At 43.5% G+C, this 72,089-nt stretch overlaps 1 protein-coding gene and 1 pseudogene across 1 annotated transcript; both read right to left on the reverse strand.

Annotated features, from left to right (window-relative positions):
* Positions 1 to 18,680: 18,680 nt before the first annotated feature.
* Positions 18,681 to 19,625, reverse strand: LOC122921422 (olfactory receptor 5V1-like). The gene has a single exon (XM_044271399.1). The coding sequence runs from the start codon at positions 19,614 to 19,616 to the stop codon at positions 18,681 to 18,683; it is 936 nt and encodes a 311-aa protein (XP_044127334.1). The 5' UTR covers positions 19,617 to 19,625.
* A 23,019-nt stretch (positions 19,626 to 42,644) lies between these two features.
* Positions 42,645 to 51,179, reverse strand: LOC122921423 (annotated as a pseudogene).
* Between the last annotated feature and the right edge of the window lie 20,910 nt (positions 51,180 to 72,089).

Raw genomic sequence — 72,089 nt, forward strand, 5'->3', positions numbered from 1 at the left:
GTGGCCGTGCGTGCACACTGTAGGAAAAATCTCGTGCCTATGTGCACTCCCACAGTCCCAGCCACCAGAGAGGTCCAGAGTTAAAGGGGTTGTTCCACCAAAAATATTCTACAGCTTTCAAAGCAGCACGTGGATCTGAATACTTTGGTAATTGCATACAATTAAAAGTTGAGCATAGCCACTGAGTTAATCAATGAAATGTATCTGTACAGTTAGTTTTTTTCTTATTTCTTTGATGAGGTGTGGGTGGAAAGGGGACAAGGACTAGGCCTGGAACCTAGGGTAGAGGAGAAGGTCACCTCCTAGAACAACCCTAATCCAAGTCCTGACTAGCTATCAGGAACGTTCCGTGCTTCCATACCACATCTCCGGATTTGCGGACCCATTGAAGTGAATAGGTTCGCATCCGTGATGCAAAATGCACATGGCCGGTGCCCTGTGTATTGCGGAACCGTCGTATATGCGGCCCGTAATACGGCCACGGGAGCACAACGGCCGTGTGCAAGAGGCCTAATAGAGTTGATGGTGCTCTTTAAACATTTTATTCAACTTTTTTATTTTGGTCCCACTAAGGGACAAGACCATGTGGTTGCTTGATCATTTGTGATGCCTCTGAACGGGCCTGATGGGGTCAGTAAGAGTCCAGTCCATGTCACATAGGTGTCGCAACTGTCTGTGGCGTGTAAAGGTTAAGCAACCGTTGCAGCAGGATGTCGGCTGTATGTTACAGCTGACACCCACCGCTAACAGCATGGGCTTAGCTTCGTAAAGGTATTCTGCCTCACGGTAAAGCCCATTTGCCAGAATCGGAGAGGTGAAAAGGCTTAGTGGCCACATTTTTTTGTTTCAATGTGCCATTTTGTCTGAAAAATATAAATTTAAATAAATAAGCAGAAGTTTTTTACTAAATTTCCTTTATTTCTTTTTGGATCACAAAGGTAAAAAATCCAAATAGGTTTTCATTACATTATCTAATTTGACCACCAGGTAGCAGCAGCATTCTACCCAATTTTTCTTTCACAACATCCTGGTTCCTGTTGCTGCACCTTTCTGGTGCCTTTTGTCTCCCACTAGGACAATTTTCTGACTTTAAACTCCACTATAGTTGTCATCGAGGTTAGATACACCATAATGTGCATCTAAGAAGTACCTTTTACAAGCAGATTGCTTTTTTATGGGGATAATATCACAAATGACCCCTGTCCACATGGACTTCATAGGGTACGGCCGCACGGTCAGGTTTCCTGATGCAGTTTTGGAAGCCAAAATCAGGAGTGGGTCATAAAAGGAGAAAAAGTATGAAGGACCCATGTGACGTCTCTTCTTTTTCAAGTTCACTCCTGGCTTTGGCTTCCAAAAATTCATCATGAAACCTGACCGTGTGTCCGTACCCTCACTCCGCAATTCATTTGCAGGCATCGAGGTGCTTGCCTTTAAAAAAAAAGCCCTTTATGTGCAGAAATAATACCGCAGAAAATGGATTCTATCAATTTCCAAGCCTACAATGAGCTCACCTTATGTGAACGCCCCAATATGCATTGAATAAATTCAGCACACATCACATGTATCACTTTTATGTAGTGGTGCTCCATCTGGTGGCCGCAGAGGGAACTCCATCATGCTTTTTGCAAAAAGGAGTTTCCTAGGATCTTAAAAATTGTCGGAAAGGCCAGAAATGTTATAAAATAAAAAAAAGGAACCTTATTCACCTTATCAAACCCCTGATGCTCCTGGCCGCCTGCATTGCGGAGAGATTGGTGCAGCAGTAATGTCGAAGCAAATAAGCCTAGGTGACTGCTAAAGCAAGTGATTGGCTACAGTGGACTTGTGGGGTAGTCAGGCATGTCATTACTGAACTGATGGACCACTGAGACCATTTTTTTGAATTTTATTATATTCCATGCCTTCCTCACATTTTTGGGGTTCTAAAAACCCTAAATAAAGCGAAATTCCGGGGACATTCACATCTGATTGGCTGTTTGACTTATTAGTACTGACATTATTATTGTTTTGGCACTGTGTGGCACTATTGGGCGCTGCGGGGGGTATTATTCCAACTCTATGTGTAGTATGTGCACACCACTTTTGGTGTCCACTTTTTGGACACTGTATAATGAGATTGTACTAGAAGATGGCCCGATCTGGTCACGTCATCTTTGAAACTTGAGTCTCTAGATAACAGTACTAGATGTAGTGTAGATCGAAGCACGTGGACAATAGTAGCTCTGCCACCCATGTACCAAACTACAGTCAAATGGGTGAAGTAGCCCATTACTGTTTTATACATTTAGATAAATTTAGATTTTGGCATAGTCATTAGAGTTTGGGTATAGTCATTAGAGTTTGGCATAGTCATCCCAAAATCATAGAATTAGAAAATAGGAACTTTGGTGGCAAATCCTAGTGTTGCCAAATTTCTCCCGCTTTCTCACCTTCATGTACTCGTGTTCTGCCAACGCTGGAAACAAAACCATGGAAGAGCTCATTAGAAAACTAATAAATAATTCTTAATTTATGGCACTAGAATTACTATACAACCAGACTTTTCATTGCATTCACCTGATCGGACATCTGAACTTATAGAGGCGCTACTTCCCTCTGGTAGGCACAGGTCTGATGGCCAGCAAGTATCATACATGTGGCCTATTCTACGAAATAAGGCATGTGCATGATACTTGCTTGGCTTTAGACAGTCGCCTTGCAGACTACCCCACCTGGCGGACAGCAGCAGTCCTCAGGATAGGTGGGATCTGACATCTGGTACCCCCACCATTAGCGTTTGAAGAGGCCAGTGAGCACTGCGGTCTTTTCCTAGGCCAGTGACGTCACGTTCATCAGACATATGAGCCAGGCGAAGCTGAATGTTACCCCTTTGAATGTTCCTCAGGCAAAAAGCAGATTGCAAATGGATTTACCTTGTAGATCCAAGAAGATCATGGTGCAGAACATGGCAGGTGAGGTAGGAAAGAAGGAGAACTGCGACGTTAAAGAAGCTGGAATAGGTGGATGATGCCGAGTTCTGTAGAAAAAGGCAAACAAATTAATGTATAAGAAATAACTATATGCACTATATACATTGCAGCCAAAATAGTGTATAAAAGGGCAAAATGGATTCAAGTCAATCATAGCAAATCACATCAATCTCTATCGTATAATGACTACTGCACCTTTATATGTTGATGTGGACCCATGTTTAATGGCGGGCATACATCCTCACTCAGCAGACAGCTATTCCTTCCAGCTCCCTCATGCTTTGTCAAGCATCCATGTGTACCCAATAAGGAGACACCCCTGGCAGTGGTTTATCTGCTGCAGAAATCCATAATTCCTGACCTTTCTTTACCCTGACACCCCCATGAATGTTCATAAGTATATGTGTATCGCTGTAATTCCCAGAGAAGCTGCATTCATCCAGCATGCAGAGCCTGCTACATTGTCTAGATGCTGTGTGTCAGCGAAAGGAAGGTGGAACCGAAGTTCAGGAGATGGCTGGGCGAGGTTTAGATCCTACATCTACTACATTGTAGTAGACATGGTTATAAGGGAAAATAATAGCATTCTGAATACAGAATGTATAGTACAATAGCGCTGGAGGGGTTAAAAAAATAATAATAATTTAACTCACCTTAATCCACTTGATTGCCCAGCCCGGCATCTCCTTCTGTCTTCATCTTAGCTGTGTGCAGGAACAGGACCTGTGGTGACGTCACTCCGGTCATCACATGATCTTTTACCATAGTGATGGATCATGTGATGACCGGAGTGACGTCACCACAGGTCCTTTTCCTGCACAAGGCTAAGATGAAGAGAGAAGGAGATGCCGGCTGCGTGATCAAGTGGATTAAGGTGAGTTAAATTTTTTTTTATTTTTTTTAACCCCTCCAGCGCTATTATACTATGCATTCTGTATTCAGAATGCTATTATTTTCCCTTATAACCATGTTATAAGGGAGAAACCAAAAAACAAAAAAATTAAAAAATATATAGTGGCAATTCTGGAGGAGCTGCCAAACCCCTGACACTGTGGCGTGTCTTCTATTAGGGGAGCAGCCCGACCGCATGTGGACCGCAGTAATCGACTAACCCCAGCAAAATATGCATACAATGGAGGATATCGGCGCGGTCCACATGCACCACAAAAGCAAACTACACAGAATGTAGCAATCATATGAAACACAGAGAGAGAAAATGCACCAAACAGATATAACACTGACTATGCTGGCAAGACATGAATAAAGGTATTAAAAGCTGAGACTTTTGCCAATATATTCCAGTCATGAAGATATCGGAGCCCATCATGCACCACGTCACGGCTCTCAGCATGGCAAGGGGTCCTAACCGCTGCTCTAACTGTGGTGTGAACACGGTCTGAAGGTGATGTAATAACATGTTATAAGGGAAACTAATAATGATCGGATAATAATGATCGGATCTCCATCCCGATCGTCACCTAGCAACCGTGCGTGAAAATCGCACCGCATTCGCACTTGCTTGCGGATGCTTGCGATTTTCACGCAACCCCATTAATTTCTATGGGGCCTGCGTTGCGTGAAAAACGTAGAATATAGAACATGCTGCGATTTTCACGCAACGCACAAGTGATGCGTGAAAATCACCGCTCGTGTGCACAGCCCCATAGAAATTAATGGGTCATGATTCAGTGCGGGTGCAATGCGTTCAACTCACGCATCGCATCCGCGCGGAAATCTCGCCAGTGCGAAAGGGGCCTAAGTGTGTCCTGCACAATTCACAGAGAATGAACTGGGCAGAAGGCTGCAAGCTGAAGTCACATTACAGAGTCAGACCTCAACCTGTGCAGCAGCCCCATAACAGGGAACCGCTTGATATCATTCTGTTTCCGTTCTGTTTATTTTTATCCAGATAGAACATTCAAAAAAAAGGAACGATATATGAGATTATTTACAAAAAAAGTTTTATGTGACTCTAAAAACCATCAAAGAGCATTAGTGTTTTCTAAGTCGCTCCAAACCCCTGAAGACGCTACAATAGTGGCAAAACATGTCTGGGGAGCGCTAAGAAAAAGCCATTGGTGGTTGATCTAGGGAGCCGTACGGCAGACGTCCCCCTAGGAAAATCCATAGAGATAGAAAAGACGTGAGATCCCCTACAGGAAAAATATCTAGCGGTTGATCTAAAGCGATAATCCCATAATAGATACAGTTGTTACAAACAAGGGGAGTTTAGAAAGCAATTTTTACCCTAAAACCTAAAAACATTCTATGTATAAAGGAAATAAGTAATAAAAAAGACATATTGATACTTGGTATATAGGAGAAAGGGCAGTGTAAAAAATAACACATCTTATTGCTCTTACATAAAGGAAGTCTAAGCTCCGCCACGTAGGATATACAGGAAAACAGAAAAGAAAACACTAATGCTCTTTGATGGTTTTTGTAGCCACGTCAGTTTTTTTAGTAAATAATCACACATGTTGTTCCTTTTTTTTGGAAGTTTTATTTGGATAAAAATAAAAGTTACATTTAAAAAAATAAAAAATGAACAGGCCAAAAACAGAACTTGATTGAGAGTATTTAGAAATATGTTCTGGGGCCAAAAAGGCAACTAATAAAAGCATTTCTGCACAACATTTCACATGCAAACAATAGAACTGAGAAATGGTGATCATTGGGCGTTGCTTAGTCTAAAAGAGGTCGTTACCCTCAATATATGCTACAAGAAAATTTAGACTAGCACATTCATGGTCACAGGTGCATATCCATAATGCAAGCATACAGAAAACTAATAAAAGCATGGCTGCACAACATTTTGCGCACATTTTTGATGATATGCACCTGTGACCATGATCGCGGTAGTCTAAATTTTCTTGTAGTATATGTTGAGGGTAGCGGCCTATTTTAGGCTAAGCAACGCCCATCTGCCTGGGGCCCCCGAGCAGAGTATAAATGTTGCTGGTTCCTACACTGCCCTGAATATTGTAGGCTTAGGTAAGTCCGAGAGAGGCAGTTCTGTTAGTGTTAGGTACCCATCTGCGGAAGCCACCTTGACGCCTGGTAGATGGGCCCGACACACGTTTTATCAAAAAAAATGTGCGCAAAGAGCTTCTATTGTTTCATTTATAGTAGGTATAATGTCACTTTAATTTAGAATGATCCCCATTTCTCAGTTCTATTGTTTGCATGTGAAATGTTGTGAAGCCATGCTTTTATTAGTGCTCTGTATGCTTGCTTTATATATATATATGCACCTGTGACCGTGAATGTGCTAGTCTAAACTATCTTGTAGTATATACTAGGCCAAAAAGGGTCATTGCTTATAAATAGTGTGATATCATTGCACGCACTGAATTGACACCCAGAGTGAGTCCAAGTCACTGTACTTTTACACAATTTCATTTACTAGAGAACAGTTTGAGTAGAAAATTTCTAATTCACTTCATTCAAAAAGTACACCTGCATCCACCTGTAACGTCATGGCCGCTAGGGGGTCTCACTTCCACCTAATTTGCAGTCCACTACCTGTTGTCAGGCAAGACCCGTCCCCAGTAACGAAGACTCAGAAGATGGCTCGCGCGTCAGAGCTAGCTGAGATTGTGAGCCTGATAAAAAAACTGCTTCTAAAGGTCACAGGAACGTCCTGCGTTTTGGTGAGATCTCCCCTTCCTTATCTCTTATGTAAGCTCTGGAGCTGAAAACCAACATAGAGGGACGTAAAGATGGAATGAATTTCACAGCAGTACAGTGCTGGCAGATGACTGCTTTTAAGTGAAATGCATCTAGCTGTGCAGCTAAAACAGGCAACAATATGGCTTAAAGAGACATTAGGGAAACCCAAAATAGACATGTTCCTTCACAGTCGTGATTGTACCAAGAAGCACAACCAATATGCAATAAAAAAATAATAATAATAATAATAAGTTACGCTAACATGGCACCCGCAGTAAGGACTGTGGAACTGTAACCTATAGAAGAGTATTTACTGCTTTGCATTGCTGTGGTTGTCCCCGATAACTGAATATTGTTTCTAGGGATTGTTCACATATACTGTAGATGTTGAAATTCAGGATGTTTGCTGGAGTGGTCACACCTTTGGTTGTGTCATACTGTCATGAACAATTGCAAAATGCATCACCTTTGTTTTATCGTTGCCAGCCACCTGCAATGTTACATGGCCGCCGATATTTGATCATTCACTGGCAATGTGTAAGAGCCTGGAAGACGTCAATCTTGGCAAAAAGTTTGTGATTCTGACATTTATTGGTCTGCCCCATTTTAACCCACCTATTATCTGAATGTTACACTTTAAATATGTTGTGTGTCCTGCGATCCTCCAAAATGACCACAAATAAAAGAGGAATCCTTGTGGTGCTTATGGGTTGTTTCATCTAGAATGCCCCATTCAGGAACCTCAACTGTTATCTGGAGTGGAGGGTAACCATAAAGAGTATATGTCACTACGGAGGATCCGACATGTCTGTGCATTACATGGCTTGTTGATTGATTTCCCAAGGTACTATGTAATACCTCATTTCCGCCGTGAGGGTGCTGCAAAGAAATGTAGCAGTTTCCAGGTTCCTCTACAGGTAAGTTCACACTTCAGTTATTGTGAGCCAAAACCAGTAGTGAAGCCTCCTGAGATATCAGGTTTAAGGGAAAGCTTTACACCTGCTCTGTGCTTTTGACCCGTTCCTGGTTTTGGCTCCCAATAACTGATGGAAATAACTGACCAAATAACTAAATTGTGAACTTGATCGCTGGAGGTCCTGGTAGTGGGACACTCTGAACAGGTAATATACAGAACAAGTTATATACTTACACTGGCCGGATGATAATCCTGTTCTGTCTGTTGGAAAATTAGACACAAATATGAGTTTTTCATTTTGACAGCACTCAATGATCTGTTAGTGATCATAAGATCCCTCTACTGTAGGTGCTAATGTCATGGTGGAGAAGTAGAGACAGGCGTTGAAGGAATTTGATGTTTTTATTAGATATTGCACACTGCCAATGTATGAAATGCACACTAATTGGGCAATGTTTCAGTGTATGGGCACCCTTCTTCAGGCATTATATGGCTGAAAGGAAACAGATGCATCTACCGAGTGTGCTACTATATGGTGCCTTTGTATGGCACCCCATTGTCTGCTGAAGCCCACCACAATTTTTGATTGGATTCATACTTTAAGGTAAATCAGGTCACCACAAAGCGCTGTATTATATCTCCTTACAACTGAACTGAGCCATATGACACTTGTGAGACTAAGGTCTCATGCACACGGCCGTTCCGTCCATTGAAGACTGCAATTTGCGGTCCCCAATGCACGGGCAACATCTGTGTGGATTCTGCAGACGGATCCAGACCCATTCAACTTGAATACAGTTGCAAGAAAAAGTATGTGAACCCTTTGGAATGATCTGGATTTCTGCACAAATTGGTCATAAAATGTGATCTGATCTTCATCTAAGTCACAACAATAGACAATCACAGTCTGCTTAACCTAATAACACACAAAGAGTTAAATGTTACCATGTTTTTATTGAACACACCATGAAAACATTCACAGTGCAGGTGGAAAAAGTATGTGAATCCTTGGATTTTATAACTGGTTGAACCTCCTTTGGCAGCAATAACTTCTGCCAAACGTTTCCTGTAGTCGCAGATCAGACGTGCACAACGGTCAGGAGTAATTCTTGACCATTCCTCTTTACAGAGCTGTTTCAGTTCAGCAATATTCTTGGGATGTCCGGTGTGAATCGCTTTCTTGAGGTCATGCCACAGCATCTCAATCGGGTTGAGGTCAGGACTCTGACTGGGCCACTCCAGAAGGCGTATTTTCTTCTGTTTAAGCCATTCTGTTGTTTATTTACTTCTATGCTTTGGGTCGTTGTCCTGTTGCAACACCCATCTTCTGATGAGCTTCAGCTGGTGGACAGATGGCCTTAAGTTCTCCTGCAAAATGTCTTGATAAACTTGGGAATTCATTTTTCCTTCGATGATAGCAATCCGTCCAGGCCCTGACGCAGCAAAGCAGCCCCAAACCATGATGCCCCCACCACCATACTTCACAGTTGGGATGAGGTTTTGATGTTGGTGCCTCTTTTCACCACACATAGTGTTGTGTGTTTCTTCCAAACAACTCAACCTTGGTTTCATCTGTCCACGGAATATTTTGCCAGTGCTGCTGTGGAACATCCAGGTGCTCTTGTGCAAACTGTAAACGCGCAGCAATGTTTATTTTTGGACAGCAGTGGCTTCCTCTGTGGTATCCTCCCATGAAATCCATTCTTGTTTAGTGTTTTACGTATTGTAGATTCGCTAACAGGGATGTTAGCATATGCCAGAGACTTTTGTAAGTCTTTAGCTGATACTCTAGGATTCTTCTTCACCTCATTGAGCAGTCTGCGCTGTGCTCTTGCAGTCATCTTTACAGGACGGCCACTCCGAGGGAGAGCAGCAGCAGTGCTGAACTTTCTCTATAGACATTTTGTCTTACCGTGGACTGATGAACAGCAGGGCTTTTGGAGATACTTTTATAACCCTTTCCAGCTTTATGCAAGTCAACAATTCTTAATCGTAGGTCTTCTGAGAGCTCTTTTGTGCGAGGCATCATTCACATCAGGCAATGATTCTTGTGAAAAGCAAACCCAGAACTGGTGTGTGTTTTATAGGGCAGGGCAGCTGTAACCAACACCTCCAATCTCATCTCATTGATTGGACTCCAGTTGGCTGACACCTCACTCCAATTAGCTCTTGGAGATGTCATTAGTCTAGGGGTTCACATACTTTTTCCACCTGCACTGTGAATGTTTACATGGTGTGTTCAATAAAAACATGGTAACATTTAATTCTTTGTGTGTTATTAGGTTAAGCAGACTGTGATTGTCTATTGTTGTGACTTAGATGAAGATCAGATCACATTTTTATGACAAATTTATGCAGAAATCCATATCATTCCAAAGGGTTCATATACTTTTTCTTGCAATTGTAGGTCCATGATCCGTCCGCACCGAAAAAAAATAGAACATGTTGTGGTTGGTACGGAGGCACAGAGAGAAACCCCACAGCAGCACTCCATAGTGCTTTCATGGGGTTCCGTGCCTCAGTTCCACACCAGACCTTCCGGATTGTGAAACCATTTAAGTAAATGTTTGCGCATGATGCGGGGTGCACACGGCTGTTGCCCGCATATTGTGGGCCGCAATAGGGGCACGGTCGTGCATGAGCCCTAAGTGGAAAATTTATCAAGACGGGTACTCTCTGAGCTGGTCTTGATATTCCCTGTGCTGCCAGAGGTTGTGCTTCATTTATGAGGAGTAAGCTTAGTCATACATTAAGCGGATCCTCCAGCAGTCCATGCGCCTAAACTGAAATCTAAGGCTACTTTCACACTTGTGTTGTTGTTTTCCAGTATTGAGATCCAACAGAGGATGTCAATACCTGAAAAAAATGATTCAGTTTAGTCCTCATGCATTCTGAATGGTAAGAGATCCGTTCAGGATGCATCAGGATGTCTTCCGTTCCGGACACAAAACCGCTGCAAGATGCTGTTTTGTATACGGTCATAAAAACGGAGAAGAACGGATGTAAAACTACCTAGGTCAATGGTGACGGATCAGTTTTTTTAGAAACCTAAAAAAATGCATCAGTCACCCATTGACTTTCATTGTATTTAGAGACGGATCCATTTTCTTCTGTTTATATTTTACATCCTGGCCATGCCACCTTTTTAAAAAGTGAAGAGGGCACCGTAAAAACTGTCCTTTACAATAGTTTTTTAAAATCACATTTAAAAAGTCGTAAACACATAGTTTGCCATATTTTAACCCCACTTTTCTGGTTGATAAATCTCCCTCTAAGACTAGAATTTTTTAAGTTGACTCAGACTATAGCAATCACAGCAATTTAAACAAAAAGTCCTTATGTCAGGTAATACCTCTACGTGCAAGCTATACCCCTCTGTGTGATCTTGGTTTTAGAGCTTGGGATCCAGCTAAAAAGGAGATTTGGGCGGGGCATTGTCTGCTGCTCTCAGCCAATCAGCATCATTGGGCGGTTTCTCACAACAATGTTTGGCTCACAGTGCTCCTCCCAAATGTCTTTTTCAGCTGGATACTAACTTCTTGATAAATCTCAGTATCTTTAAAATATCTTTGGAAATCACTTGAATCACTTCTTTGCCAGTAACATACTTACTTTATTGATGTGATATGGAAATTTAAACTGCAGAGAAGGAGAAAAAAATGGTAGATATATTATGTCAGTCCGGGCAGGATTTTTCAGATTGAGCACCTAAAACACAAAGCTAGTAACAACATCCTTAATGTTCCTATACTGGGTGCAGAGGTTAAAGGCCAAAACGGCTCCTACTCCTCGTGGGGATCTGGTAAACCTAAGTGCCAGGTCAGCAGGGGTGTAATTAGAGGGGTTGTGCGAGGCACGGAGGAGGCCTAGGAGGTGCACCTGCCCCATATGAGGAGACCAATCCTTCATGATGACGCCACCTAGTCCCTAAGGATGTGATGTGGGAAGTCTGGTACCACCAGACCCATTGCTGCACTCCCTTTCTTAAGTTTATATCATGTACAGAAGTGGATGAAATGGATTCAGGAAGTTCGTCTTTCTCAGCATCATGGTCACCCCCCCCTTCAACCATACGTGACAAAGTCTAAAATGTAAAGATGTAAATAAAATACATAACTTACAAAGTCTTCATATTTTAAAACTTCAAACTCTGAATAATCTAGAAGCAAAATGACAAATATAAAATTAATACATTTATTGTCATACCACAAATAACCACATGGGGCACTGTTTATTGGAAACATGTCCATGCGCAGAGTGTTCAAAAACAGCCCCCATAATTGCTATTTTAAGAGAAATGCAACTTCACTGAAACAGACATGTCACAGAGGCTTTTTAAAGGAAAGTATCTGTCACCACCAGACATCTGAGAAGCTCTGACAGATGCCTTTCAGAACCTCCTCCTTGAGCTTTCTTTGTGTTGGTTTTCAGTTCCTCATCTCGTTAGCCTCTCTCAGCTGTCATGTAGTTGGACTGATTGCATCCCTTTAAATTCCTCCCCATAATGCATTAGTGTGCGGCTTATACAACTTCCTGGAGTGTGTGTGCGCATGCTGATCCTATTTCCCAGTCTTCTACAAGATAAGTGTCACATTCATTTGTGATTTTATGTTTGCTGGATCCCAGGTGACCCTGACTCCCTCCGTGTCTAGTGTAGGGAGCCGGTGGTCGTGTCCCCTCACTATTATAGGGTGTTCAGGTGTTATACAGTCGAGGTACGAGGATATGCGATCATCTACTATTGGGGTCTTCGCATAGGCTGAGCAGTCAGGGAGAGAGCCAGGTCTTATGCAGGGGTCTCCCTTTTGTTCCTTAGTTTTGGATCCAGTGAGTCATATACTCATTTTGTATTGTCTTGTTTCCTGTACACCTTCCGTGACAGTATCCAACATGTGGATACCCATAGTGAAAACCCCTCCCCCATTACATGGACTGCCCCTTTTTAAGACAAGAATTTAATATTTTAACTTAAATAGGCCCAACATTCTATAAAGGATCCAGAGGTGCCCTGTGAACATAACTATAAAAACATATGTAAGCATATTTATGAAAAATTCTGTTTACCTGCAGCCACCACTAGAGGGAGCTCACTCTGCAACTCCCAAGTGACCTCTAGTGGTGGCAGAAAGAATTGTTCCCATTTATTTCATTCTCCTGAATAGCTCAAGGGTGTGTGTGGAGGGACATAGTGATACTTCCTGCTATTGGTCAGCGATTATTGAAGGATGATTGCCATTACCTATTGTTGGATAGTCAGGTGCCGTAGTCGGTTCTTCACAATTCACTGCAAGAAATGATAAAATTTCAAAAACTTAAAAAAGTTGCATATATTACTAACCGTTACTGCGTGTATTACTTTATTCTTTAAAGTGGGACTTTTGCAGCGGCCCTTGAGTTAAATGGTAACTGAGCTCCCGCTAGTGGTGGCTGCAGGAAGTTTCTATATAGAAGTCAGGGAATGTGGGGGCTTTTATTAAAAAAAAACAAAAAAAAACTCCTCCCTAAAAAAATTAGGAAATCTTACTGTTTTGCTATGGGGCCCTATGATATCTGTGTATGCCCCCATCCAAAGAAGATGCAGTGTTAGCAAACAAGGGACAGACCTGGGGGGTTGGGGACGACGACGACGACAAATATCTAGCCCACCTGCCCTAGCATCTAGCATCAAAAAAGGGGCATTTTCATATTTTTTGTGAACCCCCCCCTCATTCCTGGTAGCTGGAATCATAAAATGTGCACATGATGGCGCCACTTGTCCACATGGCTTCAGTGGTTCAGAAATGCAGAAGTCCTTGATGTAGTATGAATTATACCACTTGCCCTGACGTTCTGCTGACATCATGGTGGGCTTGCGCTTCTACAAGGCAGCTAATCAGAAAAAGCAGAGCTGTAATGTGAGACTTTACGGGGTATTCCCATTAGGCATCTATGTCTGTGTTCCATATCTGGGACCTCTTTGTCTCCAGAATGAGGCCTAGCGACCATGGTGACACATCTACTGTGACTAAGAAGGTGACAGCGCAAGCGCTGCTCTCTCCGTTGACTTCTATGGGAGTCCCAAAAACTACCAACCAACCAAAATACAGAAGATTGTCAGTGTCTCGTAGCCTCCCATAAAGGATGTAACTACCGCACAGTCCTACCAGGACTGGTCTGGGATATTTACACGTCCTGTGTGTGAATGGTGGGGGTCCAACCCCTGAGACCTCCATTGCAGAATGCGTATGCCCCTCACTAGAGAGGCCACAGAACAACGAGGTCATAGCAGCTCAGAGGTAGCAGCTCTGCTGTAAAGGATAGCTGTCAGCAAATGGTAAAAGTTAGTAAAGGATAGGGTTCATCATATGATAGCAGTCAGTAAATGGTAACAGTGAAGGATATTAGGCACCATTAGGATACAAGCCATCAATTGATAGCAGTAAGTAAATGGTAACAGTTAGTAAAGGATAGCAATCATTAGTCAGTAAATAGCAATCATCAGTCAGTAAACCATAGCAGTCAGTAAAGGATAGGGTTTGTCATATAAGAACAGTCAGTAAATCATAGCAGTCAGTAAATTCTTACAGTTAAGGCTATCAGGCACCATTTATTTCAGTCATTAAAGACTATAGGCCATCGATTCATAGCAGTCAGTAAGTCATGGCAGTCAGTAAATAGTAGCAGTTATCATTTGATAGATGTCAGTAAAAATAGAAGCTACCGATTAATAGCAGTCAGTATAGGGTAACAATCAGTAAAGGATAGAAGCCATTGATAGTAGTCAGTAAATCATGGCAGCTAAAGGATACCAGTTAGAAATTCATACCTGTCAGTAAGGCACAGCTATCTATTAAAGGATAGCAGTCAGTAAAGTGTAAAAGTCATTAACTGGAATCAGTCAGTAAAGAGTATCAGTTATGGATCGTAGTTATTAATTGCGTACCGTCAGTAATTTATAACAGTCAGTAAAGAGTGTCGGTTATGGATCGTGGTCATTAATTGCGTACCGTAAGTAATTTATAGCAGTCAGTAATTTATAGCAGTCAGTAAAGAGTATAAGTTATGGATCGTAGTTAATAATTGCGTACCGTCAGTAATTTATAGCAGTCAGTAAAGAGTGTCGGTTATGGATCGTGGTCATTAATTGCGTACAGTCAGTAATTTATAGCAGTCAGTAAAGAATAGCAGTCAGTAAAGAGTGTCGGTTATGGATCGCGGTCATTAATTGCGTACCGTCAGTAATTTATAGCAGTCAGTAAAGAATAGCAGTCTTAACAATTAGTATATTAGAAAAGTAATGACGTAATAGAAATCAAGAATCTCGTCAGTAATTGATAGCCGTCAGTAAATACACATATAATCTTACCTGTGGAGACCTGGAGAACCAGGGACACTAGAAAGAGCTGGAACATTTGGCTGTGAAGCTGTAAGCGGGACAGAGGTCTCATGTCTCCTGCTGGAGATGTGTGGAGTATATGGCAGCGCTCACGACGTCTGCTCTGTGCAGGAAATCTCTGACTGTCAGCCACTGCCTCTTGTAGAAACTGCGCTCTCTGCTCTCGGGGCATGGTTTATTAATGGGCGAGATTTCCTGAAGCGCGGCTTGCCCTAGGGTGGGGTTTGGCAGCTTATATGTGTAATATTTCATGTATACTATAGGGATATTACAGTGTGGATTATATAGAAGGAGGGGATTCCCTTCAACTGGGATCTCAGGTGCCATTTGTTCTTAACCCTTTCAAGAGAGGGTGATTTTCACAGGATAAATATTTTTATTTGTTAATAATAAGGGCACTTTCTCACACGGCGATGCTGAACTAACGTGCGGCAGCCTCATACCACTCCTGAGCACAGAGGCTGCCGCACATTACATCCGGCTTCCCCAATCCTCTCTAGGGGATGCCGGTATATGTCCAGGAGCGCGAGCTCCCGGTCTTTAATATCCCAAATGGCTGTGGTCACTTTCTACCACGGCATCTACTGTAAGGTGTTAAATGTATGCGATCGACGTTATTGTCGATCGCATACATTAATCCCGGGTGTTTATAACAGCAGGCACCTGGCAGCTATGAGCAGCCGCCATTAATAAATAATCCACTGCTTACGTAAATTTACACAGGGAGTTTTGGAAGGGGTTAAAGGGGTTATCCCATGATTAATGTAAAAATGAAAATCCAATATCATAAAGTACTTGACCACCTCATTCTAATAAATGTACAAACAGCCCTGTACCTTACAAGGATCCAAAGATCTCCCCATTCATTTCTCCCATTGCTCTACTAGATTTCTATAAAGTTGGCAGCTTAGGGGCATGTCCTTTCTCAGGGGTGTTTCCTTTCTACTGGGGCTGGTTGGAGTGGAAGGATAAAACGGAGTCCTCAGTGAGCAGGACAGAGAAATTAGAAAAAGAGCAAACAGCAGGTGGCGCTATACAGATATGTTTTATTGAATAGCTCAGTGGCTATACTGAATTTTATATTAAATGCAATTAGAAAAGTTTTCAGATCCAGGTGTTGGTCAAAAATATGGTAGAATATTTTTGTAGGACAACCCCTTTAATTTTACAGTTTTTATAAAGTCTGGATGATTCTAAAACCTAAAATTCAGAACCACGACCAGCCCTCAGTAGCCAGACCACCGACCAGGCCCCTTAATTCAGACCCCAAACCAAACATTATTAAAAGACCTCATAGCATACCCAAGACCAGATGCTAGTATTCAGACTCCAGACCAGATACCATAATTCCGACTCCATACTGGACCCAAGACACCACTCCATACCCTAGACCAGTGATAGCTAACCTTGGCACTCCAGCTGTGGTAAAACTACAACTCCCAAGATGCCCCCCTTGCTTGGCTGCTCTCAGAACTCTATAGAAATAAATAGAGCATGCTGGGAGTCGTAGTTTCACCACAGCTGGAGTGCCAAGGTTAGCCATCACTGCCCTAGACTAAACCCCATATCTCATACCTCAGATCCTGAAGTTCAGACTCAAAAACAGAACCATTTAATTACTCAACTCTCCTGACTTCCGGCTCCTCTGCAGGCCTGGCCAATTTGAAGACCCCTGACCAGGCCTCCTAATTCATATCGCAGACCAAACCCCAATATTCATACCCCAGACCAGACGCCATTATTCAGACCCCTGACCTCATAATATAGACCCCAATGATCAGGCATCAGACCATACTCTAACTTAAACTTCCGATTCCAAAATTCAGACCCCAAACGAGACTCCTTAAATTACTCACCTTTCATCGCATCCGGCTCCTCTGCAGGCCCGGCTTATCTTCAGTTTTGGGCGGCACCACACAAGATGCCCCAACCAGCATCAGTAAGTGATGTGCGGATGCGCCCAGAGCCGAAGAGAAGCTGGACCTCTAATGAAGCCCAAAGCGAGGAGAGGTGAGTCATTAATTTTGACCTACTCACACTTTTCCACTTATTTGTCCTCTTTTTATGCCTTATTGTGTCCTTCACTGGAATAAATAAAAACCTTATGTGATGGAGTTTGCACAGTTATCTGCCAGGGAGTTGTCATGTGGGCACTGACATTACCGCAGGAGTAAGAAATAGGCCCAGAACACGGAGATAATGCTTGGGAGAAGGGGTGGTGGTGGTGTAACATATCTAAAGATGAAGTAGAGAAGAGAACGGGAAGTGTTGTGTATAATTGCCATCTTTTCACATATATCTATGATTATGACTAGGATTAGAAACAATATATAATTCCCCATGAAACATTTAGAACTATCTACTTCTTAAAGGAAGCAAAACAAGGAACTTAAAAAACACTTACTGAAACTTCACAGGGTCTTAGCATTTTGTTTAGCTGTGACTCAGAATAGATGTCTCGGCACAAATAATTTAAATTAAGTTTATTGGTCTTTGCATTTATTTAATCCAGAACATTTTCCAATGGGGAAAAATAAAAAAGTGACAACCAATATGGCTGCACTTCCTGTTGTCCCCTTAAAAGATGGCCATTGCGACTAAAAACAGATTTTCCCTAAAACAGCAGCTCTCCTATCCATAGTCAGTGTCTGGTATTGAAGGTCAATTTCATTCAGTTCTGGGGATAAATTATCTTCCATGGCAATGGATAAAATGGTGTTCATAGGTCTGACCTCTGAAATTCGCCCATACTGGGAAAATTGGAGTCTGGTGACCACTGTGTGCCAATTTGTTGACACTCATGGCTTCATAAAGTTCATTGATAATCTCAGTCTATGGAAGGAGCCAGGTAAGCAACCCTTGGATCTATCCCATCACTGCCATAGAGTTCAATGGAAGCTTCTCCAATAGCCTAGTTGGTGTCCATGAATCTGTAGCTCACTAGATTACTGGACCCTCATGCTCCTGATAAACGGCAGTTCCAGAGGTAGGACCTGAGACGATAAGCCATTTATGTCATAGCTTGTGGCTATGTCTTAAATGCTAAAGATGGGAATAACTCTTTAGGACTGATGCAAGAACCAACAAAAATACGAACTAGTACATACTTTGGGGACTCGCCTGGTAGACAGGATTAGCGGATGCAGGATAGAGGCAACAACAAGTTCTTTGGATCAAACAGTTCAGTGTTTTATTCACACTTTAGGCAAGTGACAAAACAAGCAGTCATATTCAAACAAAAGTCACCGTGCGGTGTTGGTGGTAATTCACACCATGCGGCAATTCTGCCTCAAAGAGTCCTTGCTCATAGCAGCACCAACCTGTTTTCACACCAAACAGGTTGCAAGCCTTCATCCAGACACAAGGCTCTCAGATCCCAACACAGAGACCTGGCTTCTGAGCCCAGCTGCCTATTTAAGGACAGCCAGGTGCTGCCAAAACCTGGATCAGCATTTAAAATCCGGTCCGGTATTTGACCTCACCTGGCTGTAAATCAGCCCAGCAGCAGATGCTGGGAGGAAAATACCTGTTTTCCCAGACCAAACCTCTCATTGTGTCACAATGCCTACATTGTTCCAAGTCCCAACCCTGACCTTCACCTACAATACCGACCATCTATTTACTAAATGTTTGGCCCCATAATCCTCACCACAGCCCAAGAGAATATTTTGTAGTCACCATAAAATTCTATCACTCCTCAAAATTCCTCCAGGTGTGGCATTCATGTTGGCAGGACAATATTTAATCACTTATTCACTATCCTTGAGAACTTTTGCTTTATGGTTCCTTTGACATCCTTATTTCTTATACTGTAGATGATAGGATTTAACATTGGAGTCACCACTGTGTAGAGTATAGAGATGGCTCGGTCCCGATCCGGTGAGTAACTGTTCCGGGGACGTAAGTACATAAACATAATGGTTCCGTAGTAAAGAGAAACCACACTTAGATGTGAAGCACAGGTAGAGAAAGCCTTGTACCTCCCATTGGTGGAACGGATCTTCAAGATGGTGGTGATGATGCGAAAATACGAAACTGTAGTCAATAAAAAGGAGCAAAGTGCAATTATTCCTCCTGAGATGTACACGGCAACCTCGTTAAAGAAGGTGTCTTGGCAGGAAAGCTTAAAGAGTGGTGGCATCTCACAGAAGAAGTGGCTGACGTGGTGGGATTTGCAGTAGGGCAACTGGAAGGTTAAGGCAGCATGGATGATGGCATTTAGAAAGCTCACAATCCAGGAAAAAGCAGCCAAGCATACACATAGCTTCTTATTCATGATGATCTGGTATCGTAAGGGGTTGCAGATGGCCACATATCTGTCGTAGGCCATCATTGACAGCGTTATACATTCCGTAGCTCCCAACGCCAAGGAAAAATACATCTGGGAGGCGCATCCTATGAAGGAAATGCTTTTGTCTTGAGACAGTGTATTCACGAGAAGTTTTGGCACGATGGTGGAGGAGAAACAGATGTCAATGAATGAGAGGTTGGTGAGAAAAAAGTACATAGGGGTGTGCAGGCAGCTGTTGAGTCTTACCACCACAATTAATAGGACATTTCCTGACAGTGTGATTATATATATAATGAAGAATAGCAGGAAGTAGATTGCCTGAAGATGGGGGATGGTGGACAGACCAAGAAGGATGAATGACCTCACAGTTGTGTGGTTGAGCTGTTCCATTACACTTATCAAGATGTACCTGTAAAGGGGAAAATACATCACTTAGAGATGTGTGCCCGGGGAATCCTCTTTGTCCATTTCCAGGTCCTGCATAGAATTATTTCTGGAACCTCCTATGTGGGACCCAATACAACAAAATCACAATGGACCATATGGCTATCCTAGATAAAAAATTTATGGATGATGGACCATCAGTTAGGTGAGTTGGTGAAAGTTTACTACACTCATGTTTCTACCTATCTATCTATTACATATCTATCTGTCTATCATCTTTTTTTTTAGTCTCCTGCTACCCTTTAACACAACGTCCTCTATCACAGTGCAGTGTGCTGGCACTGTTAGAACTTGTAGGGCTGTGGTATCTAGAAACTGTCTAGCTCAGCTGTACACCTCTATGTGCAGGACTTGTGATTTTTTTAGACTGTGGTGGGATGTTACTATTTAGAAACGTAAAGAAAATTTCCCAAAGTTCACAGTATTGAGCAATGTTTGGCAGGCTTTCTGTTTCAGTTTTGACAGTTTTGAACTTCATTGTGCCTGTTCCTTTCATGAGCATGTTATTTTTAATTTTTTGCTTTTAACTGGAAAATACCTTAAACTCCTTTAATTCGACATTTGATAATCCAGAAGATTGTATTATCTGGCATTAGTTACCCGCGCAGAGTTGCTTGATGTTACTTTTCACAAACCAGCACCTGAACCGTTTTGACATTTATATTCTGACCCTATTGGCATAAGTCAGGAAAAAAGTTTGAATGCTATATTTCAAATCTTGTCAGGAGTCATGGGGGAGGAGCTGGTTCTTCTGGTTTGATGAACAGGCAGGCCTCTACCAGTAACTTATGGTGCATGCACAGTGATACAAGTTGGCTTCGGCCTCTTCAGTGTACTGCGCATGAGCTGGACACCAATCAAGCCAGGAGAGGGACCATCCAATGTGATTCTTCCAAGAAACTTCTACTTGCCCTGGACTCCTAACAGATAATGGTATGCTTCATTAAAACTTCTTTTCGTGACTTATACCGACTTGCTCAGAGTATACAAGATCATCATTGAGAAGCTGTCACCGTCCTGGATAGCAGGCTGGTGGCAGTGTAACCAAACGGACATTAAATGGGTTTTCTGAGATTTTGATACTGATGATCTATCTTCACGAGCGCCTGTGCCTTTTCAAACGGCTGATCGGCGGGGGTCCTGGGTGTCGGACCCTACTGATCAGATACTTATGACCTATCCTGAGGACATGTCATCAGGATCAAAATCTCAGAAAACTCCTTTAACAAACATCAACAGGTTGGCACGTACAATTGGCACAGAGCCGTGGCTCGCCAACTATGTGGGACAGCACCCTAAAACAGTCTATAGGAAGAGATTGAGAACAAGCCCTCCCATAGTGACCAGAGAGTGGTAGGGGAGCTATATGCAGAGCCTTATAGGTGTAAGTAATCTATAATGTTACTATCCTGTCATATCTGGGCTCTCAGCATTACCATACATCTGTCATTAACTCAAATATTAATGAGATGACTCTGCTGACTCTGCCCCTGTCTACACTGCAAAGCTGACAAGTGATCTGCAGTAAACAGGGGATGTCAGCTTAAAGTGTTTGCCCTATTTTTATAAAAACTAGAACATATCAGGTTTTTTTTAAAAATATTTTTACATAAAAATTGTATTTTTAGAATAAAAAGCTGATTTTAAAAGGTTGTTCCAGGTTGACAGGTAAATGAGGCACCTGACAAAGCCCATGGACGTGTATGATGGTGTTTCTAGAAGGGCATCCCCTTTAAATATGTGTGGATGATGCATGGTTTCTCAGTAGAAAATCTTCTAGTGCTCCCCGTTATCAGCCATCCAGCCTGGTCGTATTGTTCTTCAATGGATAGAATAACAGGAAATAAAGAAATGTCCGTTTTACAAAATATCTCAAGTGTTTCCAGAGCTGAGAACCTCCAAGAACCTCTTTCATGTACATGGACAAGTGTGACTGACCCTTTTAGTATTTTCTGAAGTTAGGAATAGTGTCCCTTCTCAGAGAAAAATCCCCAGCTCTCCAGAGGCAGGGGTCAGTCACACGTCTCTAACATTGCTTTCTTTCTCTTCCTGTTGCAATCAAGCAGAAGTCTTACTGGGAACTTACTGTTTCTCTTAGGGGATATCCATTTTTCTCTCTTTTGAGGGCAGGAATATAAATCACATTTTGGGGGACGTGATGAGATTCTGCTAATTTGCAATGCTTCTAACCAGCCCGACACTTAAAATTAGGGAGGAAATATTCTGTGAAATATTTTTTCTGCTATTCTGGGGTCTAATGGCAGCCATTACAGCACATGTTAACTTCACCATCCCGCTTATACTTCCATCATGGAAATAGTTTGAGCTGTCCCAGTATACATGATCACAGGATAGGTGTATGATTACTGGGGCTATCTATGTATTATCTGTCTGTCTGTCTATCTATCTATCTATCTAGGTATACATTACGGGATAGGTGTATGATTGCTGGAGCTCTATCTATGTATTATCTATCTCTCTATATCTATCTATCTATCTATCTATCTCATATCTATCTATCTATCTATCTATCTCATATCTATCTATCAAATGGTGTGCCTGTGGCTTAGGACATGGACAAACCTCCATGTCCTAACCTTGGTCAAACCTTGGAGTTTGAAGTTTGTGACAGATTGACCGATAATATAAACTAATTCAACATCATTCCCCCCCCCCAAAAAATAATTCAGTATCAGTGTCCTTTAGTCACCAGTGCAGCATTTCAATCCTCTCACTGGTACTGCTTAAGAAAAGTCCCAGTAAGGGCTCTTTCACACCTGCGTTCTTGTCTTACGGCATAGAGTTCCGTCGTCGGGGCTCTATGCCGGAAAAACCCTGATCAGTTTTATCCTAATGCATTCTGAATGGAGAGAAATCCGTTCAGGATGCATCAGGATGTCTTCAGTTCCGGACCGGAACGTTTCTTCGCCGGAGAAAATACCGCAGCATGCTGCGCTTTTTGCTCCGGCCAAAAATCCTGAACACTTGCCGCAAGGCCGGATCCGGAATTAATGCCCATTAAAAGGCATTGATCCGGATCCGGCCTTAAGCTAAACGTCGTTTCGGCGCATTGCCGGATCCGACGTTTAGCTTTTTCTGAATGGTTACCATGGCTGCCAGGACGCTAAAGTCCTGGCAGCCATGGTAAAGTGTAGTGGGGAGCAGGGGAGCAGTATACTTACCGTCTGCGCGGCGCTGCAGAGTGACGTCAGGGCGCCCCACGCGCATGGATGACGTGATCGCATGACAAATGCTTTCAGTACACTTGCGTTTTTCTTTTCCAATCGCCAATGCGACTTAGAATTTACAAATGGCGACAAGACTTTTTAGTCTTGTCGCCATTTGCGACTAGACCCTCCGCGGCAGCTCTGCAGTTGAACAGCGGTGGGCACAGAAGCTGATAGTTCTCTGCCCCGCCGCTGATGTTCTTCTCAGTCTGAGTCAGTGAGTCACAGCAGAGACGCCGGCAGCAGGGAGGGGAGGGACTCGGGAGGTGTGTAATCTGATCCTAGAGTGGAAGCTGCTTCTGCCAGCCCCTCCCCTCCCCGCCCACCAACCAATCAGAGCTGAGGCAAGGCAAGCACTAGCAGCTCTGAGTCACACACTGTACAGGAGTCTAAGAAAGAATCAAATGAGTCACAGGTGAAAAGAACTAAAGATCCGACTTGTGACTCATTCGATTCTTTCTTAGACTCCCTGTACAGTGTGCCCCCCCCAACACCCCAGTATAAGAAACATTGGTGGCACAGTGTGCCCCCCCCAACACCCCAGTATAAGAAACATTGGTGGCACAGTGTGCCCCCCCCAACACCCCAGTATAAGAAACATTGGTGGCGCATTGTGCCCCCCCCAACACCCCAGTATAAGAAACATTGGTGGCACAGTGTGCCCCCGCCAACACCCCAGTATAAAAAAAACATTGGTGGCGCATTGTGCCCCCCCAACACCCCAGTATAAGGAACATTGGTGGCACAGTGTGCCCCCCCAACACCCCAGTATTAGAAACATTTGTGGCACAGTGTGCCCCCCCCAACACCCCAGTATAAGAAACATTGGTGGCACATTGTGCCCCCCCCAACACCCCAGTATAAGAAACATTGGTGGCACAGTGTGCCCCCCCAACACCCCAGTATAAGAAACATTGGTGGCACAGTGTGCCCCCCCAACACCCCAGTATAAGAAACATTGGTAGCACATTGTGCCCCCCCAACACCCCAGTATAAGAAACATTGGTGGCACAGTGTGCCCCCCAACACCCCAGTATAAGAAACATTGGTGGCACAGTGTGCCCCCCCAACACCCCAGTATAAGAAACATTGGTGGCACAGTGTGCCCCCCCAACACCCCAGTATAGGAAACATTGGTGGCTCAGTGGGAAGTGCCAATAAGGGTTAAAAAATAATTTAAAAAAATTAACTCACCTCCTCCAGTTGATCGCGTAGCTGCCGGTCTCCTGTTCTTTCTTCAGGACCTGTGGTGATGTCACCAATGTTTATTATATTGAGGGGGGCACACTGCGCCACCAATGTTTATTATACTGGGGTGTTAGGGGCGCACTGCGCCACCAATGTTTCTTATATTGGGGGGGGGGGGCGCACTGCACCACCAATGTTTATCATACTGGGGTGTTGGGGGGGCGCACTACGCCACCAATGTTTATTATATTGGGGGGGCACACTGCGCCACCAATGTTTATCATACTGGGGTGTTGGGGGGGCGCACTGCGCCACCAATGTTTATTATATTGACCTTCTACTATGCATTCTGTAGTCAGAATGCTATTATTTTCCTTTAGAACCATGTTATAAGGGAAAATAATACAGTGAATAGACTTTCATCCTAGCAACCATGAGTGAAAATCGCACCGCATCCGTACTTGCTTGCGGATGCTTGTGATTTTTACGCAGCCCCATTAGCTTCTATGGGGCCTGCGTTGCGTGAAAAACGCACAACATAGAGCATGTTGCGATTTTCACGCAACGCACAAGTGATGTGTGAAAATCACCCCTCATGTGCACAGCCCCATTGAAGTGAATGGGTCCGGATTTAGTGCGGGTGTATTCCGGTATTTTGAATGCCAGATCCGGCACTAACACATTCCTATGGGAAAAAATGCTGGATCCGGCATTCAGGCAAATCTTCAGTTTTTTTCGCCGGAGATAAAACCGTAGCATGCTGCGGTTTTATCTTTTGCCTGATCAGTCAAAATGACTGAACTGAAGACATCCTGATGCATCCTGAACGGATTGCTCTCCATTTAGAATGCATGGGGATAAAACTGATCAGTTCTTTTCTGGATTTGAGCCCCTAGGACTGAACTCTATGCCGGAAAAGAAAAACGCTAGTGTGAAAGTACCCTAAAATATTAAGTTTAAATCCCCCCTTTCCCAATTTTACATATAAAATATATAAACAATAAATAAATAAACATATTACATAGCGCTGTCCAAACTATTAAATTATTAAAAAATATCTCCTATGCGGTGAGCATTCGCCTTGTCACCCCAAAAAAATAGGATAGGACTGTTCTATTATGGGCTGAATGTTTCATAAAATGCGAAATGCACGCGGCTTTTTTTGGTGTTGTTTTTTTTTTTGCGCGGTATTGAGTATCGCAATACTTTTTTATGGTGACGAAAGCGAATCAAAATTTTGGTATCAAAACAACCCTATGCCGATCTGATCGGCGTAGCGTTGTCACGATACCAAAATTTTGATTCGGTTTCGATTTGGCGACTAAAAATTTGATTTGGCTCCTAAACTTTTCAGTTCAGGAGCCAATGGCTACTAGGTATTTTTTTTAGTCTGGAGCACTGGCTGTTGACCAGTTGCGGTCTTGCTACCGAGGGCTTATACTGTAAGTAGGTAGGGAATGTGGGCTGTGTTCTAGGTCAAGGCTCACTGTCCGTGTCTGTCTCTACTTACAGGCATTACACTACCATCTATCTATCATAAAAAGGGAGGTGGACCCGCTTTAATCCCCCATGCAATGTTTCAGCCCAACACAATGAGGCTTTCTCAAGTACTTGAGAAAAGCCTCATTGTGTTGGGGTGAATAAAGCAGGTCCACCGCCCTTTCACTTTATTTAGGAGTGCTGTTTCTTTTTTTCTCTTTTGGATTATCTGTGACCTACAACCTACGGTTTAGGAGGGATTGCACTGAGATTCTCTTGTACTGAAAGTGCTGCTGCTATTTTGTTTTAATCTATCTATCTATCTATCTATCTTCTATCAACCTATTATCTATCTATCTCTCTATCAGATTAAACCATGCATGTCGTTCTTTGTACTTACATATAAGCACAATCTTCTTTATTCCTCTGAGTTGTCCATGGATGAGGTCTCCATATTGTAATAATCATCACAGGTACCGTGCAATGTTTGCAGCAATGGCCACAATAAAATCATCAATGTGATTTCTGTCCTCTTTATACACTATCGTACTGTGAATTTAGTTGGTGCTGTTTAGTGGGTTTAGATCTTCCCAGGTCAATTAGAAGTCCCTTATTCCTTGTAATTGGAGTCTCTACGGCATTAAAACCACTATCTGAAGATGACGAGAGTTTACTGCTATTATCCTTGTCAACAAGTCTAAATTTTATTTTATCAGCTAAAGTGTGTTATCTATCTTAATTTGGTATTTCTTTTCTTGTATCAGGAAAATGATGAAGACCAGTGCTACTTGTCACATGAATAACAGCCATAGTGCCCCAAAGCCACAATATAAGGTGGCTTGGCTCTTGAATGATGCAGACCTTCGTGGCCGAACAATCAGTGGCAAGACAATTTCTGAGTGGTCCTTAAACTAGGGTCCAAAAATATGCCTGAGGTTCCACCAGAGTCACGTTGTGCCAAAGTGACTGCTGGCTTTTGATCCCCCTACTATCCAGCTGTGAGTCTCCCTGCCACAGCGTGCCCTACCTATATGCCACTTTTGGGTTGCACCAGTGAGTTGGATGCTTCTATGCTCCTCAAAGGGTTCTTGTAGTTGCTACACCACTACCTCTCATGCCGGGGTGGGCTAGGAACTTAAAGTGGCCCTGGAAAAGAAATGTAAAAGTGGCCCCAAGTTGTAGGCGAGTGCAAATTGACAGAAGGTTAAGCAATACAGGTAGGCAGGGCCAACACAAGCCACAGGTAGGCAGCTACAACAGAGGTAGGCGGGGCCACCAATACCATAGTGCAGCCTACAATACCACCCCAGCAAAACTAAATACCAGAGTGCATCATCAAATTCTGCTGGCCAGGTTCATAAGTACTTGATGCCCCCTAGCATTAATACTGAGAGCATCAAATGGTAATGTACCTGGCTAGCAAACATGAGGAGGGCTCTAGTCCCCATGGTTGCCCAATCACCCTTGACTGCAAGAATGCAATATCCCCATGTCCATAACATACGCCTGCCCATACCATAACCCCACCGCCACCATGGGCCACTCGATCCAGCACGTTGACGTCAACAAACCGCTCACCCACACTACGCCACACACGCTGTCTGCCAACCGGGACTCATCCTTGAACAGAACGCCTCTCCAATGACGCCATGGAATGTGAGCATTTGCCCACTCAAGTTGGTTACGACGAAGAAATGCAGTCAGGTCCAGACCCTGATGAGGACGACAAGCATGCAGATGAGCTTCCCTGAGATGGTTTCTGACAGTCTGTGCAGAAATTCTTTGGTTATGCAAACCGATTGTTGCTGCAGCTGTCCTGGTAGCTGGCCTCACACGATCATGGAGGTGAACATGCAGGACGTGGAGGTCCTGGGCTGGTGTGGTTACACGTGGTCTGTGGTTGTGAGGCCGGTTGAATGTACGGTTTAGCACAGGAAAAGAACGTGACTTAAAATATACCTTTAATAAATAATGGGTAGTAGTACAAACAGTACCTATCAATTAACGATACGTGACGTAATCCTCTAAGGGAAGATATATGATAAAGCAGCGGGGAAAAAAGGAAATAATCAAGGAAAGAAGAAAAAGGAGGACGATCAGGGGACCACAGGGGATGCTATCCCTGTAATACCCTAGTTTGTCCTCAGCCCAGGGTCGCCCCCTGATAGCGGAGGTTCCCTATCCCCATGCCTAATCCTAAAGCATCCCTGTTAAAAACCCTATAATCAAGGGGTATAACATACAAGTTAGATGAACAAAGAGATGTTTCAAAGATATATAAATATATAGATTAAGTTAGGTACACCGCAGATAATCGGATACCGACACTTATAAGAAATTCTTTGGTTATGCAAACCGATTGTTTCTGCAGCTGTCCGGGTAGCTGGTCTAAGACGATCATGGAGGTGAACATGCAGGATGTGGAGGTCCTGGACTGGTGTGGTTACACGTGGTCTACGGTTGTGAGGCCGGTTGAATGTACTGCCAAATTCTCTGAAACGCCTTTGGAGACGGCTTATGCTAGAGAAATGAACATTCATTGCACGGGCATCAGCTCTGGTAGACATTCCTGCAGTCAGCATGACAATTGCATGCTCCCTTAAACTGCATGCAGCATGTTGGTGTCCGTCTGACGAAACTGAGTCAAACGGATCCGTTCTGACACACAATGTAAGTCAAATGGATCTGTTCTGAACGGATGCAGACGGTTATATTGTGAAAGTAGTCTAAACCCTCAAAACCACCCTGGATGAAACAGCTCTCTTGCACATGCCTGAAACATGTTTTCTTCAGCGGTGCTGTAGGTGTGCCAAACGTTTATGGAGAAAATCACATGCCAGCGGATTTTATCCATTATAAATTTCAGTATGTTATACTAACATAACTCCTGGACAGCATGGCTGCTGTCTTGGAGTTATGTTTGGCTCAGATCTTTCCTTTGCATCCCATATTCAATCACTGGCATTTGCATGTCGTCGGCACATCAAGAACATCTCCAGAATCCACCTATCTCATAGTAGAAATCGGCAAAACACTGGTTGTCGCTTTGATTTTTTTCTCTTCTTAACTACTGTAACTCATTAATCAGTCTTCCCCTCTCTAAACTCTCCCCTCGTCAGTCTGTCCTAAATGAAGGAGCCATGCTCATCTTTCTTTCCAACCGCTACACCAATGCCTCTAGCTTGTGTTACTTCAATGGTCGCCCATCTACCACAGAATACAGTCCAAAGTTTTTACCCACAAAGCTCTCCACAGTGCTGCACATCTATACATCTCCTGTCTCATCTATGTCTACTACCCTTCTCGCACTCCCTGAGCTGCCAATGATAACTCTCACCTTCAGGACTTTTCTTGAGCTGCACATACATTACTTGAAATTTCAAGTGAACTTAATGTGGCCTTTTGAATGCATATGGCCAACTGTTCAGTGTTTCAGTACTTTTTGTACAACTTGCTGTTCTCTAACAAGTAGCTTAACGGTAAAATTCACAACAGGTGTTTGATCCATGAATTGCCCAATAAATTTCCTGGTTCAATTATAATTGGTATTCAAACATTCCTCCTCATCATGCTGTTCACATTTTGACAGCATGAGACCAAGACGGCACCTAACAATTGATCAGCAGTACCTCTCCATTGTGAGAAGGGGACGTCCTTTGGCCACATCCCACACTGATGACCGCTTCATTTTAAATAGTGCCCTGTGGAACCAGATGATGAATGCCACACATTTAAGGGAGGTGAGAGACACCCAAGTGACACATGAGACCATTCAAAACCATTTACATCAGCGTGTTCTGTGTGCTAGACGACCTGCGAGGGTACCTGACCACACCACCAGGCTCAGACGTCAGCATCTTGCATGGACCAGGAAGTATCTATGGTGGATGAGGGTCCAGTGGGCCTCAGTGCTGTTCACTGGTGAAAGTCAATTCATGCTGAGCAGAAATGATGGCCGCCAACGATGTTGGAGACGACAAGAAGAGCCACTAGCCATTAGCCACTGTTGTCACCAGATGAGTCTTTGGTGGTGGTGTTACAGTGTGGACAGGTGTGTCTAGTCAATAAAGAACTGCCTTACTCTTTTGTGAATGGTACAGTGACAAGCCCATACTACTTGAATAACATCATTAATCCAGTCATTGTGCCTCTACATGAACAACACAGGCCTAATTTTATCTTCATGGAGGACAATGCACCAGATCATTGAGGTCGGCTCATTAGGGAACGGCTGATGGAGACTGGGGGACCTCAAATGGAGTGGCCTGCACTTTCTCCAGACCTGAATCTCATTGAAAACCTATGGGATTAGCTGAGAGTAGAGGCTCCTAATTCTGTACCCCAGAACCTCAATGACCTGAGGGCCGCCTTTCAAGAAGAGTGGGATGCCTTCCCTCAGCAGACAATAAGGCAACTTGTGAACAGCATGAGGCATTGTTGTCAAGCTGTAATTGATGCTCAAGGCCACATGACAAGTTTTTGAGACATTGACATTTTTGTGGCGGTACACCCAGCACTGGTGTTGGCTTTTGTTTAAATAAATTGTTTGAGATGAGGAAATTACCATTGCTGCTTCTACTTAAATTTCATGATATATCATCACTGTAGTGGGAACTTTTTAAGTTTTCCATAAATTTCACCCGAAAGCCAAACTTTTTGTGAGTAGTGTACTCTCTGGACTGAGCTGCCCCAGGCAATCAGTTAAATTCCCAAATTCATTGGCTTTAACCGTGTCTTAAAAACACATCTTTTTTTAGTCAAGCTTATCATGTTTCCTAAACTGACTCTTCCCTGTTTACCCACACCTCTTTCATTCTTCCAAACTGAACACCATCATCCAACACTAATCCTCACACTCAGTGTGCTAGCTCATGCCGCTATGTCTACTCTGTTTGGTACAAAGATGGCTGGACCACTTTATAAAACAATCAATTTTATTTTTTTGTCTCACCCCCGTTGCCCCAAAGATAGTAAGCTCTTGCGAGCAGGGCCTTTGTTCCTAGTGTTTCAGTTGTATATTAGCCTGTAATCCTGTGATGTCCATTTTGATTTGTACACGTACCCCCTGAATTGTAAAGCACTGCAGAATATGGTGATATATAAATTTAGACTATTGTTATTAAAGATAGGAGGTATGCTTCAGTGTTCTCATCAAACAGCTCCACTTAACTTCCTGAAGTTAGGGGGAGGTGAAGGAATTCTCACAGATAGACTTTGAAAGTGAATGGTTTTACTTCCTGAGAATCCACAAAGGAGAAATATTCTTATTTGCACAATCATCGTTACTGGTTGTGTTAGATTCCCCTGTAGTAAAAATTGTAGGGAACTTCCCTAATTCCTCGTCTCTCCTCATGTTGAGAATGATATGGAGATATTTGGTTTAAAAGAAATTTCCCTTTCATGGTACAGGAAAATATAAAGTAGTTGTTATTGTTCACATCAGCAATCAGTGAGAGTTACTGGAAGGAGAATCGTTAGTGTTTTATTATTAGGAAGCTAATGACATGAATGTGATGAGCATCCCCAAATAAATACATTCGCTTTCCAGGATTCTGTAATTGGGTCTGATATTTATTACCTTGTATCAGGGGGTTTCTTAACTCCATGTGTAGGGTAGTGATAGTTAGGGGCGCTGCCACTAGCAATTTGATAAACAATCATGGATATGAGGGAGCTTAAAATATAACTTTTACTAATATACCTTTTAAGAGAAAAACCGCCACGTACAGATAATGAGGATATGGCTTAAAAAGTATGGAACAATCTTACCAAGAACCAGATGGGTGAGTTGAATACACCTGTATATAGAAAACCTAACTCGACCAACTCACTCCTTCGATGGGAAAGCGAACACCCGCTCCCTCTCAAACGCGGGATCCCTAAGGGACAGTATCTACGCTTAAGACTGAACTTTTCCAGTAAGAAAGAATTCTTACACCAAGCGGCTGATTTTCACCAAAGATTCTTGGCAAGAGGCTATCCTGATCGCGTGCTTAAATCAGCATTTAGATCAGCCCTAATGGAAGAACGTTCTACTCTCCTCACCCCCAAACAGAAACCAGTACCATCTAACAAACTGATTCGCCTGATAACCTCTTATGATGGTGAAGCCAAGTCCATTAAAGGCATAATCAACCAACACTGGCACATCCTTTTGATGGATCCGGATCTGAGGGAGGTTCTGGGAGATTCTCCAAGCATATCCTACAGACGAGGAAGGAGCCCACGGGATCGATTGGTTCAAAGCCAATACACCCCACAACCATCGTCGGGCTGTGCCTGGCTCCAGAACCCGAACCGGGGCTGCTATGGTTGCAGCGGTTGCATTGCCTGCCCATAGATTAAGACTGGCAATTCATTTATGAGTAATGTTACTGGTAGGGAGTTTGCCATTCGTGACTACATCAATTGTAAGACCCGCGGGGTTCGGAAAAGAATACATAGGCAAGACAATCCGGGAATTTCGTAGGAGAGTAGGGGAATACCTCAATGATGTGGCCAAATTCAAAGACACTCCTGTGGCAAAACATGTCCACAACTCTCACAATGGCTGTGGACGTCTTTCTTTCATGGCCATTGACAAAGTAAATCCACCATCAAGGGGTGGTGATTGGGATAAAATTATATTACAAAGGGAGGCCAGATGGATATATGATCTTAAGACCATGGCCCCCTTAGGTCTTAATGAGCAGTTACATTTTGGCTTTTTTTTATAATGGGCAACCTTCCCATTTGACCTCTATAGTTTCCGAATCAATCAATCACACTAGACACCCAGATATACCAGGGGGAACAATAGGGCATACATTTTTTCGACCCTAAACAGTTTAAGTACCTATTGAGGGAATCTTGCCTATAGCCCCTCCTCCTCTCCTCCCCTCCTCCCCCCCATTATCTATTAATGTTCGCCACTCTTTCGTTCATGTCCATAAATATATTTTCTCTTTGGCTTGCTAATATATGAGCATTTATGCCTCTTACCCTGACCGCCTGCATGAAATGCTTTCTAGATGTTTATACGAGCGTTGGCTATCATGGCCGCTCTGTTGCAGCAGGCACCTGACGTCAGAGCACTCACCGGCGTCACCCAGCTGCTAAGCAACGAGCGCATTGGTCTTCCCTGCCTCTCGGCTGCCCCACGTGACCGGACACTGCGCTCCACTGACTGGTGCGCTGCGTTCCATACGTTGGCCGCGCCCGCTGGTGGAGCGTGACGTCTTTGTCACGTGACCGGACCATGTGACTCCGGGAGGCGGTCGGGAGATACAGGGCGCGCTTTTTGCTGTTAAACACAGCGTCCATACTGTTATTTGGCGTGCAGCTGAAGACATCATTTCGGCTGCCCCAGAGGTGCCCCCAACAACTTGTGTGGCCTTCCACCTAATAGGACCATTGCTGTCCTGCTCCTTTGCACCCTAAAGATCCACTGATCTCAGGTTTGTCCCTGTTTTGTCTCTTCATAGTTCTCAGCTCATATGAACCTCTTTTTATGTTGTCTAGATCCCCATGTTGACTATATTCTTCCTGCAGGATTGCCTTTTGCATATTTAGGATTTTTCCCCTGATGATAGACCACTTGAAACGTGACACGTCGGGAACTAACCTATAGGGCATAATAGGGATACCACCCTATTCTAGGGTAAGGTATCCGGACAGGGCCGCCCTCTTACCATTCCGACGCAACCCTGATAGGGATCAACCGAGCGTGGTGGAAGATATACACCTGGGCCGGTTGTTGGATGTGGTCGTTGGTTGTTTGGAGATGTAGACAGTGCAGGGAACCAATATCTCTAGTGATCCCTAATTGGGGATGGGGGCATTGCTATTGTGCACCTGCCAGTCTGAAATCAAATGCAGTCACCGGGATCAGGCAGTTCCGAGAACAGCCCGATGAAGGCCTCCGGCGGCTGTTCTCGGAACTGCCTGCTCCCGGTGACTGCATTTGATTTCAGACCGGCTCCCGGCACAGGCAAGGGCTTACCTGTGCATCGTCGGATGGGTGAGTCTACCTTACTAAAGATGGCAGCCCGCATGTGTTCGCTGGCAAACACTGTGAACTGACCATCACTGCCGGTGGAGGCCGTGGGTTTGCGTTGTGGAGCATGCTGCTGCTTTACTTTGGGGTTTTACTTTTCTTCCTAAAATAGATGGCATAGCAAGTGAATTCTTCCAGAAAGAGTCTTCTGGCCTTCCAATCGGGGTTTATTTCACGCCATAAAACAAATGCATTGTAGGCAGATACATAAACAATGTTATAAAATAAAACCATTGGCCACCGATTGGTTTTGTGTTTGCTTGTGTACATAGCTATTAGTTGATCTAGTGTATCAACTGCCCTTTTGGTTACATTATAATCTAATATTATATGTGGCTTTTTGTCATCTCGACATGGTCATGGTGCATTGTACTCACCAAAATGACCTGTTACTTTTTTTGGGAATGTAAGAAACTACTATCGTATCTCCCTTAACATAAAACGTTGAACTATGAACATCTCTTCTACCAAGGATACCTTGCGGCAGTTCAGGATTGCTTTTTCTCACTGTGCCCAGCATTGTAAATTTTTGTTTTAGCAACAACTTCCCCCACTAGTCTGGAGAGATAAAACACAGGATACGCCACACAAGTTGTCAGAACAGTCTCTAATACTAAAATTGCAGATATTTGGCAATACTTGCCAAACGAGTGTGTGGGTGGGGTAGTGGTGGATGAAGAAACAAGGCAGACAGGAACCAAGACCATAGCAAAGACAGGTTAGACAGCTTAGGAGAGCCTAAACACAGACTTGAAATGATCACTGAACTGTTACTGTAGATCAGGAGTAAACAGTTAGAATGGGTACACAACAGGAGCATATGCTGGATAATGCAGTGAAATCGAACACCTATGATGGTCACAGAGAACCTTCAAGCTCAGGCACCTTCTGCTGAGAGATGGTGCCTTAAACATCCAGGACCCTCAGCCATTGTCTGGGCAAGGTTTAGTGAGCATGCACACTGATCCTTTAAAAGGCTGGACCGGGCTGCAACATAGAGAAGATGCCAGATGGCATGGTGAATAGCGCAGAGTTTGCACCCACATGGGACAGCAGGAGGGTAGTGGGCACAAGATGCCGACCTAACACAAGCACACGGAAATTTTCTCCAAATTGAGCGTGCCCACTTGAAGCTCCAAGGACACAGTGACATACTGGATGGTCTCATAGAGGGGCTTTCTATTGACGTAAGTGACCACCAAAGGCTTTTCCATTCGTCGAACGGTAATACGATGCTGGTTCACCAAGGCCTTATGCAGGAAGCTTTCTGCTGAACCACACTGGACTGCTTCCTTGGCATGTTTCTGGAACCAGAGATAAATGCAGGTAGCAAGAGAGAGTAAACTTTCCAGGGTAGACAGAACACCATAATCTACCAGTTCATCCTTAATACAAGCTAATACACCCTCCCAGAATGCTACCACTAATGCCTCATTGTTCCTGGTCATCTCAGAGGACAGGGTATGGAATAGTATAGCATATTGCCCAAAAGACATCACCCTAGTGAAGTTGCAAAATGGAGGAGGAGGCAGAAGAGGTACTACTGGGTACTTCGAAGACTGCAGAAGGTGGCTAAGAACTCATTCAGATTGTTGGTCACAGGATTGCCTTTTTCCCATAAAGGATTAGCCCAGGCGAAGGGCTTACCAAATGAATAATGCACTGGTTAAGGAGGCCACAACATCGACAGTCTTTGCTATCAATAAAACCACTCAATTACGTAGGACCCTCCCTGCAGAGGGCCCTTCCAGGCAAGTCAGACAGCACCATAACCAGAGCTGCATCCTGCCTCAGGCAAGATGCAGCCCCGCAGGTCACTTTCATAGTCCTCAGGCTGCTAGGCTGAATATTTTGAAGCAGTATAATACACAGTGTCATGGTAACCTCCTGTGTTGTATCTTAGGTGGCATGATGACATCGTCACGTCTGCTTGCTCCCCTGCACAGGCAGGTGTGAGTACCTCATCACGCTACCTGAGATATGATGTAGGGGGTGACCATGACATTGTGACCGCTATCACCAAGACACAGGGAACTCTGGCCACAGTGCAGTGGCCAGGTTTGGGGTGGTACTAATGCTATAATGGGTCCCCCGGACACTGTTGCGGTGTCACCACGTATTGCTGTTCTTCGGAGGAAATAGTAAGGAGTGGCGCACCCCAATGGGAAATAAGTCGAGAAAGTCCAGGGTGCTTCTTTACTGGAGGAACTTACCGTAAGTGCAAAAAAATAGAGGCAATGCACTCATCTGGCTTTTCCAGTCTCCTCTCTGGAAGAAGAAGGTTTTGTGCTGAATGATGGCCTGCGCTAGCTGTCCTTTTCTCTCTTTTAAGGATGGCATCCTGGCCAGAGTCTGTGGCTTGGTCGTCCAGATGGCTCCCTGGTTAAAAGGCTGGTGAACCCAGTCTGTTCTTCTGGTTAATTATGCAGTCTGGCAGAGTTTCTCCTATTGAATACTGGTCATTATCTGCAGACAACTATCAACTGTCACTGCTCTTCAATTCCTAACTGAAAAAAAAACTTCTAGTGGTAGGGATATTGTGGAGAAGCACAGCCTAAATAAAAACAATGTTGCAATTTCAGTCTGTCATAGACTTGTATAAAGTTTCAATACAAGTCTGTTGGATTGACCAAGCAGTTTTTTTCCAGTTAAATAGAAGTCTTCAGACGTGAACAACAGAGCTAAACCAGACAGCCAAAAAGTTTGTCAGTTTTTTTTTCTCCAAAACTTTGCATAGTAACAGTGGAAGATTTCTAACTTCTCAGCACATAGATAAAAAGTCCTAAAGTCTCTCAATATTAGCTGGCTGTGCACAGCCTTTCGACAGTGCAGTGCAGACATAGTGCAATAACAATGCAAATGAACAGTATATACTGTATTACAATAAACATAAAATGCAGTTCTGCAATATAAAACAGCATAAGTGTAAACAACTGCATAAATGATAGTGCAAGTTAACCCTTTTTAAGTACAGTGAAGTAGTGAGTTGATAGCTTTTCATAGTAATAATAGGGGCAAATGTCCACAAACATCCATAGTCCAGTTTAGGGGGTCAGCATTTGTGGCATATCCCCCACTGATCACTAAAATGAAAGGACAAAAGTGCACCGCCAAGTGCTGGGACTCTCTGGCTGTGTTTGGCCCTATTCTTTAGCTGAAGGCTCATAGACTTATGTGAGCATATCTTAAACTAACTAAGAGAGTTGATCACAGCTGAAAAGGCACATTACTTGGCCAATGGCTGCTGTCCCTCTCTTCTATAGATCAGTGGGAGTCTCAGCTCCGAGACGCCCAGCCATCAAAGCTTCAAAAATGAACCTTCACTTTAAACTGTGGCCTATTCAAAGTAAAAAGACATCTGAGAGTCCCGATAACATAAAGTGGAAAATGTACAAGGAGGTCCTTTGAGGCACTTTTGAGATTCCACCCCATATCCACACATTGATGTACTCCTATAATACCTGGGTTTATGGGGGTTAAATGTTTGTCCCCATATTTCCAGCTACAAACCCTGAAACTATTTTGTAGGTGCTGTAAGAAGATATAAGGAATCATCGTGGATGATAGGTACGCTGAGGGTCCTGGCCTCGGTGGAGTAAGAGCCGGTTTTTATGTGTCAGCAGCAGTTGCTGTTTAACACCTTAATACTTAGTATGGCTGTATACCTGATCCGGGATGGCTCTTACTGGGAGTAGTCAAAGTGCTGGGTGGGTGACTACTCCCCATGTTCCAGGCCGGGTTTTGCCAGGCCTAAAAACCAGCCAGCACTGCCAGGTGAGGAGGATTACCTCAGTCTGACAGTGGAGCTCAGGAGGTGTGTGTGCTGGGATCTGAGGCTTGTGCCATGCTGGAGGGCTAAGACCCATCTGTAAGGGAAACGGGCGCCCTAAAAGCCTGCTATGGACTGCTGGAGGCACAACTGCCAACAAGGTAATTTTTGCTATGTGGACTTTCCATTGTGTGTGAACTAACATTAAGACTGCAAAGTGACGTCTTGTGCCATAAAGATATGCTACTCCTCGACATTCTTCCAGGTATGTTTCATATTGACAGGACAATATTAGATTTTTATTTTTTTTAAAGGCTTTATTTTTCATTTTCACAAAAAATAAAATAAACAATACATTGAATAGAGGAACAACCCCCTAACACAATGCAATCTCAAACTTCACATTCAGTGGACAGGCAACTTGGCTTACATATAGACAATATGTAACTTGGCTCACTAAGGCTTACATATAGACAATACAACTTCATGTATAGAGTACGGTAACATAAATCACATCCATCATAAAAACATAAATACTGTCATAAAGCACAGTTATCTCATCATAGCCTGTCCCCATTCACACACACATTAATAGCGGCAGTGAGCTAGACCTCTCTTGATTCCTCCAGCCCTATTACACTGTAACCGAATTGGCACTCAACCAAACATCCCAAATCTTCTCAAATTTTCCCGGTACACCCCTAGCTTCATACGTTAGCTTATATGCTGAAAGCGTAGCATTAATAAGCTGAATCCAATGAGACAGTGTTGGTACTTTAGGGGGCTTCCAATTCAACAGAATTGACTTCCTCGCGTAGAACATTAGTACTCTATAGAGAATTTTAGCATGTTTAGATGGAACAATATCATTGACAAGACCCAACAGGCTAACCTCAGGTGTCACCACCGCTGGGAGCCCCAGACGAGCATTAAGATACCCATGCACCTCCACCCAGAATCCAGAAATGACCGGACACTTCCATATCATGTGCAGAAAAGTTCCTGTATCAGTATTACACCTTGTACATACAGTTGCAAGAAAAAATTTGTGAACCCTTTGGAATGATATGGATTTCTGCACAAATTGGTCATAAAATGTGATCTGATCTTCATCTAAGTCACAACAATAGACAATCACAGTCTGCTTAAACTAATAACACACAAAGAATTAAATGTTACCATGTTTTTATTGAACACACCATGTAAACATTCACAGTTCAGGTGGAAAAAGTATGTGAACCCCTAGACTAATGACATCTCCAAGGGCTAATTGGAGTGAGGTGTCAGCCAACTGGAGTCCAATCAATGAGATAAGATTGGAGGTATTGGTTACAGCTGCCCTGCCCTATAAAAAACACACACCAGTTCTGGGTTTGCTTTTCACAAGAAGCATTGCCTGATGTGAATGATGCCTCGCACAAAAGTACTCTCAGAAGACCTACGATTAAGAATTGTTGACTTGCATAAAGCTGGAAAGGGTTATAAAAGTATCTCCAAAAGCCTGGCTGTTCATCAGTCCACGGTAAGACAAATTGTCTATAAATGGAGACAGTTCAGCACTGCTGCTACTCTCCCTAGGAGTGGCCGTCCTGTAAAGATGACTGCAAGAGCACAGCGCAGACTGCTCAATGAGGTGAAGAAGAATCCTAGAGTGTCAGCTAAAGACTTACAAAAGTCTCTGGCATATGCTAACATCCCTGTTAGCGATTCTACGATACGTAAAACCCTAAACAAGAATGGATTTAATGGGAGGATACCACAGAGGAAGCCACTGCTGTCCATTGCTGCACGTTTACAGTTTGCACAAGAGCACCTGGATGTTCCACAGCAGTACCGGCAAAATATTCTGTGGACAGATGAAACCAAGGTTGAGTTATTTGGAAGAAACACACAACACTATGTGTGGAGAAAAAGAGGCACAGCACACCGACATCAAAACCTCATCCCAACTGTGAAGTATGGTGGCGGGGGCATCATGGTTTGGGCTGCTTTTCTACGTCAGGGACTAAACAGATTGATATCATCGATGAAAAAATTAATTCCCAAGTTTTTCAAGACATTTTCCAGGAGAACTTAAGGCCATCTGTCCAGCAGCTTAAGCTCAACAGGAGATGGGTGTAGCAACAGGACAACGACCCAAAGCATAGAAGTAAATCAACAACAGAATGGCTTAAACAGAAGAAAATCCGCCTTCTGGAGAGTCCTGACCTCAACCCGATTGAGATGCTGTGGCATGACCTCAAGAAAGCGATTCACACCAGACATCCCAAGAATATTGCTGAACTGAAACAGTTCTGTAAAGAGGAATGGTCAAGAATTACTCCTGACCGTTGTGCCCGTCTGATCTGCAACTACAGGAAACGTTTGGTTGAAGTTATTGCTGCCAAAGGAGGTTCAACCAGTTATTAAATCCAAGGGTTCACATACTTTTTCCACCTGCACTGTGAATGTTTTCATGGTGTGTTCAATAAAAACATGGTAACATTTAACTCTTTGTGTGTTATTAGGTTAAGCCGACTGTGATTGTCTATTGTTGTGACTTAGATGAAGATCAGATCACATTTTATGATCAATTTGTGCAGAAATCCATATAATTCCAAAGGGTTCACATACTTTTTCTTGCAACTGTAAATCTGAAGTAAGTTTACGCATGCGTACCAATCTCACCGGGGTGTAGTAGACTCTGTGTAACCATTTAGTCTGAATTAGCTGATCCCGTGCACAAATCACCGTCCCCTTCCTAGAGGCCGACAACTCTTTCTCGTAATAGTCTTCCAAAGTAGGAATCAATATTTGATAATTGATTACCTTTCTTTAAAAAATTATGTTTTAGGGCTGTAGTGACATTGTTATTTCTTGTACTGTAGATGATGGGATTTAACATTGGAGTCCCCACTGTGTAGAGCATAGAGATGGCTCGGTCCCGATCTGGTAACTATGCCGTGGACGTAAATCCATGATTATAACGGTTCTATAATAAAGAGAAACCACAGTTAGGTGTGAAGCACATGTGGAGAACGCTTTGTACCTTCCTTTGGTAAAACGGATCTTCAAGATGGTGTAGATGATGTGAAAATAAGAAACTATAGTTAACAAAAATGAACAAAGTGCAATTAATCTTCCTGCAATGTACACCTCATTGAAGAAGGTAATCAAAACATGGTCACGGCAGCATCTCCGGTTCCATCTTTATTTCTTGTACACAACAGCAGCAACGTTTCGGCTACATGGTAGCCTTTTTCAAGCTAATAACAAGTGACTCTAACAATCTATATATAGTGAATATAGTCCCTCGCCAAATGACCAATCCAACCCCCAAACACACCTGCATATAATCAGGCTAACCAATCAGTCATGTAACCTCACATAGTAATAATCAAACACATTAAAAGTCTACTTTAAGAAGAGGCGATGGGTCATCCTTGTGTCCACATGGAGAGAGTCGGGCTGCAGACTGGTGTTCCTCTCTCCCAACTGCGCATGTCTAACAGCTTATCACTGTGCGCACCGCTCCTCAGCCGCGCACCGCTCACGTCATGCCACATGATCACATAGCAATCATCTAAACATCACATGATCGCATTCCAACTCCCGCCCATCTGCTTCGATACAAACGGCTGTGAAGCGTCTTCATCACCATAGAAATATGCCTTTATGGGCGGAATGGATACGACGGCACTTAATTTGTAGAGGGACACAAACCCATAGATAAACTCAGTCATGTGACTGTCACCCACATATTTAGGCATTTGTGGAGTGTGGTCACTCTGTCAACCAACTGAGATTCCGTGTGATTGACTCGGTGGGGTTTTGAGAAGAGGAGGTGATGGAGGATGTATCCTTAGGAAAAAGGAGTTAAAATGGATTTTCATTTTGAAGTCACTACAACCCTTTGGCCTTAACATTGAATTCAATGTGAGTGGTATTGAATGATATAAAGTTATACATTTTATGTGTCCGATTCAGTATAGAATATACATGATGATTTTATTCTGTTTTTAATGTCACTTTTTTCATTATATCACTCTGTATAGATGGGAGAGAGGAACACCAGTCTGCTGCCCGACTCTCTCCATGTGGACACAAGGATGACCCATCGCCTCTTCTTAAGGTAGACTTTTAATGTATTTGATTATTTCTATGAGAGGTTACATGAGTGATTGGTAAGCCTGATTATATGCAGGTGTGTTTGGGGGTTGTGACACCTATTGGATTGGTCATTTGGGGAGGGACTATATTCACTATATATAGATTGTTAAAGTCACTTGTTATTAGCTTGAAAAAGGCTACCATGTAGCCGAAACGTTGCTGCTGTTATGTACAAGAAATAAAGATGGAACCGGAGATGCTGCCGTGACCGTGTTTTGATTGCTGATCTGCGCTCGTGGTTGGGCTGGTGCATTCCGGTATGGTCGGCGAGGTCTGCTCTTCAACTTTTATCTCATTGAAGAAGGTGTCTCGGCAGGAGATCTTGAAGAGCGGTGGCATCTCGCAAAAGAAATGGCTGACATGGTGGGACTTGCAGAAGGGCAACTGAAAGGTGCTGATTGCAAAACCAATTGCAATAAATGGAATTACAATCCAGCATCCAGATAACAGCAAAATGCCTTGTTCATGATGATAAGATATCGTAAGGGGTTGCAGATAGCGGCATATCTGTCGTAGGCCATTACGGCCAATAGTACACATTCTGTGGCTCCTAAATCTAAGGAGAAAAACATCTGGGAGGCAGATCCTAAAAAGGAAATGCTTTTGTCTTTAGACAATAGATTCACAAGAATTTTGGGCACAACAGTAGAAGAGAAGAAGATGTCCACAAATGAGAGGTTGGTGAGGAAGAAGTACATAGGGGTGTGCAGGCAGCTGTTGAGTCTTACCACCAAGATTTATAGGACATTTCCTAACAGTGTAATGATATATATAATGAAGAATAGCAGGAAGTAGATTGCCTGAAGATGGGGGATGGTGGACAGACCAAGAAGGATGAAGGACCTCACAGCTGTGTGATTGAGCTGTTCCATTGCACTTATCAAGATGTACCTGTAAAGGAAATTCATGTCATTCATGGTTCTTACATACAGTATAAGCACAATCTTTTTTTATTCCTCTGAGTCGTCCATGGATGAGGTCTCCATATTACAATAATCTTTACAGGTTCTATGTGGTGTTTGCAGCAATGGCCACAACAAAATCACCAAAATGAAATCCTACCTCTTTATATACTCTCGTACTGTCTTGCTGGTGTTCTTCAGTGGGTTTAGAACTTCTCAAGTTAATTAAAAGTTCTCATTGCAGAACACTTTATTCCTTATAATTGGAGTCTCTAAGGCATTACTACTGCTATCTGCAAATGATAAAAGTTTACTTTAATTATTCTTTTCAACTGAAGTGTTTTAATTTATGGTGATGGCGTAGGCTGTTTTTATGCTGGCCAATGCCCAGCCGTAAGCGAGGGACAATATAGGAAGTTGTTCAGCGTTTTTTTTTTAAGGGCCTTCACGCTGACTAGGGATAAGTGAATCGACTTCGGATGAAAACTTTGTTCTAATACTGTACGGAGCAGGAGCTCCGTACAGTATTAGAATGTATTGGCTCCGATGAGCTGAAGTTATTGCTTCTCGAAGTCTTGCGAGACTTCGTTCAATAACTTCATAAATTTATTTGTACTGTAAAAAAAACATTTCCCAAACTCAGGTTTGGTTCCAAGTGGTACCTTAGAACCGAGTCCTTTTTGACTGATTGGCCGGGTGCTTAGATGGGTCGACCATTCCCTGAACAAATGTTCAAACCAAGATTTGTTCCCTATTTGCATCTTTTGTAGAAGACCCTTAATTCTTGTTTCAGGAAAATCATGATGAGCAGTGCGCCAGATTACATGAATGCCAGCCATAGAGAATCTTTCTGTATGACCAACAATAGCATGATTGCTAATATGTTGCGCCCCTCAGGGATGGACTTTACCTCCAACCAAGCAAATCCTTGGGACCCCTTACTGGCTGAAAGAAATTAATAAAGGGTCAGAGACAGCTGTACTGTATCCCTAACATGTCTAGCCTTTGTCTCAGGATGTCCAGGAAGAGTTTAGTTATCCCTATCTTACCTGTTCCTGTATCTACTGTACTGGATTCTTTCCTGCAGACAGATGCTCCAGTCTGCATTACCTTTACAACAGCAAGAGTTTAGGAGATCATATAGAGCCAATTGGAAACATTTAACAAAATTGTCACTACCTCACTATTCTGCTGGTGCAGTCACTGTGTACATACATTACTTATCCTGTACTGATCCTGAGTTACATCCTGTATTATACTCCAGAGCTGCACTCACTATTCTGCTGGTGCAGTAACTGTGTACATACATTACTTATCCTGTACTGATCCTGAGTTACATCCTGTATTATACTCCAGAGCTGCACTCACTATTCTGCTGGTGCAGTCACTGTGTACATACATTACTTATCCTGTACTGATCCTGAGTTACATCCTGTATTATACTCCAGAGCTGCACTCACTATTCTGCTGGTGCAGTCACTGTGTACATACATTACTTATCCTGTACTGATCCTGAGTTACATCCTGTATTATACTCCAGAGCTGCACTCACTATTCTGCTGGTGGAGTCACTCTGTACATACATTACTTATCCTGTACTGATCCTGAGTTACATCCTGTATTATACTCCAGAGCTGCACTCACTATTCTGCTGGTGGAGTCACTCTGTACATACATTACTTATCCTGTACTGATCCTGAGTTACATCCTGTATTATACTCCAGAGCTGCACTCACTATTCTGCTGGTGCAGTCACTGTGTACATACATTACTTATCCTGTACTGATCCTGAGTTACATCCTGTATTATACTCCAGAGCTGCACTCACTATTCTGCTGGTGCAGTCACTGTGTACATACATTACTTATCCTGTACTGATCCTGAGTTACATCCTGTATTATACTCCAGAGCTGCACTCACTATTCTGCTGGTGGAGTCACTCTGTACATACATTACTTATCCTGTACTGATCCTGAGTTACATCCTGTATTATACTCCAGAGCTGCACTCACTATTCTGCTGGTGGAGTCACTCTGTACATACATTACTTATCCTGTACTGATCCTGAGTTACATCCTGTATTATACTCCAGAGCTGCACTCACTATTCTGCTGGTGCAGTCACTGTGTACATACATTACTTATCCTGTACTGATCCTGAGTTACATCCTGTATTATACTCCAGAGCTGCACTCACTATTCTGCTGGAGCGGTCACTGTGTACATACATTACTTATCCTGTACTGATCCTGAGTTACATCCTGTATTATACCCCAGAGCTGCACTCACTATTCTGCTGGTGCAGTCCCTGTGTACACACATTACTTATCCTGTACTGATCCTGAGTTACATCCTGTATTATACCCCAGAGCTGCACTCACTATTCTGCTGGTGGAGTCACTGTGTACATACATTACTTATCCTGTACTGATCCTGAGTTACATCCTGTATTATACTCCAGAGCTGCACTCACTATTCTGCTGGTGCAGTCACTGTGTACATACATTACTTATCCTGTACTGATCCTGAGTTACATCCTGTATTATACTCCAGAGCTGCACTCACCATTCTGCTGGTGCAGTCACTGTGTACATACATTACTTATCCTGTACTGATCCTGAGTTACATGCTGTATTATACTCCAGAGCTGCACTCACTATTCTGCTGGTGCAGTCACTGTGTACATACATTACTTATCCTGTACTGATGCTGAGTTATATCCTATATTATACTCCAGAGCTGCACTCACCATTCTGCTGGTGCAGTCACTGTGTACATACATTACTTATCCTGTACTGATCCTGAGTTACATCCTGTATTATACTCCAGAGCTGCACTCACTATTCTGCTGGTGCAGTCACTGTGTACATACATTACTTATCCTGTACTGATCCTGAGTTACATCCTGTATTATACTCCAGAGCTGCACTCACTATTCTGCTGGTGCAGTCACTGTGTACATACATTACTTATCCTGTACTGATCCTGAGTTACATCCTGTATTATACTCCAGAGCTGCACTCACTATTCTGCTGGTGCAGTCACTGTGTACATACATTACTTATCCTGTACTGATCCTGAGTTACATCCTGTATTATACTCCAGAGCTGCACTCACTATTCTGCTGGTGGAGTCACTGTGTACATACATTACTTATCCTGTACTGATCCTGAGTTACATCCTATATTATACTCCAGAGCTGCACTCACTATTCTGCTGGTGAAATCACTGTGCACATATATTACATTACTTATCCTGTACTGATCCTGAGTTACATATTGTATTAAACTCCAGAGCTGCACTCACTATTCTGCAGGTGCAGTCACTGTGTACATACATTACTTATCCTGTACTGATCCTGAGTTACATCCTGTATTATACTCCAGAGCTGCACTCACTATTCTGCTGGTGCAGTCACTGTGTACATACATTACTTATCCCACACTGATCCTGAGTTACATCCTGTATTATACTCCAGAGCTGCACTCACTATTCTGCTGGTACAGTCACTGTGTACATACATTACTTATCCTGTACTGATCCTGAGTTACATCTTGTATTATACTCCAGAGCTGCACTCACTATTCTGCTGGTGCAGTCACTGTGTACATACATTACTTATCCCACACTGATCCTGAGTTACATCCTGTATTATACTCCAGAGCTGCACTCACTATTCTGCTGGTACAGTCACTGTGTACATACATTACTTATCCTGTACTGATCCTGAGTTACATCTTGTATTATACTCCAGAGCTGCACTCACTATTCTGCTGGTGCAGTCACTGTGTACATACATTACTTATCCTGTACTGATCCTGAGTTACATCCTGTATTATACTCCAGAGCTGCACTCACTATTCTGCTGGTGCAGTCACTGTGTACATACATTACTTATCCTGTACTGATCCTGAGTTACATCCTGTATTATACTCCAGAGCTGCACTCACTATTCTGCTGGTGCAGTCACTGTGTACATACATTACTTATCCTGTACTGATCCTGAGTTACATCCTGTATTATACTCCAGAGCTGCACTCACTATTCTGCTGGTGGAGTCACTGTGTACATACATTACTTATCCTGTACTGATCCTGAGTTACATCCTATATTATACTCCAGAGCTGCACTCACTATTCTGCTGGTGAAATCACTGTGCACATATATTACATTACTTATCCTGTACTGATCCTGAGTTACATATTGTATTAAACTCCAGAGCTGCACTCACTATTCTGCAGGTGCAGTCACTGTGTACATACATTACTTATCCTGTACTGATCCTGAGTTAAATGCTGTATTATACCCCAGAGCTGCACTCACTATTCTGCTGGTGGAGTCACTGTGTACATACATTACTTATCCTGTACTGATCCTGAGTTACATCTTGTATTATACTCCAGAGCTGCACTCACTGTTCTGCTGGTGCAGTCACTGTGCACATACATTACTTATCCTGTACTGATGCTGAGTTATATCCTATATTATACTCCAGAGCTGCACTCACTATTCTGCTGGTGCAGTCACTGTGTACATACATTACTTATCCTGTACTGATCCTGAGTTACATCCTGTATTATACTCCAGAGCTGCACTCACTATTCTGCTGGTGCAGTCACTGTGTACATACATTACTTATCCTGTACTGATCCTGAGTTACATCCTGTATTATACTCCAGAGCTGCACTCACTATTCTGCTGGTGGAGTCACTGTGTACATACATTACTTATCCTGTACTGATCCTGAGTTACATCCTATATTATACTCCAGAGCTGCACTCACTATTCTGCTGGTGAAGTCACTGTGTACATACATTACTTATCCTGTACTGATCCTGAGTTACATCTTGTATTATACTCCAGAGCTGCACTCACTGTTCTGCTGGTGCAGTCACTGTGCACATACATTACTTATCCTGTACTGATGCTGAGTTATATCCTATATTATACTCCAGAGCTGCACTCACTATTCTGCTGGTGCAGTCACTGTGTACATACATTACTTATCCTGTACTGATCCTGAGTTACATCCTGTATTATACTCCAGAGCTGCACTCACTATTCTGCTGGTGCAGTCACTGTGTACATACATTACTTATCCTGTACTGATCCTGAGTTACATCCTGTATTATACTCCAGAGCTGCACTCACTATTCTGCTGGTGGAGTCACTGTGTACATACATTACTTATCCTGTACTGATCCTGAGTTACATCCTATATTATACTCCAGAGCTGCACTCACTATTCTGCTGGTGAAATCACTGTGCACATATATTACATTACTTATCCTGTACTGATCCTGAGTTACATATTGTATTAAACTCCAGAGCTGCACTCACTATTCTGCAGGTGCAGTCACTGTGTACATACATTACTTATCCTGTACTGATCCTGAGTTACATCCTGTATTATACTCCAGAGCTGCACTCACTATTCTGCTGGTGCAGTCACTGTGTACATACATTACTTATCCTGTACTGATCCTGAGTTACATCCTGTATTATACTCCAGAGCTGCACTCACTATTCTGCTGGTGCAGTCACTGTGTACATACATTACTTATCCTGTACTGACCCCGAGTTACATCCTGTATTATACTCCAGAGCTGCACTCACTGTATACATACATTACAGAAGTATTGCAACATATAGCATCAGCTTTCATGTAATCACATAGTCAAGTCCCCTACTGGGACTATAAAAAGTTAAACAATGTTAGAAAATAAAAAAATTATAAAAAAACAACAAAATGTTTACTATAAAAATGCTTTAATATGTCAACATTATAAAGAATAAAAAAGTGCAAAAAAAATTATATCACTGCAACCATAATTACCCGAACTATAAAGCTCATTATTTAACCATAATGGTTAACACAAAAAACAACAAAAAAATTATTGTTGCGGAATTGCTGTTTTTTCCCCATCCTGTCTGCCAAAAGTGGAATTAAAAGTGATTATAAAGTTGTATGCACTTCCAAAAAAATGCAGCTTATCCCAGAAAAAAACAAGCCATCAATACATTTTTTTTTTTTTAAAAAAAAAAAGTTATAGATTTAAGAATGCAGCAACATAATAACAAATTTAAAAGGTTAAACATTTTCAATGCGCAGGAGAGCAACTGCTGTGTTTGTATGATACTGGTTCTGTATGGTATAAATACATGGAAGTGTGGGAAGGGGTTAAACACGGGGAATGCTCTTGAGTTACAGTATATGTTTATGAGAAAGCACAATTCTAAAGTGCCATCTAGTGGTATAAATATGTAATGCAGTGCTGTTTGTGAGGTATGTATGACTTTTTATGCCATTCTAACCTTTAAAAAAATTACAGATTGTAAGTTCTGTTTATTATGCTGCCCCATATAAGGGCATATTACAGCCAAAGGTCCATACTTCTAAAAGCCAGAATGTTGGCTACTAATGCACTGAGCACCAATGTCTTTATATGTGATTCAGTGCAGTGCTCCCATCCAGAACATTGCCACTCCACGGTCTCCACTGAATAGTACTGTGTAAGACACTACTTCTGCGCTAATTTCTAATGACTTGCATAGCCAGTAGAATGGAGGCCACTGTTGGACTGGTTCACTTGGCTTTTTTTCAGAATATTGTGTTTTTCTGATACATCTGTAAATGGCTTCTCATGATGGTGACCATTCTGAGTATATAAATGTCTACGTTAAATTACAAGCACTACTTCAGGTCAACGTGAATGAGTAATTTTCATCTTTAAAATGACCTGCCATCCACTGATCATCCAATCCATAAGAAGTCCACGAGACAACACCATCCAGCTGAAAATTCTATAATTTTGGTGTTTCGATTACCGTACTATTTCTTATTCTCAGGCAATGAATGCATTGATGGTAGCATAGGATGTAGAGTTTGTGTAAAGGGTAGGGAATAAGTTGAAGAGGGGCATTGTAGAAAAGCAAAGTGCTGAAGATGGGTGGGCAGCAAACTGTACAGAGATGAATTATGGCTGGGAGAAATCATCATGGTGTTCTGGTCTGGTTAGAGAAGAAAGGGAAATATGAAAGTCTCCAATCTGAACATCAACGTTTTGCCTAAACATGTTTGAAAATGTTAATTTTCTTGAATGTACATTGCTTATAGCTCTTCACTCAGTTCCTGAAGGAGCTTGTGAGAAGCACTTAAAGAGCAACAAGACATACTACCTGGTCAGGATGATCCTGCTGATTAAAATGATGCCTGTCTTGTGAAAATCGGTTGGAGCTTTCCCAAGGAAAAAAGACTTTGATAGCATTATGCTAATGAGTCCTTCAGTGCACCAAGGGATGTGGCCAGCACTGGAAAGCTGAGGTGCACTGGGGGAGCTGGACCCCACCGTTCTCTGCAGAGAAGCCAATTTGTGCATAAAGAATACAAGTCTTTTTTCTTGGGAACGCCACAACTGATTTTTACAAGGCAGACACAATTTCAATCCGTAGGGTCAACCATACCATGCAATATGCCTAATTTAATAGGGTTGTTCTTGCTTGCATGATTTTAAGAACTCTGGTTCACCTCCTGTTGAGAATCATACTCAATAACTTGTCAGGAACAGAAACCACTGGTATAAATTATGTGGGAATAAGTGACCTAGGAAAAATAAAAACAGCACCAGAATCTATGGAGTGGCAGCTACAGGAGGATATGACAGATTCGATTTTGGGCTTGATGTCCTATTTTTGTTTATATGGTTTTGAAGGGCCTCTGTGATTCTGTTGAGATTCCTCTGTAGCTTGGATAGTGTTTATCCAAGTAGTAGCCTACTAATATTTGCAATCTTCTGTACAGTTTTTGATAGTTGAAAACATACATAGACTGATCCTGTGGGATGTTACCAAAAGCTATTTTATTGGTTTAATACCTGCCTAATAAGCTTCATTCTTATTGTGCTTTTAACATCCTTGTTCCTCATGCTGTAGATGATGGGGTTCAACATTGGTGTCACTGCTGTATATAGAATGGACACGGTCTTGTCTATCTCAGCAGAATACGTGGAGCGGGGTCTCAGATACATGAACATAATAGTCCCATAATATAGAGATACCACCGTAAGGTGGGAGGCGCATGTTGAGAAAGCTTTTTGTCTTCCTTGTGAAGAACGGATCTTCAAAATTGTGGAAAGGATCTGAATATATGAACTTAGAGTCAAGAAGAAAGAGCACATGGCTATAATCCCAGCTGAGATGTACATTGCTATTTCGTTAAGCCAAGTGTCCTGGCAAGACAATCGAAAGAATGGAGGCATCTCACAGAAGAAGTGGTTGACTTGGTGGGATCTGCAATAAGGTAGATGAAAGGTGAGAACCACATGAATAGCTGAGTTCATAAAGCAAACACTCCACGATCCAGCTGCTAAAGAGGAGCACACTGTCTTGCTCATGATGTTCCTATAGTGCAGAGGCTTACAAATGGCTACAAATCTGTCATAAGCCATGATGGCAAGGACTATGCATTCTGTGGCTCCCAATGCCAAATGGAAATACATTTGAAGTCCACAGCCCAATAGAGAAATACTTCTGTCCTTGGATAAAGTGTTTATGAGGATTTTGGGGACAATAGTGGAAGAGAAGCAGATGTCAATAACGGAGAGGTTACTCAGGAAGAAGTACATGGGGGTCTGTAGCTTTGAGTTGATGTTATTACATACATCACCAAGAACACAAGAAAGCAGATGATCTGAAGATACAGAATGTTAGACAGACCAAGGAGGACAAATCTTCCTGAAGACGTTTGATTTGAATCTTCCATTAAATTTATGTTGCTGAATGACAAAAAAATCATTATTAAGAGACATGCTAGACAAGTTAATTTTTTTAAATGTATATTTGACAGATTATGACATGATTGGCACTGCTACCTCACAATCCTTGGGCGATGAATCAAATTTAACCATAGCCTTAATTATACAAACTTATTTTCTCCTATTCACATAGGGTTTCTTCCACATCACAAAAACATGCTGAGGATAATTGGTCATAGACTATGTATGTATGAAGTAAGGAAATTAGGTTGTAAGCCCCATTGGACACAGGTAATAAGTGAATATGTTCCTCATCCTAAGAATACGGTCCTAGATGACTGATGTTGGGGGTTAAGGATTGCAAAGTTGGATTTCAACAACTCAATACTTTTGACTTCTTTCCATTCAGGACACGTGCACGAGAGCATGTGTATTGGGGATTGGACAGAAAGCTGATGATTGCATAAGTGTTTGTCTAACAACATCTAATGTGTATGGCTGGCATTAAATATCACACTCTGGGCCCACTGGAAGAATCTCTGGTCCTCTAGTTGGCCAGTCTAACTTTGGACCTATATCTCTCCGTTATAGTGCAACTTAATAATATTTGAAATCTCTATAATGTTATCAGTATATATTTGTTCACCATAGCGATCTTTATGAGACCTTCCTTGATCAAGTAAAGCAAAACATTTAGGGCACTTCGTATTTCACTAAGCTGAATGTGCCAGAGTTCAGACTCAGTTTGTGCCAAAAAACTGTCATACATGTCCTACACCTCACTAATTATGCCTTTTAGATGCTTTTTGTGCCTTACTAGACAAGGGAGAATGGGGCATGGCTTAAACAAGGATTGTCAAGATGTGACAACTTGCATCAGTAGTGAACCACAATTTTGGCAGAATGTAAGTCAACCAATAGGTTTATCGTATCTATCCTCTAGCAAGATGAACCAAATTTACCATACAGTGTTAGCCAAAGTATTACATTTGACACGTCTTTAGCCTGGTCCAAGAATTCCTAAATCTACCCTGTATTTTCTCTTTTATCAAAAAATATGGAGCAGAACTTGAAAAAGTGAAAATAATAAGGCCAAAGGAGGGAGGCATTGATTAGAACCCTAGTATAGATAGTCTCTGAAAATTATTATAAAATGAATTGTAGCATATAAAATAACATTCTATTTCATTTTAACCCCATTTTACCTAAAACACAAGTATAATATTACTTACCATAATCAATAGCAACCACTGAGGTTAGACAGAGGAAAACAATCTTCCTAAACTATTGGAGGCCTAACAATGACTTTGGGGTCTGGCATCTACGGAAGCCTCTTAGGCCTTACCAGAGGCATAACACACTGCAATATATATATGTAGTACAGTGTATTATGGCATATAGTATATTGGCAATCAAAGGGTCATATGTTTAAGTCCCCTTGTGGGACTAATAAATATTGCACAAAACAATGGAACAAAAACTATTAAAGACAATATAAATCAGTATCCCCATGTCTGAAACACTATGAATGATAAAGTTATCATGTTATTTAAAAAGGTTCTATGAGTGTTTAATACTGAAGATGACCTATCCTCGGGATAGGTCCCCAGTATGTGATCGGTGGGAGACGACTCCTGGAACCCCGCCGATCAAAAGTTCGAAGAGATTGCGGCAATCTAGTGAGCACCGTGGCCTCCTTACAGCTTACCAAGCACAGCGCCATTCATTGGATAGAAGTTGTGTTTGGTACTGTGGTGTAGCCCCATTTACTTGAATAGGACTGAGCAGTGCCTATGCCATGTCATTAATGTGGTATCACAGGCCTGGAAAGAGGCCACGGAGCTCTGTGGTCTCTTTAAACATCTAATCATAAGGGGTGCTGGGAATTGGACTCCCACCTATCAGATACTGATGACGCATCCTGAGGATAGACAATCAGTGTTCAACACTGGGAAAGCCCCTTTAAGGCCTCATGCATATGACTGTTGTTTTTTGCATCCGCAAATTGTGCGTATGCTAAAAAAAACTGATGCGGCATCAGTTTTTTTTGGAAGATACGTTTTTTTCAACAGATCCCTTGTAATAAATGCCTATCCTTGTCCACAAATGTGAAAAAAGTAGGACATGCACTATTTTTTTTTGCTGAAGGGAAATATGGACAACGGACGTGGAACACAAATGGATGAACTATCAGCATTTTTTTGCTGACCCATTGAAATTAATGGGTCCCCATCCTATCCCCCAAAAAAACAGAACGGAGACCGAGAAAAACAACTTTCGTGTGCATGAGACCTAACCAGCATAGTGGACACTGTAAAAACAATCGTTAAAAACTCAATGCAAAAATTACTGCGTTTGGGTCATCCCAAAAAAAATGCAAAAGCAATCAAAAAGTGATATGTACTCCAAATGGTACCAATAATATTTACCTCGACCTAAAAATACAAGCTCTCACGCAGCTACGTTGATGGAAATATAAAACTGTTCTAGGTTTTTGAGCTATTGTATTTTTGTATTGTCATCCTTATTCATCATCACTTAATGTTTCTCCTGCTTAGGGTACTTCTCCTTTGCTCCATCATCAGCCATCAATAATGGAATATGTGGCTGGGAAACAACTCTCCATGACCAGCAATCCGCTGGTCCGCATGCTTAACTCCCACCTAGCCAAGTTGCTTATGGTGCAGTCACTGCTTTACCACTTAGTAGAGTCTGCAGCTTTTAAGGAGCTGATGCCATGTATTAAGCCTCACTGGAAAAAACCTAGCTGCCATTATTTCTCAAAAAAAGCAATTCCTGCCTTGTACCGTCATGTGGCAGAGAACGTTGGCCACTTCTTGAAATTCTCTCTTTACAGCAAGGAGCACACCATGGTGGAGCAGCTGTTATGGGCAGCAACAGTACATGTCTTTTGCGGCCCACTTGGTGAATGTTTTTCACTGGGAGGCAGCACCGTGGCAACAAGACCAGTAGGACCTTTTAAAACCTTCATGTTTGTGGTGTTCTTGTTCCCACAGCAGCCGTTTATCCACCTCCTTCATTTCCCCCTCCATGGACATCCGTCCATTCAGCTGCAGGGCAGAGCATTGATCCCACTCCTCTTACCTCCTATCACATGGGTAAAGTGAAGCATTGCCATGCAGTGTTAGAGCTGACTGGCTAGGGCGAGAGTAATAACACAGTTGATCACTTGGTAAAGTGCATTAAGCAGCAAAGATCCCAGTGGCTATATTCTCGCCAACTCAGATCAGGACAGATGGTCAGCGACAATGGCCACTACATCATGGTCGTGCTGCATTTGGGGGAAATAACACATGGCACACGTGATAACCTAGTTGTGTGCAACGCTTTTTAAAAAAGTGCCCTGGCTTGGTCCAAGAGACTGAACTTGCGCTTAAGGTAGTTATGATGCAAGGAACGCTCTCCTGGACTTGCAACGACAGAACAGTCCACTGTTACACTGCTTGACTGGCAATGTTCCAACTTACTGGAATTCAACTTGGCATATGCTGGAATGCTTATACGAGCAGGATAAGGCAATAAATGATTTTGTCATGTACCAGCCCACTTCAGCGGAAAGCATGTGTTGTTTTGAGCTCATCAGAGACACCTGTCACGTACTGACCCCTTCATAGAGGCCACAAAATTTGTCAAAAGGGACAACTGTGGCATAAACAATATCATTCCTCTCTTATATTTATCTCAGAACAGACAATCTGTCATGGTCTTACCTTCTTGCCGTCCTCCTTCGTTTGACATGTGCTGGCGGCCATCTTGGTTTCTGGGTTTCTTGTAGCCTCCCACCCTGCGGCTTCTCCTTCCCACTGGGAGGAGCTGAATGCCTAGCTCATATATATAGGAGGTCTGTGGCTTCAGTTCCTTGCTTGGTCCTCCTGTGTTCACATGCTTCTAAGACTGCTGCTGCTTCTGGTTCCTGATCCTGGCCTCGTCTGACTACCCCGCTGGTTCCTGATCCTGGCTTCGTCTGACTACCCTGCTGGTTCCTGATCCAGGCTTCGTCTGACTACCCTTCTGGTTCCTGACCTCTGGCTACGCAAGACCCTGCTTCGGTTTAGCCATCCGTTTGGACTTTTGCTTACAGCTTGATTTCAATAAAGCCTTCTTATTTCCACTTATCTCTTGTTGTACGTCTGGTTCATGGTTCCATGACATTAGGACCAAGCCATGAATTCTGACGGTACAGGGCCATCCTCGCTACCTACGCTGGTTGCCAGACTTGATCAGCAGGATCACCTGTTGGGTCGGTTCGCTGTGGCGTTGCAAACCCTGCTTGAACGCACGGCTCATTTCGCTTCCGTTGCCGATGGGTCGGTTGTCGCTCCTGGGCCCGCTCCTACTGCCGCTCCGGTTGTTGCGCCAGAGTCTACCCTGACACCTGTTGCTGCGCCTGCGGTGTCTCGGGGTATGACCGGTTCTGCCCCCCTTCCACAGCGCTTTGGGGGAGAGCCAACTCAGTGCCGAGGTTTCCTTAACCAGGTGGGCATTTATTTCGAGTTGCTGCCACATGCCTTTCCTACTGAGAGATCAAAGGTGGGCTTCTTGATCTCGCTGCTCTCGGACAAGGCCTTGGCCTGGGCCAGCCCTTTATGGGAGAACAACAATCCGGTGGTTGCCGAGTTTTCCGGTTTTGTTGCTTCTCTTCGGAAGGTATTCGATGTGCCGGCTCGTGCTGCCTCTGCTGCGAAGCTCCTTATGTCCATCAGACAGGGTTCACGATCCGTAGCTGAATACGCCATTGAGTTTCGTACCCTGGCAGCAGAGGTGGGCTGGAATAATGAGGCTCTGGTCGCTGCTTTCTCTCATGGTCTCTCGGATGCCTTGAAGGATGAGGTTGCAGCTAAGGACCTACCAGTGGAGCTCGAGTCTCTTATTTCTTTCCTGATTTTGATTGACACCAGACTCAGGGAGAGACCTTCCTTTAAGGAGAGCCTGCGGAGGTCTTCTAACAGATTGGCGCCTACGTTTGCTGTCCCACCCGTGCCTCCCTCTCCTCCCACGCCTCCTGGGGATGACTTGTCTGGGGGTGAACCCATGCAGCTGGGGTTTGCTCGCCTGTCCGAGGGGGAGAGGGTACTCCGGAGACGCGAGGGCCGATGCATGTACTGTGGTCTCGGTGGGCATTTTCGGTTGGCATGTCCGAACCGTCCGGGAAACGCTCGCACCTGAGATCCTGTCGGGGGCAGATCTTGGGTGGAGTCTCCTCGTCCCCGGTTTCCCGTGTTGACAAACCACTGATCACTGTTGTCCTCTCCTGGGTCGGGGGCTCGGTGACGACCCAGGCGTTGGTGGACTCTGGTGCTGGTGGTTTGTTCATTGATAGTGTGTTCGCTGCCGCCAATTCCATTCCTCTGCAGCCTCGAGGTTCCCCACTGGCTCTTGAGGCGATAGACGGCAGACCCCTTCTGCCGCCACACGTGACTCATGAGACCCTTCCAGTGGGGATAGCCATTGGTGCCGTTCACAGAGAGTCGGTCTGTCTCCAGGTTATTTCGTCTCCACACTACTCGGTGGTCTTGGGGTACCCCTGGCTCCAGAAGCATAATCCGACTTTCGATTGGAGATCGGCCGAGATCCTCTCGTGGTCACCGCAGTGTGGGGCTAGTTGCATCCATGGGCCTGTCAAGTTGCTGTGTACTTCCTCGGACTCTCTGTTGCCTCCTGAATACGAAGAGTACCGGGATGTATTCGATAAGGTGCGCGCGGTTGCCCTACCTCCGCACCGCCCATACGATTGTGCCATAGAGTTACAATCTGGTGCCGTTCCTCCTCGTGGCAAAGTCTATCCACTGTCGGTAGCGGAGAATGAGGCCATGGAGGAGTACGTGAGGGAGGCGCTTTCACGCGGACACATTCGCAAATCCTCGTCCCCGGCAGGGGCTGGATTTTTCTTTGTGAAAAAGAAGGGCGGTGAGTTGAGGCCTTGCATCGATTACAGGGGTCTCAATCGCATCACGATCAAGAACGCTTACCCGATACCCTTGATTTCCGAGCTGTTCGATCGCCTCAAAGGGGCCACGGTCTTTACCAAACTCGACCTGAGGGCGGCATATAACCTGGTAAGGATCAAGGCGGGCGATGAGTGGAAGACCGCGTTTAACACCAGGACCGGTCATTATGAATCCTTGGTTATGCCCTTTGGGTTGTGCAATGCGCCCGCAGTCTTCCAGGAATTCATCAACGATGTTTTCCGTGACCTGTTGCAGCAGTGTGTGGTGGTCTATTTGGATGACATCTTGGTATATTCTGAATCCATGGAGGCCCACATTATGGATGTCAGACGAGTGTTGCAACGGTTACGAGAGAACAGGCTGTTCGGTAAGCTTGAGAAATGCGAATTTCACCGATCCCAGGTAACCTTCTTAGGTTACATCATTTCCGCTGAGGGGTTCTCCATGGATCCTGAGAAGGTTTCGGCTGTCTTACAGTGGCCCCAGCCCAGTGGTCTCCGTGCCCTGCAGCGCTTTTTGGGCTTCGCCAATTATTATCGGAAGTTCATCAGGGACTTTTCTATGCTAGCCAAGCCTCTCACGGATCTGACCAGGAAGGGCAGTAATTTCCAGGTCTGGCCGCTCGAGGCCATCCGAGCTTTTGAGGCTCTAAAGTCCGCCTTTGTGTCGGCTCCGATTCTGTCGCATCCCAACCCTGGGTTGCCCTTTGTCCTCGAGGTGGACGCGTCTGAGACGGGAGTAGGCGCCCTTCTGTCTCAGCGTAGAACACCAGAGGGTCCTCTGCTTCCTTGTGGGTTTTACTCCCGGAAACTGTCTTCCGCGGAGTGCAACTATCAGATTGGTGACAGGGAGTTATTGGCCATCGTGCAGGCCCTTAAAGAATGGAGGCACTTGCTCGAGGGTTCGGTGGTTCCGGTTCTCATCCTGACGGACCACAAGAATCTGACCTACCTTTCTGAGGCCAAGAGATTGACACCACGTCAGGCCAGATGGGCTCTGTTCTTGTCACGTTTTAATTACGTGGTCTCCTACCTACCCGGTTCCAAGAACATCAGAGCGGATGCCTTATCACGGCAGTACTCCGAGCTGTCCGGGGAGGAGTCGATTCCGACTTCGGTCATACCTCCGAATCAGATCCTGGCCGCCATTCGCACCAGCCTGACCTCTCCCCTGGGTGAGCAGATTTTGGCGGCTCAATCTGGTGCTCCCTCTGGGAGACCCAACGGCAGATGTTTTGTGCCTGAGGAGTTGCGCACTCGGTTGTTGCGAACCTACCATAACTCCAAGGCCGCGGGGCATCCTGGAAAGAATCAGCTGTCCTGGGCTGTTTCACGTCTGTTCTGGTGGCCTTCTCTACGTTCCGACATCGCCGCATATGTAGCGGCATGCTCCGTTTGTGCCCAGAGTAAGTCCCCTCGGCACCTTCCGTTGGGCCTTTTGCAACCCATAGCCACCGGGGAGCGCCCATGGTCACACCTGGGGATGGATTTCATTGTGGACCTCCCTGCATCCCGAGGCCATACGGTCATTCTCATGATTGTGGATCGGTTTTCCAAAATGTGCCACTGTGTTCCTCTCAAGAAGTTACCCTCTGCACAAGAGTTGGCCACGATTTTCGCCAGGGAGGTCTTCCGGTTGCACGGTTTGCCCAAGGAGATTGTGTCGGATCGGGGGAGTCAGTTTGTGTCCAGGTTCTGGCGCGCCTTTTGTTCCCAGTTGGGGATTCATCTCTCTTTCTCCTCGGCCTACCACCCTCAGTCCAATGGGGCCGCAGAACGATCCAATCAGGCCTTGGAGCAATTCCTTCGTTGCTATGTCTCCGATCACCAAGACAATTGGGTTGACCTCCTGCCTTGGGCTGAGTTTGCCAGGAACACGGCGGTGAACTCTTCCTCTGGGACGTCTCCCTTCATGGCCAATTATGGGTTCCAACCTGCCGTGTTACCGGAGGTATTCTCTCCCCAGGATATTCCGGCTGTGGAGGATCACCTTTCCGTCCTACGTGCTTCTTGGGTACAGATCCAGAGGTCCCTTGAGGTCTCTGCGCAGCGCCAGAGACTCCAGGCTGATCGCAGACGAGCGCCCGCTCCTTCCTACCAGGTCGGAGACCGTGTATGGTTGTCCACCCGCAACCTCAACCTTCGAGTGCCCACTCCCAAGTTGGCGCCTCGCTTTGTTGGTCCCTTCCGAGTGCTTCGCAGGGTAAACCCGGTAGCCTATGCCCTTGCGCTTCCTCCTGGCATGCGGATCTCCAACGTGTTTCATGTCTCCCTGTTGAAGCCATTGGTGTGTAATCGTTTCACTTCCTCGGTTCCTCGGCCTCGTCCGGTCCAAGTGGGCAATCGTGAGGAGTATGAGGTGAGCAATATCCTGGACTCACGCCTGGTCCGTGGTCGGTTGCAGTTTTTGGTCCATTGGCGTGGTTATGGTCCAGAGGAGCGTTCCTGGGTTCCCTCCGCAGATGTCCATGCTCCTGCTTTGCTCCGAGCCTTCCACGCATGCTTCCCTCAGAAACCGTTCCTTACTCCGCGGAGGAGGGGCCCTTGAGGGGGAGGTACTGTCATGGTCTTACCTTCTTGCCGTCCTCCTTCGTTTGACATGTGCTGGCGGCCATCTTGGTTTCTGGGTTTCTTGTAGCCTCCCACCCTGCGGCTTCTCCTTCCCACTGGGAGGAGCTGGATGCCTAGCTCATATATATAGGAGGTCTGTGGCTTCAGTTCCTTGCTTGGTCCTCCTGTGTTCACATGCTTCTAAGACTGCTGCTGCTTCTGGTTCCTGATCCTGGCCTCGTCTGACTACCCCGCTGGTTCCTGATCCTGGCTTCGTCTGACTACCCTGCTGGTTCCTGATCCAGGCTTCGTCTGACTACCCTTCTGGTTCCTGACCTCTGGCTACGCAAGACCCTGCTTCGGTTTAGCCATCCGTTTGGACTTTTGCTTACAGCTTGATTTCAATAAAGCCTTCTTATTTCCACTTATCTCTTGTTGTACGTCTGGTTCATGGTTCCATGACACAATCATGCTGATGCAACAAGGGATGGTGGCAGAAGAAGAACAGCCGACGCATCCTGTTGTCCACCGTGTAGCTGTTGGGAACCCACAAGCAGAAAGTCCAATGAAAGAGTAGGTTGAGGATGTGGAGCTGCCACTGAAGGAGGATTCTGTGGTGGAGGAGCAGGAGGATGAATGGTGATGACACTGGCTATGATACCCAATCAACTCAGTGGGGGACGGAGCCGGAAGGAACTGGCTCGTTGGGTGCTCTGGCCAAAATGAAGCAGTCTAATGATTACTAGATAGCCATGCTTATAGACCTTTACTGTGAAAACAAAATGAAGGAATGTTTTCCTCCTTCCGAAAGGGAGTCCAAGTTATTACCAGGAAATGCTATGTATGCAGCTTGCCGCAGTTTTCATTGAGCAGACGCCTGTAAATTTGCAAGCACAAGCAGTAATGTTGAGTTCCCTCTAGATTTTGGCATATATTGTGCCAAAAAGTGGCTTACCTGCAAGAGGTGTGGCCTTATGGGAAAGGGGCATGGCCAAAGATTTAACATTTTGCACTACATTTCTGATTAAAATTCCGTCTCAAGATAAGCCAACTAATATATAGTTAGATGGTATAGAGTTAGATAAAATTGTCCAGCCCAGTACCAAATTTATCATCCAGCCTGAGACACTATAATAAACTTGGTGCAGGTCTAGGCAACCTATATATGTTTAGACCTTTTACAGGTTAGTAAATCTGCCCTCTTATTTATAAATAGTTAAAAGTAGAAGTAAGACAAAAAAAAGGTTAAACATAGTTTAACACAGGTGGACCTCAGGATAGATAATCAATATTAAATCAGTGTTTGAGTGAGACTCTTAGCATCTCTGCCAATCAAATATTTGAGGGGGATGAAACACTTAATTTTGAGTTGCAAACTCTTCCATGTTTACATCAAGTTACGGGCTAGCCTTTTGGTTGCTATGGTTGGCTCAGGCCTTCTAAATGCTCTGAGGCCTGTTATAGTAAAGTTCCTATAGAGCCCTCTCTGTGGTAGGCTCCATAGAAACATAATGGATGTTCCATAAACTGCAATATTAAATCATTGCAATCTATGGGAGAAAGTCCTCTAAGTGATGTAGAAAAAAGTTTTTAGAAATACAAAAAATAAATAAAAATTCTAAAATATAATCACCATTAGCATCACTGCAAGCCAAAACACCAGTAGTATTAAAAATAAATTAAAATGGCTGGTTTACTGTTTTCTGTCATTTCAGCTCCTCAAATTTTTTTTAGAAAAAAATATCAAAAAGTCATACATATTCCAAAATGATATCACTAAAAACTGCTGCAAAAATAAGTTCCATAGGCATGTATCTAAAAAAGTTTTGGGGATCTGAATATGGCAATAAAAAGAAAAAAAAATACATTTTCCAAAGTTAGTTCCTAAAATGGATGCAAAATAAGCCCAATTCCTGCTCTTCTGATGGATCTGAAAAATGGAAAACTAAACGGTCATGTGAGCCCGGCATTACTTGGACTCAGAGCAGCTGGGCTGATTTATCTAAGCCTATCACGAGTATCCCACACAATATAATTGGGTCCATATGTTTTTGAATTTTTGTATATTTCTATGTTATCTTTAACCACCTCCCGTCTGCCCATAGACTATAAACGTCCGGGAGGTGGATCTCTATCTCCTAATGGACGTTTTAAAACTTCATTTCAGAGATCGCAGCTGCACGCTAATCGTGCAGCTGCTGATCGGGTTGCCCGCTGTCAGTGACAGCAGGGCAACCCAGAGAGAAGGCAGGGGCAGTTACCAGGTGTCCCTGCCTTCTGGATCGCTGCATAAACAGCGCTCACCGAAAAGTGTAAAATAAAAAATAAATAAATAAAGGGTTGAAAAAATAAAATAAAAAAAAGTTTCACATGTAAAAAAAAAAAATTCCCCAAGTAAGGAATAAAAAAAATGTTCAAAATAGAAAAAATTAAATAAAATAGACATATTTGGTATTGCCGCGTCCGTAAAAACCAGCTCTATAAAAATATCACATGACCTAACCCCTCGGGTGAACACCGTAAAAAAAAAAAAAAAAAAAACAGTGTCAAAACAAAGTGCAACACAAACCTTCACCTCATCCCGCACAAAATGAGCCCCTAAATAAGAAAATCTCTCAAAAAATAAAAAAACTATAGCTCTTAGAACATGTAGACATTATAACATCATTTTTTTGGTTTAAAAAAATGCTATTATTGTGTAAAACTTTAATAAATCAGAAAAAGTATACATATTAGGTATCGCCACGTCCTTAACAATCTGCTCTATAAAAATGTCACTTGACTGAACCCCTCAGGTGAACGCTGTAAAAATAAATAAATAGAAACTGTGCTAAAACAACCCATTTTTTGGTCACCTTGCCCAATAAAGTGTCATAATGAATGATCAAAAAATCATATGTAGCCAAAAATAGTACTAATAAAACTGGCACCTTATCCCCTAGTTTCCAAAATGGGGTCACTTCTTGGGAGTTTCTACTGTAAGGGTGCATCAGGGGGCTTCAAATGGGACTTGGCATCTAAAAACCACGTGGAGTTCCTTTTCTTCTGCGCCCTGCCATGTGCCCATACAGCAGTTTATGACCACATGTGGGGTGTTTCTGTAAACCGCAGAATCTGGGTAATAAATATTGAGTTTTGTTTGGCTGTTAACCATCGATGTGTTAAAGAAAAAATTTGATTAAAATGGAAAATCTGGGGGGCGGAGCTAGCGCCGAATCGTGATGGTTGCATAGTCCGCTGCTCTCCTAGGAGAATCGACTATAACACCAGCCTACAGCAGCACACTCGGACGAGAATGGTGAAAATTGGCAACCAGAAGCAAGGAGATCACCCCGCTAACTCTAAGGGTCAGATTCCTCCCGGCGATATGGAGAAATTCCTTAAAAAGGCTGCAGCTACGGTCGCAGCGAGGGAAACAAAGATGGCACCGGCAGCACATCCTAAGGCGCCGAAGCGAGCCCCTACCCTCTCAGACGACGAGAGCGAAACGGAGGATGCACAGGTTAGCACCGATCTACCTCTAACGAGGAAATACCTGGATCGTGCCCTACATAGGGTTATGGAGCCCATCCTCTCCGAGCTCTCAGCCTTCAGGCAGGAGGTGCGGCAAATAGGAGACAGGGTAGAGACCCTAGAACTACACCAGGCAGCGTCCCTGAACCATCATTCAGCTGTGTCGGACGCCTTTCGCCGCTGCTCAAATTATCTCAACGAGATGCACAGCACTATCGAAGATCAAGAAAATAGAGGGCGCCGAAACAACCTACGGTTTCGTGGGATCCTGGAGGCGGTTTTGCCCGGAGATATACCGGCGGCTGTTCTTGCTATCTGCAGCTCGCTACTAGGCCCCGATTTCCCGCAAGATGTGGTCATAGAACGGGCCCATAGAGCCCTCCGCCCTAAACCCAAGCCCTCCGACCCGCCCAGGGATGTTATATTTAAGTTCCTACACTTCCCGACGAAATCCGCCATCTTAGAAGCTGCCCGCAACAAAGCCGACCTGTCTTATGAAGATTCAAGGTTAGAGATCCACCAAGACCTGGCGCCTTCTACCTTAAAGAAACGCAGGGCGCTCAAACCCCTGACCGACTGGCTCCGATCCAATAAAATACCATATCGTTGGTCCTACCCTTTTGGACTTGCGTTTTCGGCTGCAGGGAACAAGTTCTTCATCAAGTCCTTCACTGACCTCCAAGCCACCTACAGCCTGCTGAAAGTAGACCCCTTGCCGATCGAGAATTGGGAACTTTTCCAGGACCTGCGTGATCTTCCGGACCTCCCCAAGTTGGTTCCGTTTGAAGTCCTTCGTACCCCGAAGTCCTCCAGATCCAAGAAGAGAAGCCTGCAACTAACTCCTAGAAGCCTCTCTCAGGAACATTAAGTAAACCATAGGAACTCTTTCCCTTCTATCGTTATAACTGTTTGAACTCCCTAACTTGATCTAGACTGCTAATTTCGTGCGATCAATCTGTCATAACGCTGGATTCCCACCGGTGTAAAGATGTCTGCTTTGTCGTTTAGAGAGACCCATTCTCCCCAATAGTCCATTGGCCTCACTTGAGGTGTTACTCGACCTCCTCACTGGTCTCTAGACCATTCTATCCCCCCACATGTATGCAGCATGTTCATTAATGCTGATTTATTGTTTGTTTGTACTTTTATGTTTTGTTCTACGTTCTTACCCTGTTCTTCCCTCAAGGTATGTCGTACCCAAACTGGCTATAAGAGACCCCAACACCGCCCTGATCCGGATTGTGCACCTGGAGACAAGTCCGCACACTTCCTGCTATCTCTCTTGGAGGAGGCACTTCCAGCTCAGAGGTATCTCCACTCTCACCTCGCCAAATGGCTGATCTACACATTGCATCTTACAATGTTAAAGGCTTCCACTCCCCATCAAAAAGGAGCCAAGTCTTTACCATTCTAAGAAAAGCCAAAGTAGAGGTTGTGCTCCTCCAGGAGACCCACTACCGCTTTAATCACTATCCTAATATGCAGTTCTCCTACTTCTCAGACTGGTTTCACTGTGGAGGCAATTCGTCTGCATCTTGTGGGGTTAGCATAGGGTTCCACAAAAAAGTTCCATTTAAACTCATTGACCAAAAACTCGACCCAGACGGAAGGTTCATCCTCATAAAAGGCTCAATTGGCCAGCAAATATACACCTTTGCAAATTTATACGCCCCCAACTCCAACCAATCTCAGTGGTTGTCTAGCTTAATCCCAATTATTACCCCTTTTAAAGAGGGTATAGTGGTATTAGGAGGAGACCTAAATGTTGCACTTTTCCCACAATTAGACGCTTCATCCCACAAGACATCCCTCTCAGGCAGAGCCCTTAAATCCATTAGAAGTAACATTTGGAGCTTAAACCTGGTTTACTCCTGGCGTGCCCATCATCCTGATACTCTTGACTACACATTCTACTCTTCCACCCATGCCACCTACCATAGGTTGGATTACTTATTTATCTCCAAAGAACACCTTCATTTATGTAGTACATCCACGATAGGCTCTATACATTTATCGGACCATTCCCCTATTTTTATCCAGATACTAGCTCCTACAAAAAGCCCCTCCTGTTTTAGCTGGCGCCTAAATGAGTCTTTATTAGGCTTCCAGGACTCAACAGAACAGATCTCCAAGCATTTAATAGACTACTTCTCTCTAAACAAAAGCTCAGAGGTTTCTACCAACACTCTCTGGGACGCTCACAAACCGGTCGTCAGAGGCCATTTCATAAGCATTGGATTCTACAAAAAGAAACTTCATGACAAAGCCATAGATGAAACCCTCAAAAAAATTCAGTGTCTAGAAGCTCGCCATAAACTCTCCGCCTCAGACCCCCATTTTAAAGAGCTATCAGAAAATAGGGCGAAACTAAAATCCCTCCTTTCCTCCAAGGCAGCCAAATACTATATGAGCACTAAGCACAAGTTTTTTGCTCATGGTGACAAAGCTACAAAATTTCTGATGAGCAGGATTAAAGGGAGACGGTCCTCCAACTATATCCATCAACTAGCCACACCGGATGGTAAACCGATTTTCTCCCTATCCCAGATCACTGACCAGTTTCGGACCTTTTATAACACCCTCTACAATCTCCCCCCCCCCCCCCGAGATACCCGAGGAGAGAACGTCTGCTATAGGGAGCTTCTTGGATTCATCCAAAATACCTCACCTTTCCTCCGATCAAAAACTGAGTCTGGAAGCCCCTTTTACCATAACAGAACTCAAAACTGCCTTGTCACAAACTCCATCAGGAAAGAGCCCAGGCCCGGATGGCCTTCCCCTTTCATATTACAAAACCTTCGGGGAGATTCTCCTCCCCTACCTCCTAGATGTCTGTAACCAGTCACTGTTGGGCCACCCCCTTTCCAGAGACATGACCACGGCACATATCTCCCTCATACCAAAAGAAGGGAAGGATCCCGCACAATGCTCTAACTATAGACCCATATCCCTCCTAAACACAGACCTCAAACTCCTGGCCAAAATGCTAGCTAATAGATTAGCCCTTCTCCTCCCCTCCCTCATACACGGGGACCAGGTGGGCTTCATCCGCACCAGAGAGGGGAAAGATAACACAGCCAGGGTGATCAACATCATATGCCACGCCAAAAGAACTTCCTCCCCACTGCTTCTCCTTAGTACTGATGCGGAGAAAGCATTCGACAGGGTCAATTGGCAGTATCTAAAACACACCCTGGTGAGGTTTGGCCTACCTGGTCCCTTTGTACAAGCCACTTTTGCCATGTACGAACAGGCATCAGCAAGGGTGCAAGTCAATGGAAATCTGTCCGCCCCATTCCCAATAAGCAATGGGACTCGACAAGGTTGTCCCCTTTCACCCCTCCTTTTCATCCTGGCACTCGAACCACTTCTTGCTAACGTACGATTGGACGGGGAGATTTCAGGTCTGTGTTTGGGAGGCAGGGAACAAAAAGTGGCAGCATTCGCCGACGACGTCCTAATGATGACCACTAACCCCAAAACTTCCTTACCTCGGATTCAGAGCTATCTCAACTGTTTTAGCTTAGCCTCCGATTTTAAAATAAATGCTGGCAAATCTCTGGTTTTGTGCATGGGAATTCCCGACCCCACAAAGAATCTTCTTATTGTAGATTCACCATTTAACTGGTCCTCGACAACAATCACTTACCTAGGAGTCAAATTGAGTCCAAACATACATGACCTCTTCTCTCTTAACTATACCCCTCTCAGGGAATCCATTTTTGAGGCTATTGATAATCTAGCTAGATCTAATCCAACCCTCTCGTGGTTTGGACGCAAGAACCTACTTACCTCCCTGATCCTTCCTCGCCTTACCTACCACTACCACCTACCTACTACGACCAAGTTTTTAAAAAATTCAGGTCATTTATCTGGAACGGCAAGAGAGCGAGACTCCCATTCTCTTTACTCACCAAACCTAGACACGCGGGGGGGATCGGTCTACCTAATCCCGAAATCTATGGCAGGGCCATCCTCCTGACTCGAGCAGTGGCCTGGTTGAGATCCACAACGCCCTCCCTCCTAGTAGACATGGAGTTAGATATCTTGCAGAAATCCCCTAAAGCGCTGATGCTTGGTAACCAGACAGTTTTCCCGGGGCAATTTTCCCACTATCCATTAATAAAAGCTACATTAGAAGCTTGGAAATGGTTCTCCTCTTCACACTGCGCCATACCATACCCTTCTCCCCTCCTGACGGTAAGGGATATAGTTGACACAGCCCCCTTACCATTAAAATCCGCAACCTCCCAGGCTCTTAAGTCTTCACCCATTCAGATAACACTCTGGCCCTCCCCTCGGGAGAATGGATCGAGCTACAAGCACTCAATTCTATCTTAAATCCGCATCCATGCGATATCATTACCATAACATATTTAAGAGCTTATTTGAAACAACACATTAATATAGGAGACTTAACTCGACCCATAGTCTGGTTCGAATCAATTATATCTCAAAAATCTACACCTAAGAAATTAATTTCACTTATTTATAGCAAGTTACGCCTACCACCTTTACTTGCCAAACCCTCATTCGTGAGTAGCTGGGAGAAAGACCTCAACATAGTCTTCTCGTTTGATAGTTTACATGGTCTCTTTAGTTACCCCCACGGTGCCTCACGCTGCGTTCGAATTCAGGAAAACTGTTATAAAATTCTCACCAGATGGTATAACACGCCCGATAAAACATCACTCTACTCTGACACTGCTTCGGACGCTTGCTGGAGGCACTGTGGGGATAAAGGCACTTTCCTACACATTTGGTGGACTTGTCCCAACATACACAGGTGGTGGATGGAGATCTTTGCATCATCTAATAAGATCTGTGGGTCAATTGTCCCACCCTCTCCACAGCTTGCCCTTCTATCTCTTCATACTGCAGACCAGAAGGTACAACCATCATACCTCTTTATGCAAATGTTAATAGCTGCTCGCCTATTGCTTCTCACTTACTGGCTTCAAGCCCAAGCCCCAACCTTGGAGGATTGGATCCAAAAAGTAGACCAACTCCACAGGTTTGAAGAACTTTCCTCCTGGGAAAAGCGATCCCATAAGGAATTCCTCAAAAAATGGTCACCATGGAGGAACTTCAGAAACCCAGACTAGAGAGTTGCAAGCACTACTGTCTGGTCTCTTGGCTCCCGAGCCAAAGACCTGCTTGTCCAGAAGAACCCACTCCTCTTGCAATGCTTCATTTGTTCCCATAACATTGTTCTTCACCTCTCTGTGTCGCCTAGATGATGTTATAAAATGCTCTATGTGTATTGTCTGGATCTTTGCTGTATCACCCATGCATTTGCATAATATCTGTCTCTTTAAATGCCCAGATATGTAAAGGCTTGCACGCCTATGCCTTGATACCTTGATTCTTGTAATCCCCTGTTTTATGTTAAAAAAAAAAAAAATTTAAATCAAAAAAAAAAAAAAAAAAGGAAAATCTGCCAAAAAAGTGAAATTTTAAAATTTGATCTCCATTTTCCTTTAATTCTTGTGGAACGCCTAAAGGGTTAACAAAGTTTGTAAAATCGGTTTTGAATACCTTGAGGGGTGTAGTTTCTACAATGGGGTCATTTATGGGGGTATCCACTATGTAGGCCCCACAAAGTGACTTCAGACCTGAACTGGTCCTTAAAAAGTGGGTTTTGGCAATTTTCTTAAAAATTTGAAGAATTGCTTCTAAACTTCTAAGCCTTCTAACATCCTAAAAAAATAAAATGACATTTCCAAAATGATGCCAACATAAAGTAGACATATGGGGAATGTTAAGTAATAAATATTTTATGAGGTATCACTTTCTGTTTTAAAAGCAGAGAAATTGAAATTTAGAAAATTGCGAATTTTTCAAATTTTTGGGTACATTTGGGATTTTTTCATAAATAAAGGTGAAATATTTTGACTAAAATTTATGACTATCATGAAGTACAATGTGTCACGAGAAAACAATCTCTGAATGACTTGGATAAATAAAGGCGTTCCAAAGTTATTACCACATAAAGTGAGATATGTCAGTTTTGCTAAATTAGGCCTGTTTAGGAAGGGGGCAAATGGCCCAGATGGCAAGTAGTTAAAAGGTCTATGCACACGGCCGCAGTCTTGGTCCGCATTTGTTCAGCTTTTCTTGTGGTTCGGATGTGTGCCCATTTATCTCAATGGCGCTGCAAAAGATCCAGACAATACACCTGTGTGCTTCCGAATGTTCATTCCGCAGTCCATTTTGCAGACACAAATTGGACATTTCTGCAGGAATCAAAAATAAAATGATGGCATACTCTCAGACAGGATCCCTGTTTTGTGGATCTGTGATCTGCGGATTTATGGCCGTGTGCATGAGCCCTAAGTCACACTTACAGCTAGGATTCTGGTTTATGCAAGTGACTTGCTCAAGGCTCTCTACTAGTAGACAGTTTTTTTTTTAACCTCTTTGATGCTCTCGGATATGATATTTAATTATAAAAAACTTACCTTATAGAGAATATTTTTTTTTTTCCTGATTGGCCAAACTTTTTGAAGTTTTTAGGTTAAATTTATTGGAATTGATTCCAAAAGTTGTATTCTTAGCTTCATAATGCTTCACAGTGAACCTACAGTAGTGAGTGTCCCCATCACAGAGCAAGCTGTAATGGTTCAAGGCTCCATTATAAATAGGTTGTGTTATCAGGATATAATAGTCCCCTGTGTACATGCTTGGATTGGAAAAAGTGCTAACCATCCTCGATTTCCATGTAGATTTCATTCTCTTAAGGCACCTCTGATATTTTTTTTTTTTACCTTCAAGTTCACTTTGAAAACAAATTCTAAACTTCTAATATTAGTGGATTTCATTATAATTTAGTTACTATTCATAGGATTTAGATTTGAAATTACAGAAATATTAAAGAAAAACTTTACTCAATAGTTTAATAAAAAAAATGTGAATTTTATTGCAAATGAAAAACTGTACAGAATACACAAAAATATGCAAACAACATGCAAGAGAATGCACCAAACAAATACTATACTCGACAACCAGAATCCAATAAGGCCTGAATATAAATATACTAGACATGGGGTACTTAACAGGGACCATGGGTGATAGTCGTCCGGACCTCTTCATGTCCCTCATTAAACAGTATATACATCATGAGAATGCAGATACAGTTGAATACAACAGCTCCATGTTGCACCATTCCCTGGCCGGTGTTCTCTGACCCTAGCATCAGGCGCGATAAAATAATGTCATTATGACTGCTGTGCGGGGAAGCACAAGCGCCAGGATGATTTGCTCCATTCATCTGGGGTAAGTAGTGCTTTTTTATATTATCAAAACTGCAAGGGCATCACTATCGGGGCACTAAAGGGGCATATCTACTGTCAGAGGCACTAAAGGGGCATATCTACTGTAAGGGGGCACTAAAGGGGTATATCTACTGTAAAGGGGCATATCTAATGTGAGGGGGAACTAAAGGGGTGTATCTTCTGTGAGAGGGCACTAAAGGGGTATATATACTGTGAGGGGGCAGTAAGGGGGCATATTTATTGTGAGGGAGCACTGAGGGGGCATATTTGCTGAGAGGGGGCATGCCCAGGTATGTGGAACTTTACAAAAAGTACTTGAGTACCCCTGGACTAGACGATCAACAACTCCACCCTAATCAACCAAGCAAAGCTATGCCATAACCAAATCCAGATTCAGATACAAGGCAGTTGCAAAGTAATAGCCCCAAAAAATGTGTAAATAGGTGAACATGAAGCAGCAGGGAGACTATTGTTGCTCATAATTGCTCTCTGGAAAAAAAAGGAATTAAACTGAGCTTTCCTCCAGAAGGACTAAAACTGTCTCTCTACTGGCACTTATGGGTAGCTGCTGTGTAAGTCATTTTTTGACTCATTAAAGAGCCTTAAAACATAACTAAGGATTTCCACAAACCAGAGCTACACACCTGTAAACAGTTGTTTATGTTTTTCTCCCCTTCATCAGTACAGTGTTTTATAGATCAATGTCTCTGGTTTGGCTCCAATGTAACTTCCAAATGGGGTTGTTTATTGCTGTACCAAAGGGGCTCATTATTGATTCAGTTCCTGGGCCCACCAGATGATTCTATGATACTTTGTTGGGCCAGTTTGACCCTGGACATTAGTAAACTGGTTACAAAGGATACTTTTTCTGACAAACTCTTTAAAATAACAGTGTTTTTTAGGCTGTAAATACACAGCAACCAGTCTATGTGCTTTCAGTAGAAACGCCAGTGACTATTTTGATGATGATGGCAATATGGTGAAAACCATTTATTTTCAGTATACCACCTATAATGTACAATGAAGTATTATTTTTTTCTGTGACAGATTCTCAGGTCATTTACATTCCTTTATACATATTTGCCTACTTCATTGAGAATGTTTAATCTTTAGAAGACACTTGATTGACATTCAGTCTCTAGCACTGATAGCCGGGATCTGAGAAATCTTTCTGCACTGTGATTGAGGGATGGGGTCCCGTTGTTCTGTCCATGTCAGCCGAGGCAGCGTGATTGCTACATATGACAGTACATTGGTCCACATTTAGTAATATAGTGCCTAGATTTTGGCTTAAATGTTGCCAAATAGTTTTTTAATTAAAGGGCTGTGACCAGAAACCACACAAAGCGACCACCCTAATGGCACAGGAGTCTAAATACTAGCACTTGACCTCTGGACTCCAGTTGGGTCACACCGTCACTGTGACTGACAAGCTAAAAATCTGGAGTAGGGCTCCTCTCCCTTGCGTTTACCAATATGACATTGGTGTTTCCTACCCAATAAATTGCTGGTTGCATAACCCGTGCCATTTAAATACACTACCCTTATTAAGATGAATCACAGAGGCTACAACACATTAAGGTTGGCCATACTTATTAGTGTAACGTTGATCA

This window comes from Bufo gargarizans, chromosome 11, assembly GCF_014858855.1.
Source record: "Bufo gargarizans isolate SCDJY-AF-19 chromosome 11, ASM1485885v1, whole genome shotgun sequence".
Taxonomy (NCBI): Eukaryota; Metazoa; Chordata; class Amphibia; order Anura; family Bufonidae; genus Bufo; species Bufo gargarizans.

Coding starts and splice junctions, on each gene's coding strand:
- LOC122921422 (XM_044271399.1), bottom strand. CDS start 19,616: ATGGAACAGCTCAACCACACAACTGTGAGGTCATTCATCCTTCTTGGT.